This window comes from Myotis lucifugus, unplaced genomic scaffold, assembly GCF_000147115.1.
Source record: "Myotis lucifugus unplaced genomic scaffold, Myoluc2.0 scaffold_1, whole genome shotgun sequence".
Lineage (NCBI taxonomy): Eukaryota > Metazoa > Chordata > Mammalia > Chiroptera > Vespertilionidae > Myotis > Myotis lucifugus.
The window spans coordinates 35,152,306-35,224,394 of record NW_005871049.1 but is presented as its reverse complement, the minus strand read 5'-3'; the positions used below and the strand labels follow the sequence as shown (position 1 = coordinate 35,224,394).

At 38.0% G+C, this 72,089-nt stretch overlaps 1 protein-coding gene and 1 pseudogene across 5 annotated transcripts; both read left to right on the top strand.

The window, feature by feature from the left end:
• Window positions 1–28,723: 28,723 nt before the first annotated feature.
• On the top strand, window positions 28,724–60,816 carry HPGD (15-hydroxyprostaglandin dehydrogenase). 5 transcript variants are annotated; one of them, XM_006081902.3, is made up of 7 exons: window positions 28,743–29,233; window positions 29,562–29,685; window positions 33,051–33,157; window positions 40,961–41,057; window positions 53,775–53,851; window positions 56,714–56,877; window positions 57,901–60,816. In XM_006081902.3, the coding sequence occupies exons 1-7, from the start codon at window positions 29,141–29,143 to the stop codon at window positions 58,037–58,039; spliced, it is 801 nt and encodes a 266-aa protein (XP_006081964.1). In that variant the 5' UTR covers window positions 28,743–29,140; the 3' UTR covers window positions 58,040–60,816. The 5 variants fall into 5 exon arrangements, with proteins under 5 accessions (XP_023611523.1, XP_006081964.1, XP_023611513.1 ...); XM_023755745.1 differs by having other exon boundaries at window positions 29,125–29,233; window positions 29,518–29,685; XM_023755755.1 differs by lacking the exons at window positions 53,775–53,851; window positions 57,901–60,816 and having other exon boundaries at window positions 28,724–29,233; window positions 56,714–56,857.
• LOC102428318 lies at window positions 49,424–53,756 on the top strand (annotated as a pseudogene).
• Window positions 60,817–72,089: the final 11,273 nt, after the last annotated feature.

Sequence of the window (72,089 nt, the reverse complement as noted above, 5' to 3'; positions counted from 1 at the left end):
AACAAAGACACATATTTAAGCAATAAAGACAGATAACATTTCCCATTAAAAACTTTGAATCACCACAGAAGAAAACAAAACAAAACAGAAATAAACAAAAACACTTTTACACAGGCGCATGCCACATTTACAGCACAAAATACCAACAGATCAGTTTCAATTGTGCAGAGATACAGAACAAGTCCTTGAACAGAGGCAGTCAAAAAATAACAAAGGTATTGACTACATTTCAAGGTTTGGAATGAGGATTAACATATTATCTAGAGCCCTTGGGTAACCTGGGTTAAACTTAGGCATGTTATCTAAATTACAGTCCTGGGTCTCCAGAACACTGAGTTGATAAGTTAACTGTATCTCTCCCATCCTGGGACAGCTGTGCTGTCCCTCCCAGGCAAAGGAAAAATGTGCCCTCACAATTTCTACCTGAAATAATCATACTTAGTCCCTTTTAAAGACTTTGACATATTAAATAAATCCGAGAGGCAAGCACACTTCCTGCTCCATAAAACTTGGCCTTAAAGCTCCACCCCTGAAATTCCATCCTGCCTCAGTGAGACATTGCTAAATCAGAGGGAGGGGCCTTTGCTGTTTCAAGATGGAGGCCCCCAGAGGAGCGGCAAGTCATGTGGCTGACATGGCGGCTGCCAAGTCATGCAGCCCAAAATGGTGGCTGTCTACACTGTTTTTTTTAAAAATAGATGGCCAACATTATATTGCAGACAAACTGAAATCTCATTAGCTGTTTATACCTTTTATAATCATTTTAAAGAATATCAATTAAATTTAAACTGGTCCTTGCACCAAAAATCTTCAGTTGAGGTCACAAAATCAATCCTCCCTTCTCAATCAGACCAATAAGCAAAGGCATTTAGTTATTACAATTACATAATTTTTCCCAATTCAATCCGAACCTTAAACTTTAGTAAACTTTACTTTTTACTTTCAAGCGGCTCTGGAAAACCACATTTGAGCCTTGCAAAACAGGTTCTGGCCTACCTGGTCTTTAGAGATGTAAATTGACCACATTCTTCCTTGGGAAGCCAGCCTTAACACCCTTCGTTAGCATTTAAAAACTGTTCTTTATTATGGAAATGCCAATCTTTCTGCTAGAATCTAGCTAGCATCTTTTTTTCTTTGGGTAAATCATCAGTCTTGGGCTCCATCCTGCACATTTGCAAAGAGATTCCAGCTCAAAACTCTATCCAAAATCGGACTATGCTTGCATTAGTTTTAAGCCAGCTTTTCTCTTTACACGTGCACAGAAATCCCAGATGCATTTACTTGGGAGGGGGTGATCTGTTTTCACAGATCCTCACTCAGACGCCCGCCCGACTGAAGTTGTGGAGCCACACAAAGGAGGGGAGAGGGCAGGCCCCCTCCCTCCACACTCGCACACTTTCACCAGACATTCATTCAGAGTTTAAACAATAACAACTTCCCAACTCCTGAGGGAGCTCTACAGCCTCCCCCAATCTCCTTGAAATGATCAATCACAATACCCAAATGAGCAGTCTGAGTTCGTCCCATAACGTCCATCCAGTAAGTCCACAGAAAACAGAAAAAAAAAAACACAAACACAGACAAATACAGATTAGACGATGGCCATGTGTCAACTGGTGGGAGCAACCCGCCTTGTCTCAGATTGAGGGGTTTCTCAGACCTTCCAACTCCACAGAAGCAAAACTACGCCCCTCCAGATGGAGGATAGGGGCATCCCCCAACTCCTCCCGCCCGAGATCCCCCAGTGCGTCCACCTAGACCGTTTCAGGCACTACAGAATTTCAGAAGTGAGCTCACACAGGACAGATACAGAACAAGTCCCTGAACAGAGGCAGTAGAAAACTGCCTAGGAATGCTTCTCTTCTACCTTTTTTAAAAGATAGGCCAGATTCGAACCCTTAGCCAGTCCGAGTTTTGACTTCCCTCCGGAAGTCCCAGAGACGGTGAATACCATCTAGAAGCCATTCCTCCAGATACAGAACAAGTCCCTTAGAGATAACATATATCACACAGAACAGAATACACAACACACAGACACTTACTGCGGTCAGTCAGACTCTCCGGATAGGGGTCCCTCGAGGGTCTTGAGGATCCCAGACGAGCCCCCAAATGTTATGCCCAGATTTCAGGATCCCCAAGAAACCACACCAGGGAGCCAGCCGTGTCTGATGCAAAAGCATAAGAGTCTTTATTCAAGCCCGGGCCTGGCTCCCCTACCCTCCTTACTGACACAGCAGCAAGTGGCAGAGAGGGCTAGCCCTGTGGGAAGAGGGGTTTTATAGGGGGTTGGAGTAAGGGGAGGAGAAAAGACTGTGGGCCCTGCTGATTGCCCAGGCGCAAGTCGGTGTCTTGTTACACAGGATGTGGTCATATCTATGGTGCGCGCTTCCCTTGATTGTCATTGGTTAGTTTAAAGAAGTCCTGGCTGTGGCTAGCAGAGGCTTGGGCTTCCAGGAAGAAGCCTTGCCGAGCACATGGCTGCCCAAAAATGGAGGATCCAGGGTAAGATGGAGGGCGTAGCCCTTACCCTGAGGCAAGATGGAGGGCGTAGTCCTCACCCTTTCACAACAAGCATTTATTTGGTACCTATTTTTTAATATATTTTTATTAATTTCAGAGAGGAAGGTAGCAGGAAAGAGAGATAGAAACATCAATGATGAGAGGGAATCATTGATTGGCTGCCTTCTGCACACCCCCTCCTGGGGATCAAGCCCACAACCTGGGCATGTGCCCTGACCAGGAATCGAACTGTGACCTTCTGGTTCATAGCTTGATGCTCAACTACTGAGCCATGCCAGTGAGACCTATATTTTATTGATATATATATATATATATATATATATATATATATATATATATATATATATTGTCTAGACCAGGGGTGGGCAAACTTTTTGACTCGAGGGCCACAATGGGTTCTTAAACTGGACCGGAGGGCCGGAACAAAAGCATGGATGGAGTGTTTGTGTGAACTAATATAAATTCAAAGTAAACATCATTACATAAAAAGGTACGGTCTTTTTTTTTTTTAGTTTTATTCATTTCAAACAGGCCGGATCCGGCCCGCGGGCCGTAGTTTGCCCACGGCTGATCTAGACTCTACAAGGGAGCTATATAAATACAATACCCAATTCACCTACACCCTGACTTTAAAATCTGACCAGCATCTCATCTGAATGCATAGAAGTGACCTCACCATCGCTGTATTCTTCACAACACTATTGGCACTAATAAGGCTTACTGTATTCTGAAAACAGAATACAGTAAAATGTACCAGGAAGCCGGATTCTTCCATTCATCTCTAATTCACTGCTAGACACTTTATGCCTGTCTTAAGTATGACTGTTTTGAATGAATAGACACACACATCATAGATCTTTATTTTTTTAATATTATCATTGATTTCAGAAAGGAAGGGAGAGAGATAGAGAGATAGAAACATCAATCATGAGAGAGAATCATTGATTAGCTGCCTCCTGCATGACCCCTACTCGGGGGAATCTAGTCCGCAACTTGGGAATGTGCCCTTGGCCAGAATCGAACCTGGGACCCTTTAGTCCGAAGGCCGACGCTCTATCCACTGAGCCAAACCGACTAGGGCTAGATTTTTCTTTAGATTGCTTAGTAGTTTCCATTTTTTTAGTGTATGTATACTAATACTATTTGGCATTTTTGTACACAAAACCATGATCAGTGTACTTCAAGGACTATGTAAAATATTCTCAGTAATTTTCAGTGTGTGTGGCTTTTGTTCTACAGGCTAATTACGGAACATAACACCCACCTAAAATGTGAATCTTTTTATTTATTGACTGAGGATAACCAGTTTATAAGGAATTCCCACTGTTCCCTGTGGCTATAGATGACAGAGATAAACACCACTCAAAGATCCATTAAGAACAGGAAATCTAAACAAAATTTCTGAATCAGCATTGGAACAAAATAAGTTAGATCTGAAATTGGAGTTCTCTGAGAAGCCTCTGAATTTACCTATATAGCAACAATCATTAATTCATCATGTTGGTACTCTAATTGTGAATAGCAGTAAGTTGCAAATATTTTGTTAAGAGGAGGTTTACTGAGGTAATGAAAAATCCCATGATCTCAGATTTGCAAAAGAATAGACTCTTTGTATTCTGCTTATAGAGAAGCTCAGCAGTGTATAAGCCTTCTCTTTAAAAACACTCTTAGCTTGCCCGCTGGTGTTTCTCTGCGGTTGAACTTCAACCCAGGAACCAAGAGGTCACCATTTCAATTCCAGCCAGAGTACATTCAGTGTTACTATTTCTCTATCCCTCTCCCTTCCTCCCTTTAAAAAGAACAAACAGCCACAGAATGGTGTACCTCAACGTGGGGTTGGGGGGACAAAAAGAGATAAATCAAAGAACTTATATACTTACATGCATACCCCATGGACACGGGCAATAGGGTAGTGAAGACCTGGGGTGGTGGTGAGTAGGGGCTGGGAGGAGGAGGGTAAAGGGGGGTGGTGAATGGGAGATATCTATAATACTATCAACAACAAAAAATATATCTTAAAAAATAGCTTTAGCAGGTTTGCTCAGTGATTAGAGTGTCAGCCTATGCACTGAAGGGTCTCAGGGTTCAATTTTGGTCAAGGGCACGTCCCTTAGTTATAAGCTTGATCCCTGGCCCTGGTCAACCAATCGATGTGTCTCTCTCACATCAATGTTCCTCTTTCTCTGTCTCTCCACCTCCCTTCCAATCTCTCTAAAAATCATGGAAATATCCTCAAGTGAGGATTAACAAAACAAACAAACAAAAACCACCTCTAAATAAAAACAAAACACTCTTAGTTTTATTCTATACTGTTTCAATTCATCCATGCATCCTTTTTTTTTTTTGGTCATAATATCAAAGGCATCATAAAAGTTGTGAAGACAAGTCTTACTGAGATAATCCTAACTAGGAAATAAAGACAGTGAATTATATCAGTGATAACTAACTCTGGTTTATGAATGCCGTAGAGGACTCTGGAAAGCCCGAGAAAGAAATCTTCCTGAAAGTTTTGATACAGAAGAACTATGGTGATAGGCTCAAACATTTACAATTCTTCATCTGGAAAAGAAAAACAGAAGAACTAGGCATCTTGGTCAAAGATATATCTGGCACATAACAGTGGTGAACTAACGTAACCAACCCAAAACCAAGGACAAAAGAGAAAGCAGTAGCTTGTCTGAAGTTACAGTAAAAGGGAGAAACTGAAAAAGACTGACCGATGCCCTGACAGTACAGTTGAGCATAATAGGAACAATTGTTGAGGGAATGTGTAAAACCCTTAACTCTTTGTTCCTTCAAACAATAATACTTCTTTTCACTTGTTTGTTTCCCTCGTGGTTCTGCCTAAAGGAACCAAGAAGACTTTAAAGCTATGATTTTTTTATGACAGTTGTTACACAAGTCGATACATTTTAATAAGCTTTCAATGTATGCCTAAGGTGAACACAAAGAAAACTAGTCAAGTCTATCCAACATTTAGTCAGTGCTTGTTTGCTTTTTAACTTTGCTTTTATCCTAATATTTGACATAAAGAAACTTCCTTTACCTTTCTGAGTTCAAAGATTTTGAGGCACTTTAAACTCTGAATCTCCGGGAAATAATGTCTAAAATTCTAAATAAAAAAAAATAATAGCAGAATAATTAATGGACTTCACTACAAAACAAAACCAGTGCAACTCCAAACAAGAAAATCATGTCGTATGCACGACAAATCTAAAGGTCATGTATCAACTTCAAGAAGCTGTGGTAAAACACTTGATAACTTACTGTTTAAAGAATATGATGTGTCCCTTGCATAACATTGAATCCATGACAGTTTCTTTCTCTGCTGTTTCATTGTGATTTGAATACATTCCTTTTCCCCTTAAATAAGGTCATCTATATTTATAGATATCATGATTTAGATAGGAGTTTATATTCACGTTGCCTTCTTTGTTTGAAGTAATTATGTTGAGCTAGAATAGTCATTTTGATGGTTTTACTTCTCTGTTTATTTATTTATTTTTAAATTGATTTCAGAAAGAAAAGGGGAGGGAGAGAGAGATAGAAACATCAATGATGAGAAAGAATCCCTGCATGCCCCCTACTGGGAATTGAGCCCACAACCTGGGCATGGGCCCTGACTGGGAATCAAACCAAGACCTCCTGGTTCATGGATCGTCACTCAACCACTGATCCACACTGGCTTGGCTACTTCACTATTTTTATACAGAAATGTTTACCATACTATAAAAATATACTGAGAAAAAATTATCAATAACTGATGTATGAATGTTCACCCTATCATATGAACATATGTTCACCCTAGTCTAATTCAAGCATCAACATTGTAACGATGCCCCAACTGACACACGTCCAGGTTACTACCATAACATTTTAGCCTCAAAATTCTACAAAACTAGTGTCAAAGGATACATGTCTCTATTCTCTTAGGAATTCCAATGTTCATTGTAATTGTTCAATCTGAATAGAAAATTCAAGTACATTTATTTCCTCAATAATAAAAAAGTAGAAGTTAAAGTTTGAGCAGGTAATAAAAATATTGTCTAAGCGGTGTTTATACTATCAGTTGGGACTCTAGATTGTTAAGCATGTTATTAAGTAACAGCAACCAGATGTAATTTTGTGAGGACTGAATTGCTTCTCATGACTCAGTCTCCTTTTTGACTCTTTCTCCCCAATGGCGCCTCAAAGTTATTTGTATGCTAGTTTGTTATTATAGTTGCTTTTTTGTACAGTAAATGTAGTTTGGTAAATAACTCATGGGGATTTTGCATCATGGTTTAACATCTATCCTTTCATGCAAGTTTATTATTAAAGAATTTTGCCATCGGCGACTGTAGAGATTTTGCAATAAAGAAGAAAACATGGTATCTATTGATATCTATTAAACTAACAGTGATCTCATTTTATAACTTCTGCTGGCTTATTACTTTATTCTCTTTTGAATTTTTTCTTCTTGTAGATAGTAATAGTAATAGACAGGATAGTAAATAATTATAGCAAATGTGATTTACTCTTAGAGAAAGTTGTTTTTACTGTTATTATGTCATTTCTAATAAAATCAAATAACATTTTAATAGGGACCAAGGAAGTCCTGTGAAAACAGTCTTTCAGAACATCCTCTCATGTTTTTAATGTGAGTCTTTGTAATTATCTACACAGTCACTTACTTTAAAGGTTAGTTAGCCCCTGCAAATTACAAATCCCAGCCACTGTTAGTGCTGGTCATTCAGCAAAGTCTGTGCTCTGGAAATAGCAAAACCATTTCAACATTCTACTAGGCTAAATATAACTTTTAAGGGAAATCTAATACAAAAATCAAAGTCTTGTGACAAATTACAAAGTCGGTATTATTATACTTTTTTTATATAATGGGGTTAAAAACAAATGTGGAGGTTCTAGAAAGTAGGGCTCTACTCCACATGTGCCACTTACTATCTCTGTTGCTGTGAGCATATTACTCAATATCTTTCCTCCTGTTTCCTTATGCTAAAATGGACATAAAGTAGGACTTACCTCACTGAGAGGCACAAACATGAATGAGATAATATATAAAGCCTATAGCATGAAGCATGACATACTATTGGGCAATTAAAAATAAATAAATAAAAACAAAATACTACTATCATTTTATTATATTAAATATGTATGTACTATAAATACTATATATTACACAAAACAAACATATATGTTAAAATATGACATAATATAATTATAATATATGTATTATAAATATATATGTAATGTTATATGCACATAGATAATAGATAATGTGTAATATATCTATATATCACATTTATGTAATCATTTATGTTAATCATTGACATTTATTATAAAATGTTATTATTTTTAATACATTTTTATTGATTTCAGAGAGGAAGGGAGAGGTGTGCTACCACGTAGGTACATATTTGAGAACTAATTGGATTTACTATCATGTAAAAATATTTTAAGGTTTATTAATAATGTTATCTGAGTTCTAGGTTTATTTTAAAACTTAAATCACAAGATAATGTCAGGGGGTATAGAAAACAAATTATTTCTCATTGAAAATATTTTCTGCTACCTTTTAAAGAATTTTTTAACTTCAACTATAACTTGGTGAGTAAACTCCATCTGAGGAAGAATGTGAAATAAAGAGGGAAATAAAATTGTAAGATTGACATGTAAAACAATTAGTTATCAGTCTCTTCTTTCACAATTTTAATCCAAATTGAGCTATTATTACAGCACTATGTCTGCTGCTTTTATCGTTGGGTTTACAATGATCAATGGTTTTGAATACATTCAGATGTAGTAATCCTACATTTACAATATAGATGAAGAGAAATTCAGGAATTGTTATTCCATTTTCCTTTACTTATTCTCAATGTCTTTAATATATTTGGTATAATTATAACTGTCATCCTATAGTGATGAAAGGTACATTTAAAACTCTTCCTGAACAGGAAGACTAAAGTGGAATAAATGAGGAAATCCTCTTTTTAAAGAATATTTACGTAATTCCAAACAAATAGAGTGCACCTCTCTTCTATCTTTTTTATTAAATAAACAATCTGCCTGGGAAAGCCACATGCCTCAGAGATCACAGATAGAGCACCTTCCCTCTGTGGAGCTCTGAAGGCAACAGGAAATGAAAACAAATGAGAAATAAGCATTAACTTCTGGCAGGAAAGTCATGTATCCGGATTCAAAGCTGGATGAAGGACAGAGATCCAAAGAAGATAGTCAACAGAGAACCATTGAAGCTGAGAACAATGCATTGTTTTACATATTGACCAAGCTGCATAGAAAGGACTCCTTTCAAATAGCCCATTTTCCTTAAAAGAGATAAACTTCATTCTTTTTTCTTTTTATAATTATAACTTAGCGAGCAAACTCCATCTGAGGAAGCATGTGAAATAAAGAGGGATCTAAAACTATAAGATGGGCATATAAAACAATTTTATTATGGAAAGATTGAACATATAAAAACAGAGAGAGAAAAGCACCCCTGTATTCATTACCAAGCTTCACTCTGACCCTGCTCCAAGTCATTTTGAAATAGATCCCAGACATCATACCATTTTGTCCACAAATATTTCACTATGTATCTCTAAAGACAAAAACTTTTAAAAAACAGAACTATGATACTATTAACACATGGATAAGGTATTTTAATATAAAATCTGCTAATTTTGATGCAAATGGATCAATCATTTTTCATTTGACTCCTGGGTTTTGTGTCATGCTTAGAAATGCCTTCATTAAAAGACTGTAAATGAATTTACATATGTTTTCTTCTGGTAATACTTTAAATTCAAAGACCATTTAGTGAATTATAAATGGTTGTCCAGGACATGCAGGGTCCTTAAGTATTGGGAAGAGGGAGAGTGACAGAGTAATCAGAACCAAGAAAGATTAATTCCTTTGTCCCCTTCCTCACCTATAAAGCATTTACTTCCAAAAAGCACCCTTCCAGACCCAGATACACTGACCTCACTCTTTGGGTCAGAGCTTCGTGTAGATTCTGTGACTTCTGGGCAGTTTCTTCTTTCTCCTCCTCCTTTCTTCCTCTTCGTCTTTCTCTCCTCCTTCTTCTCCTTAAGAAGTACTTTAACTCTTAAATTATTTTCTTACTTAATTGTACTAATTAGGATTTCTGGAACATTATTAAAGTACTAGAGGCTTGATGCACAAAATTCGTGCAAGAGTAGGCCTCCCTTCCTCACCTGTTGCCGGCACCGGCTTCCCTCTGGCACCGGGACCCAGGCTTCCCTCACAGCTCCGGCTTCATCCAGAAGGTTGTCCGGTCTAATTAACATATTATGCTTTTATTATTATAGGTAATATCTTCTTGAGTGGAAATTAAAAGATGATATAATGAAAAAAAATCTAGCACCCCGCTGGTGTGGCTCAGCAGTTGAGCATCGACGCATGAACCCAGAGGTCACTGGTCCGATTCCCTGTCAGGGCACATGCCTGGATTGTGGGCTCAATCCCCAGAAAGGGGCATGCAAGAGGCAGCTGATTAATGTTTCTCATCGATATGTCGATGCTCAGTCACACCAGTTGGTAATATAATTTTTTATTTTTCAATTACAGTTGACATACAATATTATATTAGTTTCAGGTGTACAACCTAGGGATTAGACATTACATAACTTACTAAGTGATCTTCCTGATAAATCTCATACCCACCTGACACCATACATAAGCAATACAATATTATTGACTATATTCCCTATACTTTATATCCTGATGACTGTTCTGTAACTACTAATTTGTACTTAATCCTTTCACCTTTTTCACCCATTCCCCAACACCCCTCCATCTGACAACTCTCAAAATGTTCTCTGTATCTATGAATCTGTTTCTGTTCTGTTTGTTCATTTATTTTGTTTTTTTAGGTTCAATTGTTGATAGATATGTATTTATTGCCACTTAACTCATATTTTTAACCTTTTTCTTCTTCTTCTTAAATAAGATCCTTTAATATTTCATATAATACTGGTTTGGTGGTGTTGATTCTAAATTGTAGCTTTGCTCAATAGAGTAGTCTTGGTTGTAGGTCCTTGCTTTTCATCACTTTGTTTCCTGTAGAATCCTTTTTCACCTACAAGGTATCTGTTGAGAAATCAGCTGACAGTCTTACAGGAGCTCCCTTATAGTATTTAACTGCTTTTAAGATTCTCTAAAAAAGATAAACTTTAAAAAAAAATTACCAAATAGATTTTCTCCTAAAGGTTGAGTAATACTTGCCTTTTGTAACTATCACCATTCCAAAAATAGAGAAATTGACTAATTAAAATAATTTTTCAAGTTTTTCATTAAGGTGCATATTATAGACAAATTAGCTTGTATGAGTTTATTTTTGCTATCGTTTGAGAGGAGGGCATACATGGGTAGAATTCTAGTGTTTTATAAAAAATCTACCTCTCACTATGTTCAATCCCTTTGACATATATCTAAACGCAGGAGTGGGTGACTGGGATATCATGGGCATTAATAAATCAGAACAGGCACCAGCCACAAGCCTACAACATAACTTTACCTGTGCAAAATGGATGGAGTGTTTTTTCAGTACCATTTTCAAACACAAAGGAAAAACAAATTTCTATGAGTTGGTCAAGATAGATGTGTTTGGATGAAAAATCTGAAATCCAAAAGTATCCTTGGGTTGTCATATTATATCAACTGTTAGATTTCACAGAACTAAAAAATAAAATTCAAATATTGAATAAAATTAAGTACTAAAAAGAGTACAATACAGAGAAAGAGGTAAGATAACAATATATCTGAAAAATACTTGAAACAAATTTAAATATAAGCACCATAGAAATGCATAATTTGATGGGACTACTCATTCTTACATACAGTGCACAAATTAAAAATTTTTGTTAAAATCTAGGAAACTATTTGTATATTTATGTACTTATTTATTTATGTATTGAATTTATTGGGGTGACACTAGCTAACAACATTACATAGATTACAGGGGCACAATTATACAACATATCTATCTGTACACTATACTGTATGTTCATCACCCGAAGTCAAGTCTTCATCCATCACCATTTATGCCCTCTTCTACCTCACCCCTTTCCCTCTAGTAATCACCATATTGTTGCCCGGGCCCATGAATTCATTTTCTTTGTTTTTTCTTTTTAGCTCAATCCCTCCACTCTCCCCCACCCGATTCCTCTCCCCATACAGCTGTCGGCCTGCTCTCTGTCAATGAGATCTTGGAAACCATTCAATTTAAAATATGTCCAGAGAAAAATGGTGAGGATTGTAAAGAGACTTGAAACCTTGTGATGAACAAACTGTAAATTTCTATGATGAAAACATGAATGAATATTTAGGCAAAATATCATGGTTGCTTCCAAGTATTTGAAAGAATGACATGCAGAAGAGGGAGCAAAGTTTTTCTGTGTCATACCAGGGTATAGAATCAGAACAAAAATTCCTTTTCTACTTAGGAAATACTTTAATATTCAATAAAACAAACAACTTTATAACAGTTTGAGCTGTTCAACAAAAGAAGGAGTTACCTGGCTAGGTACATTACTAAAGGTGTTAAAGAAAGCCTGGGTAATGATACTGGGGGATGCTGCCCGAGAGATCAAGCATTAGATGAAGAATTTTACAAGATGATTGCATTAGGATAATGGAGGTTTCCTTACAGCATGAAGACTCTTTGACTAAATCCTGCCAGGTAGAGGAATGAGTTGGAAGCAGGTTTGGCACTATAGCTAGTTGATTGGCTTGGAGGTGCATGTCTCCTACCTAATGAGAAGGTCTCTTACAACATTCGGGGCCGCTTGTAAGAAACCAGCAGGGCCTGTTGTAGTTCTTTGCTCTGCATTCCTGTTTAGCCTGTCCCTACACCCATGAAACAATTTTCTTTTCAGCTTGCAAAACCTACTTAAGCTATTGCTAAACAAGAAACAAGGATACCAGAATAAAGTAGCAAACACAGGAAGTTCATTACAATTTGTCCTTATTCTGACAGGTTCTTATGTGGAAATGTATAAATTCCTCAGCACCACCTTGGTAGATTCTAAAAGAAAATATAGTGTATTATTTTACATTTTGATTTTGAGGTTTTGAGGCAGTTTAACTCATACAGTCTGCTTGGAATTCTCAAGGGTCAACTTTTGGTAGTAAGTCATGTAGGAAGTTTTTTAACCTTTATATTAATTTTCTTCCTCCTCATACTGGAAAGCACAGGTTGGTATGTTTCTGTGCTTATCTGCACATTTAAGAAGCCATTATTTTGTACCTGGTGACCTGGCCCCAGTGTACAGTAAAGAGGAAGCAGAGTTGAACTATACCATTGGAACAATAAGATTGATTGACTATATAGATATAATTCACACACAAGGAAGTTATTTGTCATTATCTATAATTTGTAAGAGGGTCAAAGAATTTTGAGACCAACAGTTAAGACAATACACTTTTTAATAGTACCATTCTATTTCACCGTGTGGCTGCATGACAGTTTTGAAACCAGTTTTCTATTATTGGTATTTATGTTGCTCCTATTGTTATTATGAAACAACACTGAAAATCATTTCTTTGTACAGACACCTTTGCACACATTTCAAAAAATTATTTAGACAAATGTATAGAAAGAGAATTGCTGAAGCAAAAAGTATATAATCAAGGTTCTTCTACAGAAAACAATCTCTATACAAGGACAGTGAGTTGTCAGTAATGGTGAACCACAAAGTGGTCTAGAAAGGATGCTGAGAAAAGTGCTAGGAAAATACCCAATCACTAGAGGCCCGGTGCACAAAATTTATGCTTTGGTGGGGGGGAGAGATTCCCTCACCCTGGCCTGCACCCTCTTGCAATCCAGGACCACTGGCTCCTAACCACTGGCTGCCTGCTGCCTGATCACCCCTAACTGCTCATTTGCCTGCCTGATTGCCCCTAACGCCTCTGCCTCAGCTCCCGCTGCCATGGCTTTTTCTGGAAGGATATCTGGAATGACGTCCAGTCTAATTAGCATAGTATGCTTTTATTATTATAGATTTGTCTATACTTACTTCTCTCTCTTCACCTTTCCTCAGTCTCTTTCATCTGTTTGCTTCTTTAATACTTCCTTTTTGTTTCCTTTGCCTACCTCTGACACTATGTAAAGGATTTGGGCAGTTGTTGTACTTGACCATCACTATCAATATTGTGCTAATCAACTCAAGATAGTACTTTCATGAGATTTGAAAAAAAAAGTTTAATGGGGTTTACATGCTCATTAATTTCTTATTACACATTTCTGAATTCAATGCTCTATGAATATTTATATTTTATTCACAATGCTTTTGTTTAAAGGTGGAAAATCTAAGAGCCTAACTTAGCATTTCTTGCTCAGGTTGAAGAGTGGATAATTTAGAGGGCTTTGAAGAATTTCCAGGCTCTCTACTCCAGAAAAATAAATGTTCTGAACTTTTACTACATTCTTAGGAGACAGAGGTACAAATATATAATTGATGAAAAGAGAATTACCATCAGCTTCCTTGGGGCTTAATCCAATTAGCTGTTATATTGGCAAATCCTAGGTGACTCCTTAAAAAGAGGAGTATAAAAATATTTTAGAGGGTTAGAATGAGCTAGCATGATCCCTGAACAAAATAAATTTAACTACAGGAGTCAAAAAATATATGTATCTTCCCTTAATGTATACATGTAAATATCCTATCTAATAAAAGACAAAAAGGGTAATTGACCATACCTTCACTACACTTCCCATTGGCTAATCAGGGTGATATGCAAATTAACTGCCAAGAAAGATGGCAGTTAACCACCAACAAAGATGGCGGTTAATTTGCATACGTAGGCGCCAAGAAACGGAGTGAAGCCGGCTGGCCCCAGGCAGGAGCAACGAGCAAAGGCCAGCATGGCGAACAAAGAGCAAAGAGGGAAGCCCACCGCGCCGGCCTCCGCCACGCCCCCGGGGCCCGCACGTGGCGAGCTAGGAGCTAAGCCCCTCGCCCACCACGCTGGCCCCTCCTGGCAAAGAAAAAAGGCCTGGGTTCCGGGCACCAGAGGTAAACTGATGCCAGTAGCCAGGGGAAGGGGCCCCCGAGGGGCCCCAGACTGTGAGAGGGCACAGGCCAGGCTGAGGGACCCACCCGAGTGCACAAATTTTTGTGCACTGGGCCTCTAGTCTTATAATAAAAAATGATGAAACTGTTGGCATAGCATTCCTAAGAGCTGAGCACATAAATGCATCAGTATATTCCCTCTTTCCATGCAAAGAAATAAAATTTGAACTGCTATCAGCAGCACATATTAAAATTAACTAAAAATGGATTAAATATTTGAATATAAGACCTGAAACTATAAAATATATAGAACAATGATAGGCATAAATTTGTGGGTCTTGATCTTAGAGGGGGTTTTTGTGAACTTGACTCCAAAAGAAAAAATGAATGGGACTACATCAAACTCAAAAGTTTCTGTTAACAAAACAAAAAGGCAACCAACTGACTAGAAGAAGGTATTTAAAAATGATACCTCTGATAAGGGGCTAATACCCAAAATATATAACTAACCCATACAACTCAACAACAACAACAAATAATCTGATCAAAAAATGGGCAGAGAACCTGAATAGACATTTTCCAGACAGGACATACAGGTGGACAACAGGTAAATAAAAAGACACTCAATATCACTAGTTATAAGGAAAAATGCAAATTGAAACCATGAGGAGATACCACCTCACACCTGTTAGGTTAGCTGTTATCAATAAGATAAGAAATAACAAATGTTGGAGAGGATGTGGTGAAAAGGGAACACTCGCTTACTGCTAGTGGGAATGTAAAATGGTGCAGCCACTATGGAAAAATTTAAGACTAAAGCTACCATATGACCCAGCAATCCCTTTTCTGGTTATACACCTTAAAAATCTGAAAACACTTTTCATAAAGATATATGTACCCCTATGTCCATTGCAGCATTATTCACAATAGTCAAGGCATGGAAACAATCTCTCTGTCAACAGATATTTGGATAAAGAAGATGTGGTACATATATACAATGCAATACTATTTAGCCATGAAAATGTTGAAATATTGCCATTTGCAACAACATGGGTTTGCAAAGAAATTTAATAGAACTGTAACTCTAGGCATGTCATTGGGAGTTAAGAGTGTAGAGAAAGAAAATCATTCTTTCCCCTATAATCATCTTAAGTTCATTGGCTGGGGGCCTGTAAATTAAACAAAAGACAAATCAACAAGAGAAAGGCAAGCAGGCTCATTAACATGCACACTGTACATGCACATGGGAGCACCCAGTAATGAATCACTGGGTTGATTAGAACTTGGGTTTACATAGCATCTGAACAAAAGAAGAATAATTTTGTAGAGAAGTGACAACACAAAAGAAAACGATTCTGAGCTCTTAGAGGCAGCGAATTGTGGAAAGGCAAATACATGGGGAAATGACAGACAAGGGCTAGTTTTAGCAAAGTTTGTGATATCGGGCTGCCTATGGACTCATAAGGGTCTGGAGTTTTCTTTGGTGATTAACCGCTGTTCTTCTTAGGAGAGGGGACACCTTTACAAATGTATGTCCTGCTTTTTGGCAAATAGAGTTTAGAGAGCTTTTTAAATATTTACTTAATTGCCTTCAGCCAAAAAAAAATCCTTATGCCAAAGTAGTATATTTGGGGTTGTCATATTCTACTACTCTTCAAGGTCATCACAAACCTCCTTCAATGATGCAACTCAGGAAATGTATTACTTCATTTTATTAAGGTCTTTACATGGAAAAATATATTTTATTCTGTGGGTGTTTAATTTATGGGAGTTGTTTTAGATTTAAATAAGGAGAGAAGCTGCATTTTTTCCCCACACTTTGCCAAAAAAATAATTTTCCAGTATCATTCACCCTGAAAGGCTTGTGTTTTATTTTTCACATATATTTAAGTATTGGAAAGAACACAATAAAACAAGGCCACTCATGATTATTATATACTCTATGGAATAGCAGATGTTACAAAGTATCCTGAGGGCAAAAGAAGCTGCCAAAATTGAACACATCAGTTTTAATAACTCTGGAACACATTTTTTGCCAAGTATTTTAAGTACAGGAAATGACTTGAGCCACTCTGAACTTCTTTTTATTTAAACAGCAACTAAAGGTTGAGTCTTTAAGAAGATCTGAGGTTAATATCCCACATTTATAAAAAAAAAAAAACTTACAAAACAACACCAAAAAACAATCCAATCAAATAATGGGCAAAGGACTTGAATCAACAATTATCCAAAGAGGACATATGGATGGCCAGTAGACATGCTCAATATCACAAATCATCAGAGAGATGTGAATTAAAACCACAATGAGATATCACCTGACACTTGGCAGAATGGTTATCACCAATAAATCAACAAAAAATGTTGGCCAGGATGTGGAGAAAAGGAAATCCTCATGCACTGGTGCTGTGACTGCAGATTGGTGCGGCCACTGTGGAAAACAGCATGGATTAATTTTATCAGAATAGAAATTTGCTTAAAGGAAAAATCAGAAATATTTTTGGACTTGTATTATGCATCTATGTGCACATATTTATGTTTGGACCACAGCAATTAAACCATTTTGACAGTTTATTCTGGCATACAAGTGATGGTCATATGGTTAGTCTCGGTGTATGACAGATGACTTTCTTTTACAGTCTCTGACAACACCCTTAATTCCTGCTACTAGTATATTGGTCACAAATTTATTATCAAGGACAGAAAAGCAAGTCAAAGTACAAGTAGATAAGGACAATAACATCATTGTTTGCATATTCATGGAAAGTCTTAAAATGTACTCATCTATTTGCATTTGTCACATGCTCAGGTTATATTGCCAATATAATCCTAGATTATACCAAGGATATAGGAAGGGAAGTGGCTTTCAAGTGTTTATATATATATGAAATGTATGTGGTGTAAATGACTCCTGGAATTGTCAAAATAAAGAAACTAGAGAATGATGACGCATTTGTTCTTGTAAAACCTTACCCATTTCTCAGAACCCAGCTTAGAAAGTATTTGCTTGGGGAGGCTTAACTAATCTATTCTCCATTTACTCCCATCTGTAGATAATTTGTTTTCTCTCATGCTATCTCTATGTATTTTTAATGGCTCCTGTATTTACTGCATCTATTGTAATTTATTTATTTGCATATCTGCTTGCCTTATTAGAACATGAGTTCATTATAGGTGTGAATTTTTATTACTCCAGCTTCTAGCTCCATGCTTTGTACATTGAAAGCATTCATTGAAAGTGTGTTGATGCATATATCTAAGTGAAAGAACCAAGTCTGAAAAGGCTACATACTGCATCATCCCAAATACGTGGCATTCTGGAAAAGGCCAAACTACAGAGACAATAAAAAGATCAGTTGCCAGGGGTCTGGGTGGAAGGAAAAATTTTAGGGCAGTGGAACTATTCTGTATGAGATAGTAACAATGGACATATGACATGTGTTTGTCAAAGCGACATAGCATTGTTTAGCACAAAGAATGAGCTCAGTGTAAACTCTGGCCTTTAGTTAATATTAATATACTGATATCTGGATCAGCAATTGTAAAAAAAAATATACCACACTAATACAAGATAATAAGGGAAATATGTGGGGTTGGGGCCCAGAACTGACAAATTGTGGGAGCTTAGAGGGTACATGAAGGCTCTGAACTTTCTGTTCAATTTTTCTATAAACCTAAAATTGTTCTAAAAATTCAAGTCGGTTCACCTAAGAAATGTACTGAAATATAAAATATTTGAGGGCATGATTTTGTTTCAAATTACTGAGCAAGGTTAATTTTTTTCTTGAACATTACAACCGCCATTTTAAACTGTATTTAAAAACTCTAATGTCAGCATAATAAGATAATTTGGCTTAGGAGGGTCAGGAGGTAGTGCCACAATTCAGAGAGCTATGGCTTTGGGAGGAAGGTCCCAGTCTGTGAGCAGTTGGAGGTGAGAAGCGGAGAGTGACAATAAAGTAAGTTAAGTATTTTTTTCATGCTTTGCTCTTTCAGTTGAAAACAGACAAAATATACCATCACCTGCTCTCCTCACTTCCACCAACTTATAAGTTGTTTAAAGTCAGAATTTATGTCTTTGTTTTTAAAAATCTTTGCCACCAGTCACTTTGACTGTAAGTGGGAGAAGTAACTGTAAGTTAAGCTGAATTGACCTATCCAAGCTGGATTTCAGTTTGTGCTGTACTCTATAAAATTAATAATTTCATTTTTTTATTAATATATTTTATTGATTTTTTACAGAGAGGAAGGGAGAGGGATAGATAGAAACATCAATGAGAAAGAAACATCCATCAGCTGCCTCCTGCACACTCCCCACTGTGGACGTGCCCTCAACCAAGGCACATGCCCTTGACCGGAATCGAACCTGGGACCCTTGAGTCCACAGGCTGACACTCTATTCACTAAGCCAAACCGGTCATTTCATATTTTTCTTTTTTTTTCTTTCTTGGCCCAAACAATTTCTCATTTAGATTCTCTTGAGTTTTCAACTGTGCATATGCTTTCTATTCCCCTGGGCCTGCTCTCAGGTCTGTTTCTTTAACACAAAGGATCCCCTGACCCTGCCATATTCCAGTCTGGCTGCCATCTACTAGTTCACAGCAACAATTGAGATCATGTTTACCTATTTACGCTGAAATTTAAATTTGATTTTATTCATTACTCACAATCATATTTTCTAGTTGATTTTTATTCTGTTGCTTTCCTTTAAGAATTACCAAGAAACCCCTCCAAAGTTTCTATTTTCCCCTTCCTCAAATCCTTTTGCTAAAATTCAGTCTTTGGAAATGTGTTTCGACTTTGCCAGGAGCTTCTGGGGATCAATGAACATTGAAAGATGTTCCAAGCACAGGGCTGGATACTTTCACATCCATCTGATCACTTACCCTTCCTTTGACATTGTTATAAAAACCATCATCCCCACCTCAAATTTTATACAACAGCTGAGAAGAAGTAAGTGACTTGCCTCTGGTTACACAGCTGGTCAGTGGTAAGCTGGGATCCGAAGGCTTGCCTTTCCCTTCTTCTTTCTAAAACTCAGTCCAGAAAAATCTGGGTACTCAGCACCACCTAACCATATAGTTACTCAATGCCCAGGATCTTATTCCTACCGTACAATTCTAAAAATTGCCTAAGTATATCCACAATGTCTTCTAGAAATGTTATTCAATTCCAACACAAATCATAAATGAAAATGGTAGTGGGTAATGCACATCATACAATTTGGCAGACTTTCAAATGTACAGCAGAGTAATATAGCGGTAATGCACAGGATGGCGTCATATTCGACAGTTCTGCCATTTACTAATGCTGTGAAGTTGGACAATTGACTAAATATCTCTAAGTCTCACTTTTCTGTAAATCAGAAGAATTCACAGGTGCAACTTCATAGCATCCTTTTAGGGAATAAGAGAGATAATGTGTGTAAACCTCTACAGTGCCTATTATAGAGCAAGCCCTTAATAAATAACCACCATCTTCATGATCATCACCATCATTACCACTATTTTGGAAACATGTTCCGGGAAACTAATGCACATCTATTTAACCATGTCAAGCCGCTGTAACCCTGAAAACCACAATACACTCCTCTTCCTAGTCTAATGTGAGGTTTCTGGGTAACTTTCTGTACTCATAAATCCCATTAATTTTCTTCAGGAAGATAGCATAAAATGTACTCCCTGGAACAGTGGACCTAACTGCTAGAAATCTTCCAGAACAAACAGTTCTTTCTTGTCCTGCTCTCATGCTTAGTTTCTTATTATTTCTTATTGCAAGGAATTCTAAGCCTGGATGAGAGAGAGTTCCATTGGTTGAAGGGAGAAGTAGGAGGAGGAGAAAGAGTTAGAAAGAGGAGGAGGAGAAGGAGGAGGAGGAGGAGGAGGAGGAGGAGGAGGAGGAGGAGGAGGAGGAGGAGGAGGAGGAGGAGGAGGGAGACAGGGGACTGGGGAAGGGAGGACAAGCAAGTTCCTTTGGGAGATACATGGGCTCTCTTATTAAGTCAAGCCCTAAAGTTACAGATGGGGGAACCTGAGGATTTGATTTGCAGATGTCCACGTAGCTTGATCACATCAGCCTATATTAGGGCAAATTCCCTTGACTTCCAAGTCACAGATTCTAGACTTTCTAAAGCTGGTTTTCGGTTATGTATTCTAATTCTCAGAACCAAAAATAGTTTCACTGATGAAAGTTTTTCTACCTTAATTTATAAGGGCTATTACATTTACTACCTTAAAAACTCTAAGGATTTATGAAACATAGAAAATCATGTATTTAAAAATGTCTTCAATGCCTCGGCAATGAGCTTCTGAAAGTTTGCAGTACCCTGTCCCCTCCTCTCTGGACTGCTCCTAAACTGCTCTTAGGATTCAGGAGGAATAGCACCTACTACAGGAGCCTCCTCTCTCCTCACCCACCTCACTCTGTATGTCTTTCTGACTCACACTCCCATACACCTGCCTATGTCCAAATTGTTGTCTGCCTCCCCTGCCAGCTTAGGTTACAAGTGCTATTGAGTGCAACCATTTGTTTTACTTGCTGCATGGCTTCATGTCCTAGTGCAGGACATACCTTTGGTGCCCAAGAAACATTTTTTGAATAAATGGTACAATTTATATGTGCTTAACATACGAAATGAAAATTACTTTGGAGCAGTTGCCACACGATGTGGGAACACAGGTGCAGCAATTACTCAGAGGTTCTTCTCTCTCAATCCTGGGGTCACCTGCAAGAGAGAAATTTCTTTCCCCCACCCTCACCCTCTGTCACACATCACTGCCACGTTTTTGGCAGCTGTAACTTTGGCCATTCAATTCTGTTCCCACTTCCTTTGCCTTCCACTTCTTACCACTCACAGGAATATGATGCCTTGTCAATGACACATCACAACTCTGGCTCAATTCTTAATACATTTATAAGGTTCCCCGATACAGTTTTGCCAATAAACACACTTCCATTTCCAAGTTGGAAAACCTATCTTTTATAAGAGGAATTGTGCCCCCACCCCCACATTCATCTGTTAGAGTCCTCACCCCCAGGACCTCAGAATATAACTGTATTTAGAGAGAGGCTTTTAAAGAAGCGATTAAGTTAAAAGGAGGCTGTTAGGATGGGCCCTACTCTAATCTGACTGGTGTCCTTATAAGAAGAGGAAATGTAAACAGGCAGGAAGACCCAGGGGCTCATGCACATGGGGAAATCATGTGAAGACACAGCCAGAAGGTGGCCATCCGCAAGCCAAGGAAAGAGGCCTCAGAGGAAACCAAAGCTGCCAACACCTTGATCTTGGATTTTCAGCCTCCAGAACTATGAAAATAAATTTCTGTTGTTTAAGCCACAGACTGTATTGTGTTGTTATGGCAGCCCTAGCCAACTAATACATCATGAAAAGTTAAAATATCTCACCTGCACATTGGAACTATAAATCTATCCTTATCATCATTGTTTTTCTATTGTTAACTAAGTGTTTATCTCTGAGTCTAGAAATAAAAATAAATATTCAGGAAGAACCTAATAATAATAATTTATTAATCACCAAATAGTGCCAGGCACTATACTGGGTGTTTCATGGAATGTCAATTTATTCCCCACTTAGCAGTCAGGAAACCTAGGAATTGGCCAAGAGGAAGAGACTGCACTTAACATCCATTTGTCTAAGACAGCTGAATGTAGTGGAAACAGCAAAGGCTTTGGAACTGCATGAGGTAGGTTCGAACCAGGTGTGTCGCTAAATTTCAAAGTGTGACTTTTGAGTAAGTCACTTGTCTTCCATGAGCCTCATCGTTAGCTGCAAAAACAAGAATCATAATATTTACCTGGCAGGGTTGGTAAAATGATGACATGAGATAAAAGGCAAAGAAACAAAAACATAGAAATAATCAAGAATCGTCAGCTCCTCTGTTGTAACTTGTGGAGGCAAAGCCAAGACAAGAACCCTAGACCCCAATATTAGAAGAAATTGCCTTATTTATGCAGGTCTTTTTTGGTTTCAATAAAGAAAAAAGACTACCCCAGCCGGTGTGGCTCAGTGGTTGAGCATTGACCTATGAAGCAGGAGGTCACAGTTAGATTCCCAGTCAGGGCACATGCCCGGGTTGCAGGCTCAATCCCCAGTGTGGGGTGTGTAGGAGGCAGCCGATCAATGATTCTCTCTCATCATTGATGTTTCTATCTCTCTCTCTCTCCCTCTCCCGTCCTCTCTGAAATCAATAAGAATATATTAAAAAGAGAAAAAAGCCTATTTCTGTATCGATTTATATGTGCTCACTTAAAGATTAAATAAGCTTATGCTTACTAGGTGACTACTGTATCTCTGTCTGAGCTGGGCCTGTGACTAGCTGACACTGGGATGTCTGTGCTCACTGCTGGGCACAGGGTGAAGGAAAAGCAAGCTCTGCTTTAGCAGGTCAGAACTGAGTCAGCGAAGACTAGCGTGCTTGTGAAAATATATATCTGATCCAGGAATTTAATTAAAAAAAGAAGTGCTACTCAGGAGTCAGTCAGACGTTGAATCAAAGCCACCTCCTTCAATATTCTAGATCAGTGACCTTGGCCCAACTCCCTCACCTCTTCAAACCTGTTTGCCTTATCTGTAAAACGACCTCAATAAGAACTGCCTCACAGTCGGGTTGTAAATACTAAACGCCATGATATATGCATAGTGCTTAGTGATAACTGCGTTTACATAACATGTGCTGTGTGCCAGAAACTGGTCTAAGCACTTGATTTGTATTTATTTAATTCAGTGTAGACTTCATCACACCATTATGAAGTAGGTCCAATGATCATCCTCATTTTCTGGTTGAGGAGGCTGAGATTCAGAGAAGTGAAGTACCTTGCTCAAGGTCACACAGTTTGGAGGTGGGGGAGCTGGATTCTAACCCTGGCAGTCTCTCTGTGCCAGGCTGTGCTTTGAGCCCAGGATATCCGCTCCTGAATATTCAACACCCAGTACCTGCAATGGCATGGCAGGAAAAACATCATCCCTTTTAATTTGTCTGTCACTTCATTTTGCATCATTTTATTTGTTTTTATTTTTAAAAACTTGAAACAAGTAAAATACAACCCGTAAATAGGAATGCTTTCACAAAATTATATGGGTGGTGGTTTATTTCAGATTTAACTTAGTTAAGAATCGTGTTTTTAATAATTCTAATCATGTTGAGGATAGAAATATATAACTAATGTCAATGAAACTGAGTAATGCTGTAAGAAATGTATATCAAACTCCACCTCCTCTCCCCACCCCGCATCTTCCCCGGTGTGCTCAGCTGGTATGGCTCAGTGGTTGAGAGATGACCCATGAACCAGGAAGTCACGGTTTGATTCCCAGTCAGGGCACATGCCCAGGGGATTGCTGGCTCAATCCCTAGTAGAGGTTGTGCAGGAGGCAGCGGATCAATGATTCTCTCTCATCATTGATGTTTCTATCTCTCTCTCCCTCTCCCTTCCTCTATCTAAAACAAAAACAACAAAAAACACACAAACCCCCCTGGTGTGTGTGTGTGTGCAGGGGTGGAGGTGGGGGGTAGAGATGTGTTTATTGGTATACTATACATAATGCCCTGTAGATATTTTTAAGTCAATATCAACATTTAATATAAAATATAATAAAATGTCAAAACATTCTTCTTCATACCAATGAATTTTTTCTTTTTTCTTTTTGGCATTATACTTATGATTGCAGTGTTATTATAAAGGACACACATAGGATGAGGTATGGGAGGGATGCAGGGCTTCTGTGCCCTCTTCATGAAGTCAGGGCATATCACTCTTCCAGCACATTGATGTGTTCACCAACCATGAAGCTCCACAGAGTTTTGGTGCCCAGGGTCCTTAGTGAGGTTTCATTATATAGGCATGATTGATTATATCATTGACCGTGTGATTGAACTCGATCTCCAAACCCACCACCACTCCCCAGAGGTAGGACTGGCCCAACGTTTCAACCCTCTAATCATGTAGTTGGACTTTCCGGTGATCAGACCCATCCTAGAGGTCCACCAAAAGTCACCTCATTAGCATGACAAAGACATCACTCAGGAAATTCCAAGGTCTTCCGGGAGGTCCAGGCCAGAAAGCCTGGACCAAGAGGAGACAAATTCTTTGTCATAGCACAGCTGGGAAGATTGACTAGAAGTTCAGTAGATAGACATTCCAAGTGAGTCACTGATTTCATTTTATTTTATTTTTGGGGGTGTGTGTGCGTGGAAGGTGGAGAGTGTGCGGCATGTGTTGTGTAGTTTGGAGTGAGTGTGGACTGAGGAATGCAGATGGGAGGGTGTGGGTGTGAAGTGAGCGCGTGGGTGTGAACCCGTGGGGAGCACACAGGGTGCGCACAGTTGGAGTGTGAGTGAGATCGAGTCACCGATTTTAATATGACTGAGGAGACACTGCCAACCCTGGCCCCAGGAATCATCTCTCCTCACTCTAGCCACCGACCTCCCTGTGAGCAAAGCATTGTCATGTGAACAAAACAAGCCCCTATTTCTCTGACGCCCTGTGAGCTGAATCTTCTGTTATGTGCATTTAACCCCATTCCTAATGGATATGAGGTTTCTAAAGGTCTAGAATTCTAAATACTTACTGAAGACTAATAATGTATAAAGCACTGTGTACGGTGCACAGATATTGTTAAATTTAGCCCTGCCTTCCAGGAATGCACAGCACTGGGAGAAGAGCTCAGGTTCCATGGGCATGTTGCATTCTTTGTGAAGTCAGAATGGTTTGAATCCAGGCTCTGTAACCTTGAGTGAGCTCCTAAGCTTGGTAATCGCATTCACAAAATGGGGGAAAGAATGCATTCCTTATTGTGAACTGATGTGTGGAGAGTGAGAGTTAATCTTTTTTAAATTTTATTTTTTAAATTAAATTTGTTGGGGTGACATTGGTTAGTAAGAACATATAGTTTTCAAGTGTACATTTCTATGATATATGATCTATATATTGCATTGTATGCCCACCAACCAAAGTCAAATCATCTTCTGTCACCATATATTTGGTCCCCTTTACCTTCCCTCTGATAACTACCATACTGTTGTCTGTGTCTATGAGTTTCAGTTTTATATCCCACATATGAATGAAATCATATAGTTCTTAGCTTTTTCTGACTGACTTATTTCACTTAGCATAATATTCACAAGGTCCATCCGTGTTGTTGCAAATGGCAATATTTAATTTTTTCTTATGTCTGAGTAGTATGCCATTTATCTTAGAGAAGATTTATGAATCTAACCCCAAAGGTAAGGAAAGTAAAGGGAAAAATAAATGAATGGGACTATATCAAACTAAAAAGTTTCTGCACAACCAAACAAGCCACTAACAAAACAAAAAAGGAACCAATCAATGAGAGATATTTGCAAACAACAGCTCCAACAAGGGGTTAATATCCAAAATACTATATAAAGAACTCATACAACTCAACACTAAACAAACAATGCAATGAAAAAAATGGGCAGAGGACCTGAACAGACACTTCTCCCAAGACATACAAATGGTCAACAGATAAATGAAAAGATGCTCAACTTCATTAGCTATTAGGGAAATGTAAATCAAAACTATGAGATGCCATCTCACACCTTTAGAATGGCTATAGTCAACAAGACAGATAATAGCAAGTGCTGGAGAAGTTGTGGAGAAAAAGGAACCCTCATTCGCTGCTGGTAGGAATGGAAATTGGTACAGCCACTATGGAAAACAGTAGGATGATTCCTCAAAAAAATTAAGAATAGGGTTATATATGACCCGGCAATCCCTCTTCTGGGCATTCACCTGAAAAATTTGAAAACACTTATTCGCAAAGATATATGCACCCCTATGTTCATTGCAGCATTATTCATGATGGCTACGACATGGAAACAAACGAAATGTCATTCAATAGATGATCGGATAAAAAAGATGTAGTACATATATCCAATGTGTTTTTTTCAATCTTACTTTTAAGTCACATTGAAGGGAACCACGGTATACAGGAAATCTCATCATCTGGTTCAGATTTCCCAACTTCTCTTGATTGAACATTCATCTCAGGTTTATCTGAACTTCATTCCTCAAGTACAAGCACATACTTTGAGCTGGATGCCGGAGACATCCAGAGATAAAGACAGCTCTCCTTGCAAACACTCAAGAGATAGTGAGATAATTACAATGTGATTGGTGTATCCACTGTAGTGTTTTTCCAGCTGAGTTGGAAGACAAGTGAAGAAAGTGGGAGGTAAAGGATAGTCAGGCGAGCAGATGCTGTAAGACATAGGCCTGGTGCTGAGAGAGTGGGGAAGGTTTTAACCCACATGGTTTCCCAGAGTGCAAACAGGGGCCCCGGCAAAGACATGGGGCATAGAATGCCTCCCAGTTTAAATATCTTAATGATTTAAAAATGAGGATGTCTACATGTGACCAGATCTATGTTTTAGAATATTTACTTGGAGGACTGTGGAAACTGAATTGGATTTAAAAATTTGGGGGCAAAAAGTAAGTCAGAAGGCTAACTGCTATTGCTATCATCACAGGAAAATGTCTAAGGGTATGAATAAAGACAATGGGAGTGGAAAACGAGAAGAAACTCTGCCTTAAATTCCAGTCTTTTCTATGCACTGAAAACAAACAAAATAAAACAAAAACAACAAACAAAACCTCTCACATTTTCCTCTATCTCATGTATTTTCTATGAATCCAGAAGTAATTAGTTAGCACTAATTAATAGGTACTGTGCCTTATAAATTTACTAACACTAATTATTGTCATGAAAATTTCAAAGCATTTCTTTTCCTAGCCTTCTTTTCCTTATGTTCATCAGAGCACTTTGCATCATTAACTGATCTTCTCAAAACTATTTTCCCCCAATATGTGCCGCAACCCTTTGCTCTCCCCACAAGGCCCTGTGTCACTCTAGCGGTTCCTCCTGTCTCTTTTGTTAGTTCTTTCCTGACAAAGAAACTGTTCCTTTTCTTGTTCTGTGTTGTGTGCATGTGCTAGAGGTGTTGAGCTTTGTTTGTTTCCTCTTATTTTTGTCCGCTGGTGTTCTCTTTCAATCTGATACCTCAACTTACTCTTCACATTACAATTTAATTATCATGATAGAATATAAATATCTCTCTCCTTGTCTTAATTTCTCAATATTTTTTCAAGACCCATTTTCTTCTTTTTTTAAAAAAGAAATATATTTTCATTGATTTCAAAAAGAAAGGAAAAGGAGGAGAGAGTTAGAAACATCAACAATGAGAGAGAATCATTGATCAGATGCCTCCCTCAACAGGGGCACATGCCCTGACTGGGAAATTGAACCCATGATCTCTTGGTTCCTAAGTTGAAGCTCAACCACTGAGCCACACGGGGCTGGGCAAGACCCGTTTTCAAAGTAACTTTGAGGACCTGCTTCAGTGGCTTGCTGACAGCATACATCTCTCTTACACAGCATCCCCAGGCAGGCTTCCCTACTGAGCCAGTTGCCTTCCTCCTGTGTCCTGTAAGCAGCAAAAAAAAGTACACAAAGGTCACCTCCCCAGCTCTTAGATTTCCTTGTTCAGGAAAATAAATGCCAATAAATGCCAACGGGTATTAAGCTTACAGAAAATAAAATTGAAGCCTGAGGGTGAAAACATGAAAAAAAGGGAGACAAAGAAAAAAAAGAAAAAAGTGACTGGATCATCAGTATAGCCCTGGCTGAGTGCATCTCAGCACACAGCTCCCACTCAAGTTCCTGGAGGACAGGGAACCTCCGTCCCGCACGGAACTCCGAGCTCTGAAGCAAGTATGATTCAACGGGTAAGTATTCCATTGAACCCACAATTCACCAGGCTGACAGCGACCTGGAAGTCCCGTGCAAGTGAACGATGCACATTCTTGCGGGGCGCTCTCAAGATGACAGGCAGCCTATCCTGATCTGTAACAAAAGTGCCAACAGGGTTCTTAAAGAACCAGCCGTGAAAATGACAGATTCAAGTTTGCCAAAAACACAACGAAAGTGAAAAACAGTGGTGTTACTTAACTCGGCTCCCCCCATTCCCACTCCGAAGGCTGTGAGCTCAAAATTCAGACAAAAAAGTAGACTGGGACAAAAGAGCAACATCCTTAAACTTTTGCTTTGTTTGCCTTTTTCTTTCTTTTTTCGGGGAGGGGAGTGGAAGGGGAGGATTTTTTTAATTTATTTTTTCAATGACAGTTGACATCCAATATTATGTTGTATTCATTTCAGGCGTACAGCATAGTGGTTGACAATCATCTGCTTTACAAAGTGTCTCCCCCTCTCCCCGCTATCTCCAGTCCCCACCTGGCACCATACATCCTTTTCACAATAGGAGCGATTGGAGGGCAATCCTTTTCAGAAATAACCTTTCTGCTTTCCCTGTCCGCTCGCGGCCAGCAGCGCAACCAGAGGTGGAGGGAAGGCTGTGACCTGGGTTCAGCGGAGAGTCAGGAAGGCAAAGATCGCGCACAGCGCTCCAGGGCAAGGTGACACAGCCCTGGGTGCCCTGGCGCTGGCTTGACAGTTTCCTCCCCGCCCACTCGCAGGAGGGCGCCGGGCCTGGGTGCAGGCGCGCGCCCGGGAACATAAAAGCTGCGGAGGCGCGGAGACGCCGAGCAGCGGCCGCACCATGCACGTGAACGGCAAAGTGGCGCTGGTGACCGGCGCGGCGCAGGGCATCGGCAGGGCTGTGGCCGAGGCGCTGCTGCACAAGGGCGCCAAGGTAAGAGCGGCGCCTGGCCGCGGAAACCTTCTCTGCGAGCCCGGAGACTCCCCTCCCACCCCTCCACCATCCCGCCTGCCCAGCCCAGGGGGTCCCAGGGGTGGGGGATCGGGACGTTGCGCCCCCACGTGCCCACCGCGCCACTTCCCAAAGCTGCCGAGGCTGACGCCCTGGAGTAGACCCCCAAAGCGGCTGGGAGAAAACCCGACCTTGGATCGCTGAGGGTCAGGTCCCCCCGGGGAGCGTCCTGTTGTTTATTTACTGTTCGTCTGCTGCGCGTCTAGTTCTCGAGCTGCGCGGGACCTGGGCTCCTCTTCTTTCCCCGCAGGTAGCCCTGGTGGATTGGAGCTATGAAGCAGGTATCGAGTGTAAAGCTGCTCTGGATGAGCAGTTTGAACCCCAGAAAACTCTATTCATCCATTGCGATGTGTCCGACCAGGAAAAACTGAGAGGTAAGCGAGGAGATCTGCTCAGCGACGAGGGACGCTCCTTGAACAAGCAATAACCTGAAGGCAGCCCGTGCCAGAGAGTCAGCTTGGGGCAGGCAGCTGGAGAGCAGCTACCGCTAAGCCCGAGGAGGGAGCTTGGAGTGTTGTGCTTCCTACTGACATCCCAATAGCCGCAAAAAACGAAGAGGGAGGGAGGGAGCCCAGCCCTGAGAAATCCTTTTATTTTAGTCGGTTTGGCAGCGCATAATGCAATCAAAATTCCTCGGTGTCTTCAAAGACAGTGCTGCTAACAGTAATTATGAAATGATTGAAACTGCAGATGGAACCTGGAAAGTTAAACAGAAGCTAAGGGACTGGGGCAAGCAACAACTTCTCCCAGAAAGCTGGAAGACACAGAGCCCAATGACAATGAAATTGGCAGTGTTTCTCTTTTAAAAAAGTACTAGAGTGCAAGGTCGAGGGTCATCAGCACAGACATGCTAGATGCTGTTAACCACGTGTTCTCTTTGGTTTTTCCCCTCTGAGATAGTAGTTTAAAAATAATAATAGCTGCGCTACAGTGTGAGGATGGCAGAAGAAAAGTTTCTATCAGACTTTCCTCAAAGTTTTCCTGTTTCCGTCTAGTCACTTGAAATAGAACAATCCACTTGTGAAATATCAGGGGCAATATTGGTATATAAACGGATTTGGTCATATAGAGGTCCAACAGATATGCATGAAAAAAATTTTTTTCAGGAGAAAAAAATAGAAAAATAAATATTTGTATCTCACAAAGTTTTATTGAAAGACTGGGTAAATTGTTGGGCACATCTTTTATCAAGGGAGAAAAAAAACTTTCATAAAAGTCACTCAGGCCCTAGCGGGTTTGGCTCAGTGGATAGAGTGTCGGCCTGTGGACTGAAGGGTCTCGGGTTCGATTCTGGATTCAACTCTGGTCAAGGGCACATGCCTGGTTGACTCGATTCCCAGTGGGGGGCGTGCAGGATTCTCTCACATCATTGATGTTTCTATCTCTCTCTCCTTCTCCCTTCCTCTCTGAAGTCAATAAAAATATATTTTTTAAAAGTCACTGCTACTCCTGCTCTTAAAGAAACACTGAAGTATGACTTTCTTTGAAAATGTTGGGATATTCTGTAAGAAATTAGAAATAGAATAGCATGTTAGAAAGGAGTGTTCCCCTACAGTTAAGGGAAGTTGTTTTAAAGGAAGATATGTAATTAAAATCTGAAAATGCTCATAAAGATCTATAATATGGATGACAAGCATGAGCAGAAGAGAGCTATAAACACGGTGCTGATGGAACATATTTTGCCAGAGGATAAAGGTTTGTTGATTGCACATGACATTTTGGATCAAGAATAGAGGCATGTCAAATCTCAAAATCCATGCAGGATGGAATAATCCATGGTATAGATCATCTGGAAGCTATTTCTGTCTGAATTTGTGTAGTTTCACATGTGACATTTAACCTTCATTGTTTTTGCTTTTCTGTATTTGAAATTAGTACCTTGGCTGTAAACACATTCCTTAAGGATAAGTGATTGTGGAGGAGGAAACTCAGACACATAATGAGTGACCAGGAGGAGGCATGTGGTCATGAGAAAGCCACGTGTTGTCTGGACATCAGCACGTATTTGCACTTCAGGAAAACACGGCATTGACTCTTCCAGTTTCAGGATGTAGTGCTGCCTATAACTTTTCAAATGGTTTAGACATGTGGCCAAGGGAGACTTCATTGAAACCATAAAATACAGAGGTGAAAATGTTCTTGGAGAAGAACAAGACAGAACTCATTTTATAAATGAAGAAATGCAACCCGGTGGTGGTGGTGATGGGGGGAGTAGGTAAATTATAAAGAGAACCACAGCCTATAAACATCACCAAGAGCTAGATTGTAAATTGCTTGGGCCCAACATTTAGGGGCATGTCAGAAAGAAGATGGTATATTATACATTGGTAAGGGCAGAATATAAGAAATGCAGTGGAGACCAAAATGAGAAAAAATTAAAGAACTAATTAGATGTATATATTTTTTGTTTGTTTTATGATAACTCTATAGACAGTTGATTTATTTTGAAAAAATTCAGTACATTATTAAAGAGTATCAATACATCTTAGGATTTTAATTTATTAATTCTCTTCATATAAAACATTGGACACTTTATACATTAGCTCAAACGATGGCTAATAGACATACATATTTAACAACCTAATTTCCTATAAGGTGGATGTGGAGTTCTGAAGAGAACATTCTTAGGATGGAATGCAAAAATAAATGAATAAAAAGAAAGGTTCTTAATTTTTTTCTACTAGAGGATCTTTCCTAGAATCAATTTGAGATCTTGAGAATTATTGTAAAAATTCCATGAAAAAGGAAACCGGTTTTTCTTGTTGTTTTCCATTCCAGTATGGTAAAGGGTACTGGAAAGGGCACATATTAAAAAATGTTGCCACTATTTTTGACAATTAAGTTGCATAAGGAATTATCTTTTGGGGAACTCAATATGCCTGGTGGTTGTTAACAATTCTATGATTTTACTTGGATGTACTTTTTTTCAAGAAATTCATAAGTTGGCCCCAAGACCTGAGAACATATATTGTCATTTGGAAGAGCAAACACAATTGTTATTTATAGTCTCAAGTAATAGAACTAGAACCAATGCTACAAGGCCTCAGGAAACAGTTTAAATCATTAGCACTATGTAAAAGTCAACTCTGAGAAATGTGTTTCTCACACACAAGTAGAAAAACCTAGTATGAACTGGCTAAGGAGGGTTTGTAAAAACTGGATATGTAGTTGGACTATGGAATGAGTGACCTTCAGGCTTCAGAATCTATGCAAACTATACCTTGTTTAAACACAGTGGAGGTTGTGTGTGTGTGTGTGTGTGTGTGTGTGTGTGTTTTAAAAAATATATATTTTATTGATTTCAGAAAGGAAGGGAGAGAGAGAGATAGAAACATCTATGATAAGAGAGAATAATTAATTGGCTGCCTCCTGCACGTCCTACACGGAGTATCGAGTCCACAACCCGGGCATGTGCACTGACTGGGAATTGAACCTGAGACCTCCTGGTTCATAGATTGATGCTCAATCACTGAACTACACTAGCTGGGAAAAAATAAGGTTCTTGATTCAGTAGGTCTGTGGTGGTCATAGATTCTGCCTTTCTAATAAGTTCTCAGGTGATGCTGACTGATGCAGCTGATTCGCAAGCCACATTGAGGAGCAAGGCATTGAGTCACTAAGAGTGTAATGTTCGCTATCAGGGTGGATACATAAAAATGCATGCCATGGTGTAGGATATGACTTACATGTATATATGGAAAAAAAGAACATATCTGTAATGTCTCTTTTTTGATATTAGATACTTTCAGGAAAGTTGTAGACTACTTTGGAAAACTGGACATTCTGGTCAATAATGCTGGAGTGAATAATGAGAAAAACTGGGAAAAAATGCTGCAAATTAACTTGGTAAGCCATCTTAGCCATGCTAATTGCCTAAAAGTGTTTAATAATGTGATTTTTCAAGAAAAATTGTTCTTATATTCACAGAAACAATACAATGACTACAGAAAGTTAGAAAAAGCATTTCCTTTTATAAGTAGGAAGATATTTGAGATTTTTAATTATTAAAATATGTCTTAAAATAATAAAAGAAAATATGAAAAGGAACATAATTTATTGCATAACTTAGGAGTTGGCAGACTATGGCCCACAGACTACACTAGCCTGCCACCTGTTTTTGTATGACCTGCAAGCTAAAAATAGCTTTTACATTTTTAAGTGGTTGAAAAAAGTGAACAGAAATGTAAAAAAAAAAGACAGCTATAGTCATTCATTTACAAACTAGAGGCCCGAGATTCGTGCAGTGGGGGGGGGGTGTAGGGGGGTTTCTCAGCCCAGCCTGCACCCTCTCGCAGTCCGGGACCCCTCGAGGGATGTCTGACAACCGGCTTAGGGGGATCAGGCCTAAGCCGGCAGTCAGACATCCCTTTTGCAATCCAGGGCTCTTGCAGTCCAGGACCCCTCACTCCTTACTGCCTGCCTGCAGCGGAGGCAGGAGAGGCTCCCGCCACTGCCGCTGTGCTCACCAGCCTTGACCCCAGCTTCTGGCTGAGCGGTGCTCCCCTGTGGGAGCATACTGACCACCAGGACGCAGCTCCTGCATTGAGCATCTGTCCCCTGGTGGTCAGTGTGCATCATAGCAACAGGTTGTTCCTCCATTTGGTCGATTTGCATATTATTATATGGGAGGATTATCTCTGGCTATTTTCATGCTACAGTAGCAGAATTGAGTAGTTGTGACAAAGGCCTATGATATGTGATGTCTAAAAAATTTACTATCCTGCCCTTTACAGAAAAAAATTGCCAGCCATGACTTAACTTATTTATTTAAAAATAAATCTTAATTTAATTCCAGGAATATTACAGAAAACAAGGCCAGTGATTTTTGGACTTTGTAGTTACTAAGAATTTTATCCTGAAAGCTAGTGTGTGTATGTATACATGTGTTTGTTTGTGCACGTAGTATAGTGTGTAAGTTTTACAAAGTTTGGTGATTCTTTCGCTTTTACTTAAATTATAAGAATGTAAAATTAGGAAGTAAAATTTCCGTTGCATCCATTGTATCACACATTTGGTGGTTATTCCATTTATATACACACCTGACATAAGATATTGGGGTTTAGTAAAACCCAAACCTTAGCTAAGGAAAATATCCCAGCCGAGCTGTGCATGAGGCCACCCTGGCCTTGCTAAGGTCACTCTCACTTGCCAAGTGGGTATGGGTAAAGTACAGGGAGTGGCCCCTACTTCATGATATCCAACTAGGAGATTATAAACTCCTCCAAAAAAGGAACTGTGTTATGTTCTTTATATTCCTCTCTCAGTCATCAGCCCAATATCTTGAAAATAGTGCTTGGACAATAAATGTTTGACTTGAATCAAACATTCCCAGAAGTAATTACTTAATTGTATTAATAATTTGATGGGTGTAATGAGAATTATACTAATTCACAAAAGAGCTGAATCTATAAGCATCGCTTTGATAAGGGTACAAAGTTGCTCCCCAAATTTAATAGATGCCTAAACTCCTTTAAATGAAAACAAAAGCTTCCATTTAAAAGTACAAACACCCTCCTTGAAGTCCTTTTTAAAATTTGTCTCGTGTTCTTGGATATCATTATATTCAAAATAATTTTAAGACATATGTGTCAAATTTCCTCCAAAGTCTTTCTGGTGTGTGTGTGTGTGTGTGTGTGTGTGTGTGTGTGTGTGTTTAAAGAAACCTAACAACTGCTTTTCCTGAATTAAGACAATTCTATGATTTTTCTTCTACTTTAAACTAGTAATGTAAGTAAAATAAAATGAAATATTTTCTAATTGTGAAACATGCTTATATCTCTCAGCTAAATAATACTTTGTCATGGCTTATCAATGTTTAATACACCATTGAGTTTGCTTAGTTATACCAAATTTGATTTTGTATTTATGTCTCTACTTATACATGATTGTAGCTTATAATTTTATTTTCTTACAATATTTCTATTTTGTTTGAGTGGCAATTATTCCTTTGCTGACTTTTATCTCCTCAATCTGTCAGTTTTTGAACAGAATGAAATCATATCTCAAAGGACAGATGTTAATCTGCCTGCCTTTTTCAGTAATTCTGTTAGTTTGGACTTCATATTATAAACCTATAATATTTGGAGCATAAATTGCTAGTGGTTATAAATTATTGATCTTTTATTTTATTTTCAAGTTGTATATCCCTTTGCAACCTATGATGTTTTGATCCATTCCATATTTCCATATATGAAATCAGTCATTTACCTAGATATACCATTTTCTATTAAATTACTTTAAAAATATAAGTAACATTTTATGTTAAATTTGTCTCTTGCTGACAGTATAATATGAGATCTTACTTTTTAAATCCCATCTGAGAACATCTGCTTTTTTATATTTGTGAATTTAAGCCACTTATATTTATTTTTACTTTTTGTAAAATGTATTTTTATTGATTTCAGAGAAGAAGGGAGAGGGAGAGAGAGATAGAAACATCAATGCTGAGAGAGAATCATTGATTGGCTGCCTCATGCACACCCCACAATGGGGATCCAGCTTGCAACCCAGGCATGTGCCCTTGGCCAGAATTGAACCCGGGACCTTTCAGACCACAGGCCGACACTCTGCCCACTGAGCCAAACCAGCTAGGGCTATTTTTACTTTTTTATTAAGATTTATTCTTCCATTTTACTTCATATTTTATATTTACTCACTTTCCTTTTTGTTTTTGTTCTTTTTCTACTTCCCTCTTAAATTCCATTGGATAGCTCTATTTCTCCTGCTGGTAAGAAAACTGTATGTCTTATATTTAATCTTTAGTGGTTACCCTGACTTATTATGAATTATATTTCATTATATTTTTGGTTGAAAGATAAAACAAAAAAAGATAATACAACCAATTGAGAGCTTCATGAATTTTTAAGAATATATTCTTATGAACTTATGCTACTCTCCAGAACCACATAGTGACAAGAATTTTTTGTGTTTTGTTTTTTTTTGCTTCGAGCTAACCTAGTGAAAAGCACAAATCATGCTGCAGCAGCTTTCTCCCTTTAGCAAAACTGTTTGATATTTCTAACAGTTTCATCAGTAATACATAGCTACAGATGTATAGATAAAGGTCACTAGGGTATAAAGTTTCTATAGTCAATGTATTCATAATGGACACCTACTGTGTCTTACCTCTGAGAAAACAAATGTCAGAAACGTGTGCAAGGATATAAGAAACATGGAAATAGTAAAGAGATTGTCACAAAGGATTCGAATTATCTGTTTTCATCTAGCTGAGAGAGCATGTTTGCTTGAACATAGCCTAGGTGAATAAACATCTTCTCCAAGCTTGGAAGTTTCCTAAACTATCTGATAATAGGAAATTCTGGAAGACCAAGGGCATGTTATTTGACTCCTTTAGTTACAATTCACTCTCCTGGATTCTTCTGCATTGAAATTTAGCTGGCCTTTGTTTTTCTTTGGACTCTTCTGACATAAGCCACTCCTTAGTTTAACACCAGGGGCTGAAGACATTTGTTTAATCTTACATAGAACAAGATATAACCTTTGTTACCCATATGTAACTACAAACATGTTACTGCCCCCACCTACTTAAGACACCCATTGCAAGAGTAGTTTAGAATTTGACCAATCATGGTCCTTCCAACTTGATTATCTCTGTTAGTATAATGCAAATATTTGCGTGTGGTTAATATAATAATATTTTAGATATTGTTCTGAATGTAATTTGCCTCACACAATTCTGTGTGTTCTTCTTTCTGTACATTTTTCTATATTCTGTCCTTATAAGAAAGTAACCACTTAAAGAACCTTACTACATCTCTCCCTCTTCTGAAATCTCACACAACATATTTATATGATGTACCAATTTTAATTTTTTTATTATTTTATTTTATTTAAAAAATCTTTATTGTTGAAAGTATTACATATGTCCCCTTTTTCCCCTCATCAACCCCCTCCAGACCCCCCCCAGTCCCTCACCGCCCCATTGTCTGTGTCTATGGGTTATGCATATATTCATACAAGGTCTTTGGTTGATTGCCTCCTACCCACCCACCCTCCCCCACCTTCCCTCTGAGATTCCACACTCTGTCCCATGCTTCCATGTCTTGGATCCATTTTATTCATCAGTTTATCTTGTTGATTAGATTCCACATAAAAGTGAGATCATGTGATATTTGTCTTTCTCTGACTGACTTATTTCACTTAGCATGATACTCTCCAGGTCCCTCCATGTTGTCTCAAAGGGTAAAAGATTCTTCTTTTTTACTGCTGCATAGTATTCCATGGTATAGATGTACCACAACTTTTTTATCCACTCTTCTACTGATGAGCATTTGGTCTGTTTCCAGATCTTAGCTATTGTAAATTGTGTTGCTATGAACAGAGGGGTGCATACATTCTTTCTGATTGGTGTTTTGGATTTCTTTGATGTACCAATTTTTAAATTTTATTAAAATTATTATTTTTAGAATGATTTTGATACATGTGTAATTTATGCTAGTATGCTATAACATCTTCAAGGTAGAAAATTATTGTTTTGTGTTGGAGTAGATATTCAATTAATATTTATTGGATAAGCAAACTGTCATCCTATGATACTTTACATCCATGGATATTTAATTTGAATTTTAATGCAATGTTTGGATGATTTCCTTATATCTCAGTAATCCCAAACAGTATTATCTGTCCTTTCACCTTGACTCCTTACCAAACTTAATCCTTCCTTATCCTTTGATCTCACCACTCTTCCCACACAAGAGGAACAGTAAACCTCTTCCCAGTCTTTTGTTTCCATTCGGTTATTCTGTACTTCCTCCTTAGTCTGAAGCCAACCGCAGCAGCCTTCTGTATAGTTGCTCCAAGCTTACTGGGAATGTTCAAAAAGAACTATTTGCATAATTATCAAAGGTTAGCTTGGCAATTCGGCAGAGATAGATTTAACTTGCAATATTGATAAGGATGTTCTGTAATGTACTTATTGTACATTCTGAAGCTTTGATAAACCTAAAAAATTAATCCCCACACAAGTGGGATTTGTAATCTAATTTGGACATGTAACTAGCATATATTGAATCCCTTGGTATGTTTAAATAAAAATGAAACAAAATAGATGGCTACAGCTGGTGATTTTCTTTTCAGAAATACAAGACTTGAACTTGGAAAGGGTATACATTTAGAATTAGTTAAAACTACATTTCAGTCCTGAATTTGGAATTTGTGAACTTTTATTTCACTGATCTTGAATTTCCCGGTTTGTGAAAGAATAAAGATAGCCTCTAGCTTAAATGAGCCATGATTTGTATGACACATCCAGCACAGTGCTACTACAAAGTATTCACTCAATAAATTGCCTTTCTTCTCCAAAGTATAAAAATCTACATTTTTTTCCTTTCTCACTGTCTCATTTCTATGTGAGTTGGGTTCCTCTCTCCTACTCTACCTCAAAATGAAGAGTTGAAGAAATGGATAGAAATATTGTTGTCAAATGTACTCCCTTTTCTTGCTTACCAAGATGTTGATTACCAATTAAATTAGTAACTACTTTCTATTATTACTACTCTGTAATATCTAAAGATCCAGTTGAACTATTATCATAGTTAGGCAGAACTGGCTAAATTGTAAGTAATTTCTGCAAGGGGGAAGACAATATTTACCACCTAAACAAGCAAAACTGGAAAAATATTGACTATGAAAAAGGATTTCGGGGGGAAAAAAAGAAAGATCATATATATTACTATATTTCTTGAGAACTGGACTGGAGAAAAGACAAGAACCTGAAAGGCAAAGCATTAGACCTTGTCATATAGATTTAGTCCAAGAGTGTTTCCATTTGAAAAGCTACTCAGTTCATATCCTGACAATGGATGGGAAAATTACCCTTTGTGCTCCTCCTCCACCAAGGACGTGGGAATCAATCTTGCTTAAAAAAAAATACAATAAAGCTTACACATTCCAAACTTTTCTAGCTGGTTGCATCTCGTAGATGTTGAAAACACAAACGTAGGGTGTCAGCAGAGTGTAAATACCTGAGAAAAAGCATAGTGCCAATATGCATAAACGGAAATTCTGTTCGGACATGCTGGAGACTTGGGCAAAAGCGAGCAGCATCTAACTAACTGCAGTCATTTCAGCCATCCACAGGTTTTCCTTCTTATATAAACCATTCATGTTCTGTGTTTCCATTTTAAAGGGAATCGTGTGGAGATTTTACTCATTATCCCTAAGCCTACTTAATATCAAACTGACACATGGCTTAAGTGAATAAAATCTTCAATTTACTTTTTTGTTCTAAACTCCTGTTAGGTAGAGAGAGGCAACTCTGAACACTTTTCAAAAAACTCCCAAAGGACTTTTTTAAATTAAAAGAAGGTAAACAGTACTGTGTGCCCTCAGTTCCAGACTCATTATTGCATCATTTTCTTTGCAGTATTATAAGGAATGAAAAAGGTAGGCATTAAGATGCCAAAAGAAAATTTCCACCTTTTAGAAATCTGAGTTGGAAGGCAGAGAAGTTCTTAAAAGGGAAAATAGGATTTCAAATATAAGTTTCACATCACAAATTGCTTTGAGTAGTGGTGAACTCTTCAATATTAGAATAAAACAGAAAGGGTATCTACCGATGGCAATGAGCAGTGAAGCAGAGTAAACCAGCAAAAGCACACTTGTACGCTGCGATGAACACAATTAAGTGACAGACATTACTGAAGACTGTGTGTCCCAAGTAACAAAATCTCCCATTCAAACTGGGTAAAGGTTATGTGACCTCACACAACAGGGTTGTAGCGTCAGGACTGTTGGATGTTGCATTTCAGGATCCAGTTTCTTATCTACTCTTCCACCTGCCATCCTTTATTCTAGTTTCATTATGAGGATGCTCGCCATCGCATCTATAGAAAGCAATGGAAAGGGAGTAATATAATCATTTCTTTCTGGTTTTCTTAAAAGTATCAAAAATTTTTCTATGAGCATCTTCTACCACCCTTCCCCAACCCAGCTCCTTCACTCCCCTCCAGCCGGCTGCCCCTCAGGTCTTACTGGCCAGAAATGGGTCACATGCCATCTCCTAAACCAGTCTCTGGCAAGGAGAATGAGATTTCCATGCCTGAATTAGATTAATCAGTGTCTGCACTAAAGCTGGGAGATCACCTTCCTCTGTATTACCTGGGGGAAAAGTAGATACAATGCAAATTAGAGTTTTTGTTTTCGTAGATCTTGTGATATATAATAGTGGAAATTAAGGGAATCTACTATCATATACTGCAAGATCCAAGGGAATTAAACAGAGCAGATGAATGCAGACTCCCCGAGCATGAGGACCATATGCTTCTAATAAGGGTAAATGAATTTTGTATCCAATCTTTAGAAAAGAAAAAGAATATATAGAATTCTTGATGATGCTGAACATTGAGGTAATGTTGACAAAACACCATAGGGTTACAATCTTTATCATAAACTCTCAGATTGGGCAACTAAGTGAAGTTTTGCAGAGATGTGATAAGCTCCACAACTTTACACAAACCAAAGAGAATCCAAGTCAATGACTAGCTTTTTTTTTTTTTAAAGCCATTTCAAAACCCTTCATCGATAACAGTTGTTGAACTCTGCCTGGAATAGTAATAAATATATTGGTGTATGATTATATGACAGAGTGTAATGTCTGCGTTGCTTTTCCCATTCATGCCCTTGGGTTAGGTTTCTGTCATCAGTGGAACCTATCTTGGTTTGGATTACATGAGTAAGCAAAATGGAGGTGAAGGCGGCATCATTATCAATATGTCATCTTTGGCAGGTAAGGACACTTGTTTTGATAATAATAATTTCTTATTGGTGATTTGGACCACAGAAGTAAATCTTCAAAGTATATTTATTATCATCTCGGGTTTGAAATTGAAACTTTGTTTAATTTTTGTTTGTTTTATTAATGGCTCTATGGAATTTTCTATTGCATATCAAACATTTGAACTGTATGTTTACTTCTATTATTTTAAATTGTGACTTCTTAAGTTATCTTACTGAAGTACTCTTTAAACACACACACACACACACACGTATATTTTCCCAGGGTTACTGTATTTCAATGGCTATTGTGAGATTCCTGATCAATAATACATGTGAAAGCACCTTTGGCAAAGTGAAAAGTACAAAGAGAAGTTAAGGTACCTCTATGTGATTTTAATAAGAACATGGAGTTTTAAAATATGGCAGAAGTAGTGGTTGGGATATGCTGTCGGGAGGCCAAACTTTACCTCTCCTTTCTTAGGGTCTCTAGCTAGGCATGAGAATTAAGCTGACATGAAATAGATTCACTGGAGAAAAACATACAGATTTTTACAGGTACATGGGAACGTCCAATGGAAAATGAAGACCCAAAGAAGTGGCTAGTCCTAAGTGTTTATAAACGAGGTTGAACAAAGGGAATCAATTGTGGAAATGTAACTAAAGTATACAGGAAGGCTACAGGAAGATAAGAGTTATTTTCTTTTAACAAGGTCTGCTTGTACAGATTTCTCTTGGCCTTGATTCCTGGTATCTGGTGATAAAAATGTTTCTTTCTTCCTTGTTTAGACAGGACATTTTTACATTGGATTTTTAACTCCTGCCTTCTGGAAGAAAGAGGAGGTCCAAGTGCCTTTCTTGCACCTGTTGTTTTTCAAGTCTTTTAACCTCAACATAATCCTTATGCCAAAGTGGCATACTTGGGGGTGGCCTAGTCTGCCACCCTTCAATGCTAATCTGCTATAATAAATGGACTTAATAAATTACTATCCACATAGTGGCCTAAATATAGAATACTCAGCCCAGGGTGAGGTTCTTGTTGCAGGGAACCTCTGCAGTATGCAGTCATTTGGAAAACAAGGCTGGCAGAAGCTCTGTCTTCACTATGGAGCCTTCAAGGTTACTGTGGCATTGGTGGACTCCTCTCCAATAGAATGAGAACACTGAGGAGGTGTAGCTGCTCTTTTGGACCCCCCCTCCCCCCTTCTCCTTCCCCCCTCCCCACCCAGTGATGGCAAACTTCACTTTTGCTCACATTCCGGTCTGGATTTGCTCTCACGGCTCATCTGACTACAAGAGAGTCTGGGAAATGCAGTCTAGCTGTGTGCCTGAGGAAGAGGAGATTCCAGTAGACAGTTAATAGTCTCTATCACCACGTGCAATCCAAACTGCTTTACTCAGGGCAGTAGGATTTACTATCAGCTGGTATCATGTTACTCAAACGTAGCTATCAACCATCAGCAGGAACTTTTGGAGCTACTTAGCCAGATCCCTTACTTTGAAAGTTCTAGAAAAGAAATGAATGGTTATTAACTAGTTCAAGGGATATTATGAATTTTTAGAAGTATGACCAATAGTGACAGCAAGTCTAAACTATTCATGTCCGCAAATAGTGAGACTTTCTTAAATTATCTGGTTGGTTTCCGTTCGTGTGGTCATTTCACAGTAGGTGCCCTCCGACCTTGTCCCCACCTCCCAGCTCCAATAATATCTGGGTAGCCAGGTTCGGAGGTACCGATGACCACACCTGTGTCTGATTGTCAGCATTTTCCTCATTCCTCTGGGAATAGATGGTCCTTAAACCACCAAAACCTGCCACCAGTGGAGACTTAGGGATCTCCTTTAGAAGGTCTCGTAAGGACAAAATGGCATCCTTAAAGTTATTATAGACCTAATTCTATAATTAGTTCAGGATAATCTGGCTGTTATTCCTAATATGACATCTACGAATTTCAATTCTAAGGCTAGATTAAGAGGTAAGAGCACGGGCAATATGTAAAATATTTGGCCTCAAAAATGACCAAATTTCAGTTTTTTGGGAGCCTGAAACCTTAAAGGTAAATTGTCAAGACTAAATCTACATGATTTAAAAATAAAGCCATAAGAAAGAAATACATGAATGATAGGAAAATTAACAAGAACTATTTAATTTTTATTTAAAATATAAATGTGAATAAACTTGGGTGGTGGTCAAGAGACAATTGCATGGACTCTCTCTCTGCAGCTGGGAGGGCTAGCAAAGCTTGAACCTGGAGGACTATCCAGGAAGCCCCTTGCCCTGTGTCACTGGAGGCACTGATGTCTTCTTAGGAAGGCTGGAAGGCCTCGGGTTGGATCAATTTAGGACTCTCTGGACCACATTCTGTACCATAGAGGAGGTTTCCTTCCCTAAAGACCATAGATAGAGAAATGCAATGTAATACTGCCTTTTATCCAATAAGAACATTCATTGAGTACTCCCTGTTTCCATGATAGTAGCTCAAATATTGTGTATGCAATGATCTCATTTAATATTCACAAAAATCCCGTGAAGTAGATTTCATAATCTCCATTTTGTGGATGAGGGAACCTTGGCAGGAGACTTTAAGTTTCTTGCAATAGTGTTTAACATCTAGGAAGCAGCAGAGCTGGAATTCATGTGTAAGCAGCCTGATAAAAGACCTCATGTCTTATCTGAATTATCTAACTCTTCTATCTATGGTGTGTCTGTTAATCTCTCTTACCATGTCCATCTGAGCCCATGAAATAAATAAAAAATTAAAAAAATAATTCTTACAAAGTGATTAAGCCAGTGTAATTTGCTAGTATCTTCAGGTCTCTTGGGCACTACTTTAATATATTTTTAATGCATTATTGCTATATCGGTGAGATATATTTATTAACAATAAAAATTCCTTAGCTTTCTTGAGGTCTATGGATCTTTCTTGTGGAGCAAATATTTCAGATTAAAAATAAAAGTGAAAAATTATTAATATATAATGAGCTAATATAACTGACAATAAACCTCTATATTTTAAATTAAAGGGCAAAAACATAAACCTACAATTCACAGAACAGATAGGACAAAACAGCTAATAAACAGGAATAAATGGTCAGTCTCATGAGTAATCATGATGATGCAAATGAAAATAAAATTTAATGTGTTAGCTATCGGATCAAATACTCCTGACTGGCCAGAATGTGTGAATGGGGATTGTCAAATACTGCTAGTGTTGTGAGCCACTGCTTTCCTCTTACAATTATGTTACTAAACCTTCAGTGGAATCTTAAATTTTTGCCCCATTTAACACACAGAGTAAAGCCCTGAAAACATTTGAGGAGCTTATCAAATTCTCAAGACAAAACATGCCATTGAGAAGAGCAATTTGGGGATTACAATTAGAGGTCCCCTTGGCTTTCTCGGCTAAGAGCTTGGTTTATCATACTACCCACCCCTGGGTGTTAATTCTCTTCTTACCTATCTGAGAGCCAATATCTGAAATCATTATAAACAGTGTATCTTTGTCTCTTCTACTTGATTCAGTACCTTCATCAGTATGAAGGGAGGCACCCTCCCTTCTTGATGCTTGGCTTCCATACCCGGTGCATTTACACTGTTTCCTGTTGCCGGAGGCCAACCTGGACAGCCTCTGCTACCTCTCTGCCCACCCAGGGCTTTGTCACTAAGGTGCCCTCATCTCAGAGAGAATATTAAAACGTATTATCTTGTGTTCTGTCCACTCACCAAGAGCTTCTATTCTTTCCATAATGAGATTAGTTTGACAAAAATGCAGAATGTTATAATAGTAGAAGATGAATGTGGACCTCTCTGGCTGCACACTTTGCTCAGAAATGTCATCAACAATTTTATACCCTTGCAGTCATAGCATGTTGGTAGAGGTCAGCCAACCAAAAAACTCTTTGAGAAGTTCTAGAGTCAAATTGTTTTTCACCCAGCTTTATTGAGGTATAATTGACAAAATTGTAGAAAAAATATTTCCCGTGGTTGCTTCCTTTTGTTTTCCAAACTTTCCTTCCTCATAGACTTGTCCTGTCCTCATCCTTATGCCCTTCCTCCCCACCCCCACCCCCACCCCTCCACCCCTCACTCACTCTATTAAAGGCATAGCTGTGGGTTACATTCAACTCAACCAGTCTATCATTATGATCTCTTGCATAGATTCAGTGGAGTCCTTCACTGTCATAGTAAAAACCTTGACACACTGGTTTGGGCAGAGAAGTTAATGAGTAATGACCACTGACGCAGAGCGAACCTATCAAATGCAATTAATAAGTTTAACAAACATAGGAGTCGTTAAAGTGGAGAGTGATTCCTCAGCATGTTGAGGGGAGGGTGTGCTCCTGTCTGGAGGCCCAGAAGTTGTTCTGATCATTGTTAACCACATAGACATTTCGATACGAGTTTTTATTTGTAAACATAATATATAAACCTGCACTCATTTTGCCACGTTCATCCTTAGCTATCAAAAGAGAAAAAGTTGGAAGGAACAACAGGAAAGAGTGAAGCTAGTTTAATGCAGATAATTAAATGTCTGTGTTCCCATAAAACATTCCATAAGAGTCAAATATGCTTCTTAAATACTTAGTTGCTAAAATCGGTATGAAGGACAAAGTAGTTGTTGCAGGAAAAGGAATCTGTTTATAATCCTGCTTCCATCTGCCTACATACTCAGCTACTGAGGTCTTGTTATTTGGGGGGGCATCCTCTGTGCCTTTAAGTCACTTAGTGGCATTTTGTGGGAGATCCCATGAAATCCTATTTACTCTGAGCTGAAAACATTAGAATCTCAAGAAAACACTTGAAAATCATATTTTTTTTAGCATGTCTTAAATACCAATGCAGGGACATACTCACTTGCACTATAAGTTTTATCTAAAACTAGAGGCTCGATGCACGAAATTTGTGCAAGAGTAGGCCTTCCTTCCTTCGGCTGTGGGCACTGTCTTCCCTCTGGCATCCAGGACGAGGCTTCCCTCGAAGCCCTGGCTTCGTCCAGAAGGTCAACCGAAAGGACATCCAGAAGGACATCCAGTCTAATTAGCATGTTATGCTTTCATTATTATAGATAATACCATTAGCTTGCAGCTTGTGTTAAGGTGGAAGTGCTAAAATTGCTACTTTAAGTAACAAATTCAGGTTAATCAAACATATGTTGAGCATTTACAGAAAAAAAAGGAGGAGGGGGCATAAAAGTAAGTCCCCTCCTTACTTACTTTTTTCACACCAAAAGCTATATAATCAGTATCTTGTATCAATATGGCAGAATGAAATAGCATAGCACGGGCCATTTGAAGAGAAACAGGACATTGAGTTGCAAGGTGCTGGGACTCCCATGGCCTGAAATGTCACAACAGACCAGAATTTTCAGGCAAAAAAACACTGATCACCTCCTTCAACTCTAGGCTAAAATTTAAAAAATCATGTGGTTCCACCTCTGCAAATATGCTTGATACAGGCATGAGGCCTAACAGAGTTAGCAACTGCCAAGTTCCAGGCTTTATGATAAACTATTGGCTCTGTGATATCCCATTTAACTTTTCAAGTCCCTTTAATAGAGGTCAATTTAAAAATCTTCAGTACCTATATAGTTGAACAACTACTATCAAACAAGCTTCATAACTTGAAAAATGTGGTAAGAATTAGCAGTAGTAATAAAAGTAACTTTATTTGCTATATTTTAGGGTATATCATGGATGAATAAGCCTATATTTCTGGATCTTAATTGGTCAGATGCCAACTGTTATAAATATGTGAGCTACCTTTCTTGCTTAGTCCTGGCACAGTTCTCCATGGTGTTCACTTTGTAGTCCTATGGCACAAAATTATTAAGAAGACAGACCAGAAGGAATAAATAAGAAAGGTTAAATAGTTATAAATTGACCTTTTGAGGAATGGATAAATGATGTAGTTTCCTAGCCTGGGGAATGAAAAGACTACTAGGTAATATCTTCTAGGATTTAACCTGCATAGATATTACCTAAGGACTTTGTTTGTATGCGGATTCTGACTCGGTAGGTCTGGGAGTGGGTCCTAAAATTCTACTCCTGAAATTCTGATTCTGGTCCCTGGACCACACTTTGCAGAGCCAGCCTCCAGTTTGCAGAGGGATCTTCTTTGAGTAGCTAGGAAGCTCATCTCAGCATAGGCAATGACTGAATTTTTAGGAAGGTGGATTTTGGTGGAACATTAGGAGCAATTTTCTGAGAATTAACAATGAAAATTCTTAAAGTTACTTTTCTGGAAAGATTTTAATTATAGAAGATGTAGTTTCATGAAAGTTGATGTCACTTTTTATGTCAAGTCACACTTCAGACCTCATTTGTTATGGTAAACATGAGGTTGAGGGTGAAGGCAGCATCAGATAGCATGTCCTGTCATGTGGGAAAATCACATAATGGGGAAGTCCACCGGTTACTTTGGTCAGCTTTCTGCACGAACATTGATGAATAGATTTTCAGTAGTTCTCCTTTTTTCCCTCATATTAGAGAAGTGATAGTTAAAAACAGAAAGATGGGTAGACAGTTTTGTGTTTGTGGGAGGGTTTTTTGGATGGTAAAGAAATGTGAGGAATTCAGATTTCTGCTTTCTGGCACTGCTGCTGAGTTTGAGTTGTCAGGGAAAGATCGGTATCCTTAGATTCTCAACTTATTTTCTAAGTTGAATTTCTTTAGCACTTCTATATAGTCCATTTTACAGCCCTTCTATTTATTTAAAAGAAAATGATGATATAGTACACTTGCCTTATCTGAGCAGAGTTCAGTTTTTAAGATAATTTTTTGAGCTTTTATCTTGTATGAGATGTAGGGATTAAAGTTATCTCTTTTAAGTATGGGTAGAAAGAATATTAAAGATGGAAAAACAAATATGGAAATGTAAATTATGTTTTATTTTTCTAAATGACTTCCTTATTTCTTCTATAATTTCATATGTAATTTCCAGGCATTTAATTTTTTTTATAATTATCTCATCAGTCTGTGGCTATTTGGTGTTATTAACCTGGGTGGTTATTGAAAATATGTCTCTGTTTTATGGGTTGAATCTCTCCCTCTATTGATATTTTTTTTTCTAAATCTATAGTTATGATAGACAAACACCTGTTACTAATTAGACATGTTATAGTTTGAAAGCCTTTATACAAGTCTATAAGTAAACTTGCACAATGGTGGGCCTAGAATAAGTATTGAAAAATGTGTGCTTTTTAAATGTAAGTTATTCATTTTTAAGCACAAATAAAAGATTTCTCATAACATTAAACAAAATGACATTTCTTTAGAGATTACTTTCTCATTGTCATAGTCCTTTGCTTTGTTGTTACTTTAAGTCCTTTAATAGTAAGACAAATAAGTTCCCTGTGCATATGGGAATTAATTTGCAAGATTTTAAAAACCTAAATTAATTCCAGTAACTAATTGGTCCTGTGTCATTCTACTGGCAAACTTTCCCTAAAGTTGGATAGGGTTGATCTGGCTGTTCAACCAATGAAGTGCTACCCTACCCCTGCACCTAGGGTCCTCCCATTGGTTTTACACGTTTCAATAGAGTATATTTAAATACTACTTCATTATATTTTGTACTTGAGAGGTACTATGCATAGATCTTAGATAAATTCACTTCTATAAATCCTCTTGAACTAGGGTAAGCAACAGTCCACCGCTTGTCAAGATCCAGAAATTATTCCAAGATAGAATTCTCTACCAGATTTTAGTGCAAAAGATACATTTTCATAAGAAGGTACAAGGTGGATAAATAGGTAAATAAGTCATTAAAACAGGACTTTAAGATGTTTCATTTTAAGGGAAAATGTTGAACTTTAATTTATATTTTTATAAAAAAGAATAGCAAATAGTAATGCTTATTATTTGCCAGGCCCTCATTTCAGTATTTTATGTAAATTATCTCAAGCAAGACTCAACAGTAATTACTATTCCTACTCTAGTTCACAGAAGAAAAACACAGTGGTACACAGCAGTTACCCCTCCAAAGCTAACATAGCTCATTATGGTGGATTCAGGATTTGAACTCAGCCAGTCTGACACCCAAAGTCCAAAACCACTGTGCTATAATCCTCTTGATAAACTCGATTAAGAGGACATTTTTAAATTACTAAATATTATAAGAAGTAACACTCTGGTAAAATTTATTGGGGTGACATTGGTTAATAAAATTATATAAGTTTCAAAATGTACAATTCTAAATACATCATATTTATATTGAATTGTGTGTTCACCACCCAAAGTCAAGTCTCCTTCTGTTACTGTTTATCCTCCTTTATTCTCTTCTACCTCCCCCCATCCCTCTTTTCCCTCTGATAATCACCATACTATTGTCTGGGTCTGTGAGGTGGTTTTTTTTTTCTTAATCCCTTCACATTTTCTCAGTCTCTTTTGCTTAGTCACTTTCCTCTACCATAGAGGACTGCTGTGTATAGTTGTATAGATTGTAAACCACACACATTAGGGGGTGCTATTTATGCAAACTACCACATGAATAGTGTCCTCAGAATCCATACCATGCACACTTGGCACACTTAGCACAATTCTCCATGTTGACCCTTATTACTAGCATCAGAACACATTTTGTTTGAAGCACATAGAAACGTTATATTTTGGTGTATGGGTTTAAGGTAAGTAATAGAAGTATGGTTAACCAATACTGAAACTAAACCACAATAACAATAATGCTATGCTTATAAAGAAAAAAAAATTTCTTAAGAACCAATAGAAAAATGTTTTATTTCTGAAAATTTTTCACCTAACTAAAATTTTTGATACGGTTGATCTGGCTTGAATAAAGGCTTGAAAAAGAGTTTTTCTTACTCCGTTTAATATACCCTTTTAAAGCAGCAGACTGAGGTAGATAGTAAATCTCTCAATTGAAAGTCAGTTGAGCTGCTTGAACCTCTCACCTTCCTCCCTGAACAACATGAGCTTCAGCACCTGCTCCAGCTTCTCCACAAACTACTGGACCCTGAGCTCTGTGCAGTTAGAGCCAAGCCATCAGGCCCAGCCGGCCAGCAGCCTGTCCAGTGTCTATGCAGGTGCTGGGGGCTCAGGCTCCCAAATTTCTGTGTCCCACTCTACCAGTATGTGGGGCGGGTGGGGGCCTTGGAGCTTGGCTTCAGGGATGTCAGGGATCTGGAATGTATAGGGGTCATCCAGAGTGAGAAGGAGTCTATGCAAAATGCCTGAATGATTGCCCGGTCTCCCAGCTGGAGAGGTGGAGGAGTCTGAAGGCTGAATATCAGAGACTAGAGAGCAAAATCTGGGAACACCTGGAAAAGAAGGGACCTCAAGTCAGAGCCTGGGGGCATTATTTCAAGACCATCGAGGACCCAAAGGCTCAGATCTTTGCAAGTTCAGTGGACAAGGCCCACATCACTCTACATATTGACAATGCCCATCTTGCTGCTGATGACTTCAGACTCAAGTATGAGATGGAGTTGGCCATGAACTGGTCTATGGAGAGTGACATCAATGGGCTTCAAAGGCAATGTGATTGATGACGTCAATATCAGCTGGAGACAGAGATCGAGGCTCTCAAGGAGCAGCTACTCTTCATGAAGAAGAACCACGAGGAGGAAGTAAATGGTCTACAAAACCAGATTGACAACCTGGGTTGACCATGGAGTTGGATGCCCCCAAATCTCAGGACCTCAGCAAGATCATGGCAGATACCTGGGCCCAGTATGAAGAGCTGGCTCAGAAGAACCAAGAGGATCCAGACAAGTGCTGGTCCCAGCTGATTGAGGCAAGCACCACAGTGGTCACCTCACAGGCCACTGACATAGGAGCTGCTGAGATGATAGTCAAGGAGCTGAGACATATGGTCCAGTCCTTGGAGGTCGACTTGGACTCGATAAGAAATCTGAAAACCAGCTTGGAGAACAGCCTGAGGGAGGTGGAGACGGGCTATGCCATGCAGATGGACAGCTCACTGGGATCCTGCTGCAGCTGGAGTCAGACCTGGCCCAGCCAGGGGCAGAGGGGCAGCACCAGGCCCAGGAGTATGAGGCCCTGCTAAACAAGGTCAAGCTGGAAGCCGAGAGCACCACCGACCAGCGCCTGCTGAAAGAAGAGGAGGACTTTGGTCTTGGTGATGCCCTGGACAACAGCAACTCTATACAGGGCCATCCAAAAGACCAGCACCCACAGAATTGTGGGTGGCAAAGTGGTGTCTGAGGTCAAGAACACCAAAGTCCTGAGGTGTTAAGGCAGCAGATGTGGGGCATCCCTTGGGGGAGCAGGAGGCCAAAAAAAGTTTATGTTATTGGGGGGTGGGAAAGAAAGTCATTTGGAAGGTAGGGGAAAAACGTTGTAGATCACTAACCCATCCTACGTATTGGACATATAAGAAGCAACAGTTAACATCTACTTGTATTGTGGAGATAAAGAAAGCTCTCTGTTTAACTAAATTAATTGCAACTTGCCTAAGTAAAATAATTGAAAAATAGAATTATTTTTATTATTTATAATATCCCCAAACTGGAAAGATCCCACATATCCATCAGCAGGTGAATGTATATACAATTGATAAGTTTAACTTTACAGTGAAAGACTATTCAGAAAAGAAAAATGAGCTATTGATACACACTGCCACATGGATGAATCTCAAAATTATTATCCTGAGCGAAAGAAGTCAGACAAAAAAAGAGTTTCACTATATGATTACATTTATGTAAACTTCCAGAAAAAGCAAACAAATCTATTGTGGCACAAAGCAGCAGATCGGTGGTGGCCTAGGGAGAGGGGAAAGGCGGGAGGAAGAGATGACAAAGGGACATCAGGAAACTTAGAAAATGGATATGTATGTCTATTATCTTGATTGTGGTTGTGGTTTCATGGGTGTCCACATACGTCAAAACCTATATTGTATGTCAATTATACCTTAATAAAGCTGCAAAAAAATATAAAGAGAAAAGGATGCACAATTTCTGCACATCTGAAATTAATTTATGCAGCTTTTGATCTGTCTAATATCAAAAAGGGAAACAATGCAAGAGTAAATGTTTTTGCAGGACAGCAGTGAAAATGTCATCGAAATGTTACAACAAGATTCATAAAACCAGGTGGCATTTTAAACATGCAAATTCCTTCTCTTTCTGGTTGCACGCTCCGTTCTACCTTTAAAGGAAAGAATATGCCTTGTGCTGGCTTGCTTCTTAAACAGAAACAACATAACAGCATTTGATATATTGTACGTGTGTGACTCTTTGAACTAGCTTGGGTTCAGAAGTTCAGTAGCTCCACTTACGTAACAGAAATTCATTCCAAATTCAACTTTGACAACATTTATGAACAGCATCCCTGTGCTGTTTGTGGCCGTGTCGACCAGCTTATCGCTGATGCAGGTTCACTCTGCATTTCCTGCAGTCCGTGAACACCATCCCACAACCACACTGCCTCTGTCCGAGAAACACTTAAGGAGAGGGTAAAACAGCAGCCCACTTCAAAGAACACGGAGCGGCAATGCCTGGTGCAACTATTTATTGCCTCCATCTCAACTCCTAATATACCTGTGTACACTGTGCAGGCATCGTGACTTCTTGTCGACTGATATTGCCGAACGTAAAGTAACTTACACATTTACGTAACCTACAAGCAAAACAAACCAAAAAGGGAACTACCTGTTCCAGTACTTTGAGATCACTGGGCGGACGCACAGTGTGTGAATTACCATTCTCGGGATTTAAATTGCTCTTGGCAGGCACCCAGGGAGTGGTTAAGGTCTGCATTTGTTGCTGAACTTTGGCACAACATGCTCAAGTGATTGGTGGTGCTCCGGGACTAGTTAGCTGGGTGGAGGTGAGCACGCCTCAGCAGAATAATTGAGCGTTATTAGCATGACTTTTGGTAGTAATATCATTAGAGTAATCAGGGATCACTGTTTCTTGACTCAGAAATCATGAATTTGAAAAATGTGAAAATGAGTTACTTCAAGAAATTAGATAAAAATTGAAATATACAGACAGCTGTAGTTAAAAGCCTTACTGTTGATTAGATGGAGAATTGACAATTATGAGAGATAGGCTTGATAGTAATAGTTACTATAGTAAAATGAGTTTTTCTTGCTGTTTTATTGGAGGGGAGGGGAGAATTGGACTAGGAGGTAGGGGAGAAAAGATGCTATACATGCTACAGTACTGCTTTTTCTCCTGACCATGAATTTAATTATGTTTTTGATTAGTTCCTATTGCCTACATGTGGAAAGTGAAACAAATTCTAATATTGTTTGAATTCTGTACATGATTATGAAAGGAAATGAATTAAAACCATAGATTCTCCAAATTCCATCTAAGCAATTTAAGCCTCTTCAGCCATTTGGAAACCTTTAAAAATGTAGACTATGTACTTTTAAAAATCCAGACTTAAAGACTGAAAATGAGATGGTAATTTACTGGATTTAAAGACGATTCTCTATAAGTTTTAGATAACATTGACTTCTCTTGACAGAAAGTCAGGGAAACAGGAAAAGTTATATATCGCTTTTGATTGCATCCTTCAGCTATAACTTACCTACAGTGCATTCTGGGCAGTGCAGTAGATAGAGATCATGGAAGGAGTGACCATGATAAGACTAGTGAGTTCTACAAAGCTGTCTGGTGATTATTTCAGTGTATTTTCTAGATTAATTTTAAAATGAACAGGCACAAATTATTCCTTTGCATAGCTATGATTGGGTTTCATCTGCTTATTGTTTAATAAAATTGTTTAAATTTGTTGTTCGTTTTAGGACTCATGCCAGTTGCACAACAGCCTGTTTATTGCGCTTCAAAGCATGGCATAGTTGGATTCACGCGCTCAGCAGCGGTGAGGATGTAACAACCACAATATCTCTCTTTCTCTCTGTACATATGTTCTATACAGTCGAGGGGAATAAGTTAGAATTCAGTGCATCTGAGTAAAGTAAGAATATTATAGTTCAGTCTTTATTATAAAAAAAATAGTTTTAGATCACATAAAGGACCAAATGAAGAATAGATCATTTTTTAAAAATATTTTTATTGATTTCAGAGAGGAAGGGAGAGGGAGAGAGAGATAGAAACATCAATGATGAGAGAGAATCATTGATTGGCCGCCTCCTGCACACCCCCTACTGGGGATCCAGCCACAACCTGGGCATGTGCCCCTGGCAGGAATCGAACCTGGAACCTTTCAGTCTGCAGGGCGGCGCTCCATCCACTGAGCCAAACCATTTGCAGTGGTTCTCAACCTGTGGGTCGTGACCCCTTTGGTGGTCAAACTACCCTTTCACAGGGGTCGCCTAAGACCATCCTGCATATCAGATATTTACATTACGATTCATAACAGTAGCAACATTACAGTTATGAAGTAGCAATGAAAATAATTTTATGATTGGGTCACAACATGAGGAACTGTATTTAAAGGGCCAGAAGGTTGAGAACCACTGAGTTAGGGTAAGAATGATCATTTTAAAATGAAGTAGATTCTGAACGTAGATGTGTTATTGAAAAATATTCTAAGACTACATGATGGGAAGATAGTTTTTAATTTAAAGTTGACTCCAAATCTAAAAAGTATTAACTTCAACTTTCCTTAAAGAGAATTTGCAATATGCTTCAGTCATTACCTGTCACTGAGTGAGAGCATAGGGGTGGGCAGAAGGGGTGGGGCAGGAATTCACTGGGTAGAGTAGTGAAGGATGATGTCTCCATGGAGCCCTAGCGTGTAAAGTGTACACAGCTTTAAAAATTTTTTTTAGACCTAATTGACCACATGCATTGATAATGTAAAAAGGGCCCAGCTGGCATGGCTCAGTGGTTGAGCATTGACCTATGAACCAGGAGGTCACGGTTTGATTCCCAGTCAGGGCATATGCCTGGGTTGCAGGCTCAATCTCCAGTTTGGGGCATGCAGGAGGTAGCCAATCAATGATTCTCTCTCATCATTGATGTTTCTATCTCTTTTTCCCTCTCCCTTCCTCTCTGAAATAAATTTAAAAAAAAAGACAATGTGAAATGGGAATGCTTTCCTTTCATAATAACTGGAAAAAAAGGTAGCTCGGATGAAGCTAGATGAGCAAGGGAAAGTAGGATGAGAAATTACTAAAGATGTAAGCAAGAGCCAGACCAAGAGGGTCTTATGGGTTGTAGTAATGAGCTTAGATTTTATTGAAAGTGAAGCCATCAATGTATTTTTTACACACAGGAGTGACAAGATCAGATTTCCATTTCAACAAGATCGTTCTGGCTGCTAGTTAGAAAATATGTTGAGAGGACACATGAGGAAATTGGGAGGTCTCTGCAGTGGTTAGTCTAGATGAGAAATAGAGTCCAGACAGATGAAGAGAAAAATATTAACAACAGAAAAAATACTAGGATAATGAAAACAGATGTGTGACCAGTAAATGTTCAATCATAAAAGATAACCAACTCTCACAATCTTAATTTAAATTCACTGGAAATTTAATTTCCAAAGGCTTAATCTTTAACTCAACTTTTGAATGAACACATAAAGGTATTAAAAATCAAAATAAACCTCAAAGACCAGAAATCTCATATTTACAATTGCAAGACTGGGAACTTATACAGTCAGCTCTTATTTCTGATAGTTATGGTCTATAAAATCACTTATAATCACTGAATTAGCATTTCCTTGGAGCCTCTGGTCACAACATTTTGGTCAATTAATACATATGTTAATTTCTGTGCAAAGTTTTATGTGAATTTCTGTTTAAAGATACCTTATTTCATATGTATTGTATTGATGTTAAACTCATGGCCAACAGCACTTATACCTCACGCTTGAGTGAAGCTTATTTAACACACGTATTTTCTCGGTGAGGCCTGCTTGGGAACACTAGACATTGATTCAGCACTATGCTTGGGCGAAGGGGCATGTTAAATAGCAAAATCACAAACAAAAAGCACAGCAATAAGAAAAACATGGACTAAATGCACTGTGAAAAGGAGACCTGTTTATAGTTAGAAGAACTAAAACAAGAAAACAGAGTATTATTCTGTTGAACCTCAGTTGGAACATTGGCATTGGGCAAGTCAAGTTTCTCCCTGCTCTGTGGCTTGTCCACAAATGACCCTGAAAGCCCCAGGGAATTGGGGGGGTTACAGATTAATTTTGCCAAGTAAGCAAATGGAATCCCCAAATATCAACTACATTTTGTTTTACAGCTAGTTCCAATACATCAGTCGGGTGAAAATTAAGCCAAAGATAGTCTGAAAATACTTAAATTTGTCTTCTAGATAATGAAGAGTATCTTTAGAATCAATCAAAGTCTTAACACTTTCCACTAACAGTATTATTTAAGCAACTCTTTTGTTATTCAGCCCTAATCTTTGAAAGAAAACTTGGGATATTAAGTTTAAGCCTCAGCTTCTTACCTTCAGATTCTGGCAGTGTTCACTAGATAAGAGCAGTTTAGATAATTAAGTATTTTCAAGAGTTTTCCAGTAATATTCATTTAAAAAATTTAATTAGGTGAGGCTTTCCGGAATTAATTCAACACTTTAGATACATATTCTTTTACTTTCTGCTATGAACCAACTTTAATATTGTCGTTGTTATAAAGCCATAAGGATACCTGACTAGTATTTTTCACATCAGAGCCTTTGAATAGCTTTAATTATCAGTCTGTCCTATGCTGTGCATTTGCAAGACTACTGAAACCTGAAACTTTCCTCTTCCAATTGGCAGATGGCTGCTAATCTTATGAACAGTGGTGTGAGAATCAACGCCATTTGCCCAGGCTTTGTCAATACGCCCATCCTTGAAACCATTGAAAAAGAAGAAAACATGGGACAATTTATGGAATATGCATACCACATCAAAGATATGATGAAATACTATGGGATTTTGGAGTGAGTAAAGCTATACGTATCTTTTTTATTTGATGGAGCAAAGCACTATCTACATATAAGCAATACAAAGGGGGAGGGGGAATAAAGTTTTAAAGTTGAGAAACGAATGCAAACTTCAAAGTTTGGCTTTGGCATACTCTGTGAAAGAAAATATCTTTTCTGGGTTTCTGAATAGACTGTGTTTCTACATTATGAATTTTGCGTTAAGATATAGACAATGCATTATTAATACCTTCAGCCACAATCAGATATAGTGTAAAAAGGTGATGTGTAGTTATCTTTGGAAGCAGTGATTCCTTATTGGCCTAAATTCCAAGCCATATTTACTTATACCCTTTGTGAAATTTCATATGGCCCCCTAACTGCAATCATTTTTATACTAAACAATGGATCAACACGTGTTTGGTGAACGATGTCTGAATTAGAGCAGTCAGATTTCACAGTACAAAGTCATTGCTATCATGCTGATGGAATCAGACCATCTGGGATCAGATCCCGACTCCACTTCTGACCATGAACTTCTCCATCAAACTCAGTTTTCTCACATGTAAAATGGGGATAATATTAAAACAAACTTAGGGGACTTTTGAAAGTCCACAAATAAGTTGATCCATGTAAAGTACTTAAAACAGCAACAGATTCAATAACAGACATGCAATTAATGTCAGCTATAATTCTTTCTATTTTTACTCTAATAACATTTCTGTCTGATAAGTCTAACATGTACTGGTAGAATAAAGATGAGAAAATAATAATTTTGTCAATGTAAATAATAAATATAAATTCATAAATCCTTCCTGTCAAAATGATAGCAGATTAGGATTGGAAATCTACTAGTTAATTTATCATATAACTTAGTTAATATCTAATTGAATAAAAAATAAAAAATGTGTATCAGCTTCCTGATAAACATTTTCCTTTTACATGTTAAAAGTAGTAAATTCTTCAAAAGTAACTAAAACCTGAAGTGAAAATTATGCCTTCATCTTTAGTTTAAAACACCAGTGTTTCCTTTCCTTTTAGCCCATCAACGATCGCCGATGGATTAATAACACTCATTGAAGATGATGCTTTAAATGGTGCAATTATGAAGATCACATATTCTAAGGGAGTTCATTTTCAAGACTATGATGCAACTCCACTTCCTGTAAAAACTCAGTGAACATCTTCTATATCAGCCATAACTGAAAATAAGCACAAGTGACTTATATTCAGACCATATCTTCATTTGAATATAACTTTCAAAGTGAAATGTTATTGTATGACACTTCCCTTCATGCATTTCATGTTAATTTTTTTCTAAATGATTAGTTAAATATAGAGAAAAAAAGTTGGGGACTGTCAAAAATATGATGTGAACCAAAGCTAGATTTTGATCCTTATGGTCTAGGTAATGATTAAAACAAAGGATATTCAAGGAATATTCTGCTTTCCAAAAAATGTATTTAAATTTGTGGTCCATAAATATTGTTTTTCAGAACATCATTTTAAAGGGGATACTTGAATTGTTATTTAAATCAAACCATATGTAAAAAACTTGCCTCATTTTGTTTCAATATTAGCATTTTAAAAGAGGGAAGCTACTGACAATGGCAAATATTTAGTAACAATAACTTTTATTTATATACCAGCTTTCAGCTGAACATGTCAGCTTTTAAAGTTGTGGCATATTTGGCGGCAGTTAAGGAATAAGTTACAGTGTGCATACAATCCTAAATGAAAAGCTGATGCATGAAAAATGACAGAATGTAACTGGCTGAGTTGTTGATTCACAGTTCAGCTTCCCATCTGGGAAAAGCGGTTTTTCCCTCTTTGCTTACTTTAAAAACTTTAATTGAGTCCAAAAATCTCAGGAATGAAATTTGTAATAGCTACAGCAGAAAAGATAGTGCTCCTAAAATGTTATATTTAAGATACACTTATTCAAAAAACAAATACAGATGTAATTTTTTTTTAGATTACTTCTCATTTATTTTTACTAATTTCAAAAGTGCCTTCCTTTTAATGAAACTTTCCCCCCCCCCTCTCATTTCCAGAAGTTACTTAGTGTTCTATGTATAGCGATGCAGAAGAAGCCAATTTGTTGCAGCTTCCACTGTAAATGTTTTTGTATGCTCAGAGCCATAATCACAAGAGGTAAAAATAGCTGTGGTGTATTTCTGTTTTCCCTGTCAGGTCTTTTAAGATGGGATCATTAAGTGCACCTGCTTTGGGTAACCCTATTCACAAGCAATAATTAAAGCTAATAATAGTGAAAGCACAAGATTTCTAACTCAATCCTTTCCTCTTATAACTTATACAAAATACAAAATGTAAATGTATGAGTGATTCACTGTGTCTGCTAACTCCAGAGCTCCCAGCTTGGAACAAATTTTATCCACCTGAGATTAATAAATATTTCCTGGAGATCCTGGAGTGTTGCCATATCTTGCTCTGTTTTAATTCTGCCATAGAGAACAAGTTGCCTTCACTTTTAAAAGAGAATTTGAATATGAGTAACTGTTGTCTAGATCTTCACATAATGTATTTCAAAAACCACCAAGAAATGAACATCAGTGACTGTCTAATAGAGATAAATTGTATAATTAGCACAACCTTATTTGTACATTATGGCAGTGACCAATCAGTGAATAACGTGGGTACTATATGTGGTGTGTCACTTTTGTATGTATTTTTCCACTGTAATGTTTAAAGCTGTAGCTTAAGCTTTTCATTCATGGATAATTCTTTGTATTGGCAGCCTTCAGTATACTTTGTACTTTGATTTTTAATTTTTTTCAAATGAATAAACTATGCAGACATTTACAACTGAGTAGAACTAAAAAATGTGATTTATATTTTAAAAAGTTATTTTACATTAAAATTTATCTTCTATAAATAGCTTTAAATAAATCGATAATGTTATATGATATCTCTACATGCTGGTCGAGAAAAAAATAAATATTAAATTGGGGGGAGGTTTAGTTCCTTTAATTGTATTTTTCAGTGAAAATCCTAATGTGAATAATATGTATTTTTCAAATGTCTTTTCCCTATACATGAAGTAGGGCTTGCAGAGCAGCAAAACAAAAAATGTGTGGGCACTGAAAAAAGATTGAGATTCGCTATTGACATTGAAATGTCCAACAAGCCTATTTTTTCAATATAACAATAGTCTTAGATACTTATAATACCATTTAAGATACAAGTGATGATGTCAATGATTTCCATCTATGCTTTATTTATTCATAAATTTAGGACACAGAACAGGTCTGAAAATGTACATTTTTAATAAAATCTAAAGTCATTCCCATACTAAATATCATTTGATGGGTAGCTTTTTTCTTACATTAGAATTTCAAGAGGCACATTTACTGGTGCCCTGGAAAAGGTGATTGGATCTAAGGTCACAAGTGATGTCATCGGTCCTCCATCTCTGTCCTCTTGTTGGCTTCCCTCCTAGGCAGCTTTCTTCATATGATGCTTCCAGGAGCTACAGCCGGATTCTCTCCAACCTCCAAACTGGCAAAACAAGAGCCTGTTTTTGGCAACAGAGCTCATTGGCCTTTCTTAGCTTATGTGCAGATTACTGAGACATTCCTGTAGTCAGAGAGATACCAAATGACAAGCCTTCCCCAGAGCTGGTAGGACTGGAGGGTGCTGGGGAACACGGAACATGGGCAGGAAATTGACTTGCATCCTATGGACTAAGAAAAGGAGAGGGATAATTTTCAAGAGGAAAATTAGGCTGCCGTTACCAGAACAAAAACCAGAGATAGCCCCTGTAGAGGAAGACAGAGTGAACAAAGGATTAGTTATGCCTTAATCCTTTAGATAAATTTTCACAGACTACCGTGGTTCCTATAATATGCCTAGATCCATGTTTTTTAAGTTGTACGTATCACGTTGGATGGGATATGACAGAAGAAAATGAATAAAAAATGCAGCAGGCATCTCATGTATATATGTTTGTGCTCATTCTCAATGTAAAATATATTTCTTATTGTGGGCGCAAGTGAAAAGGATTCAAAAGCTACTCGTTTTAACAATGACTGCAATCACTGCCTCTAGACAGCCTTCATTTCTGAATTTCTGACTGTTACCATTTTAATCCTATAGTTCCATTCAAACTTATTAGCACCACTTCTAATTCTCCTTACTAAACTTACATCATCAGCATATAGTTACACTAAATTTTAATAGGGTTTTGTAAGTTTACCTTTGAGCCATTAAACTATTCCCCATCCCCAGTTTTCAAATAACACTGACACACATATATTCACTCATTCAACAATAATTACTGAGCAATTTTTGGGCAAAATTTATATATACACAAGTTTTAGTATAGGGTGTCTTATGTAAATATTAGTGCAGAGACATATTGATTAAGGACTGATCTGAAAAATGGCACTGAAGTCTGAAAGAATGTATTGGTTACAAAAGTACTAGAGTCTGTCCAGTGTGGCTCAGTGATTGAGCACTGACCCATGAAACAAGGGGTTCCTGGTTTGATTCCCCCTCAGGGCACATGCCAGGTTGCAGGCTCAATCCCCAGTAGGGGATGTGCAGGAGGCAGCCAATCTCTGTTTCTCTCTCATTGATGTTTCTATCTCTCCAGCCCTCTCCCTTCCTCTCTCTCTAAAATCAATTTTAAAACATTTTTTTAAAAAATATTAGAAGAGAACTAAAGAGCCAAATATGGAATGATGATACAACCCAGTGTCAACTGGAAACAGAAATAATTAGGTATTCCATCACTGAAAATTATTTATTGGGAAACACAAAGGATTGCAATCCAGAACATGCAGACATGGTGAGCTACTTGCACACACTGCCCCCAGACAAAGCTGCAGAAGGAAACTATAGAAAGGAAAAGAAAATCAAGAGGAGGGGTGGTTACAGCCACAGAGCTCTGTTGTAGACATTGAGTTCTTCCTATACGGTTCTCATGATGACATAGACTGCTTTCACTTGAAATTGTACAGGATGGTCTATTAAGTGCAATCAGGCAATGAAAGGAAATGGCAATGTAAAAATTGGAAAGGAAAAAAACTATCATTATTCTCAGTGGATGAGACTATTAATATATAGATTGTCCAAAAAAAGTATACACATTTTGAATGATTATAAAGTCAGTGTTTATTAACATATAGTTCATTTTCAAAATTTAAAATAATCTACAGAAATGAATCTTTTTTTTTTTTTGTCAATGCCTGTTTTCAAATCAAAGACTGTTCTGGTCCAGGCCCTGCTGGTAATGTGAAGCAATGGAATTGCAAACATCAACAATCATTTTGTGTGGTATTTGTTGGCCCTCAATTCGTCAACTATAGCTGGTTTTGTACCATAAGCTTTATCGTTTATGTATCCCCATAAAATAGTCTAGTGGATAAATTTTCTTTGTTCAAAGCTTAGTCTGGTTTCACCCATTATTTAAATCAGTTAAACCTGAAACAGTGAAAATTGAGTTGTCAGCTTTTAAACTGTGTATACATGTTGGGGGTGCTCCCCCCAACATGTATACATACTTTGAATAATTATAAAGGCAGTGTTTGTACTTCAACTGCATTTTCAAACTTCCATAGCATTTTAGGATGAATCTCCTTTGTTCAAAGGTTAGTCTGGCTGAAAATAAAGAAACATCAATTGAGCCTTCAGCTGTTAAAGTGTGTATATATGTTTTGGGGACACCCTGTACAAAAGTACAAGAGATTTAATATTAGAATTCATGACGACTTTAGCAAGTGTTATAGATTAAAAATATGACAACCGTTCTTTTTAGCTTTTCCAAACAAGAGGTGGAGTTTATTTCTCCCTATCTTGAATATGGGCTGGCCTTGTGACCTCTTTTGTCAAAACAATGCAGGAGAATCAATAGTGGGTGGTTTCTGAAGAAGCTTTTGTATGCATGTGTCTGCTTTTGTGCTTGAAATCCTGCCACCTCATGAACATGCATGAGGAGAGCCTGCTGATGGGTGAGAGACCACATAGAGAAGAACCAAAACACTTTTTATTTGCCAGTTCCTAGCCAACCCAGCAGCCAGCAGCAGGGACTGAGTGAGCCCCATAGGAGATTAGCCAAGGCTGACTCACAACAACAGAACTAATGGCTCAGCTGAGCCCAGCCCAAATTGCCAGCCCACAGAGTTGTGAGATAAATAGTTGTCTTAACCCACTATTGTATGGGTTCTTTATAATGCAGCAATTGCTAACTGATGCAGGAAGGCTCTGAAAACAAAGATATTACAGGAAAAAAGGTGAAAAGCCTAAAACAGAAAAAAAGACATTTAAAATAGAGCATGTTTAATAACATAAAAATTATTAAGTAGCTTCTGGCTTTCTTGGGAGGGAAGGAAGGAAAGAAGGAAGGAAGGAAGGGAGGGAGGGAGGAAGGGAGGGAGGGAGGGAGGGAGGGAGGAAGGAAGGAAAGAAGGGAGGGAGGAAAGGAAGGAAGAGATAAAAACAAACCTAAAAAAGCTTGGTCAATGCAAAAAATCTCATTGATGGCATAGGAAAGCCATCCAGGCAATCAGAATTTGAGAGACATTGGTGAAAAGAGAAGCTCACCAAAATGATTGTAGTGTTTTTGGTACTTTTCCACTGAGGCCAATTTTTAAATTCATGGAGATGATGAGAAACTAGCATAGCATGACTACTAAATTGCAGAGCAGTAGAATAAAACAGTATTAAAGTGTTATATGGCTGGGGTTGGGGATTGGAGTTTAGGACTACTAAAACATCAGAATTTGAGAGGAAAAGATTATCTAGAGAAAAGAACTACAAGAAAGAAAGATCTGGACCAGGTTCACTACAGGCCATTCAACACTCCATAAGCAGCTAGGTTTGAGAGGCAGACAAGCTAAGTATAAGGTGGCTGCTAAGAGACTGGAAAAACTAAGCATAGCTCTCATCAGATTACATGTGAGGGAGAAAAAATAATGACGTGTCCTTTATGATTGTGAGGCAATAGAAAATCTCCCAGGCTTTCATTTGTGGCCCCCAAAAAGCTGTACTTTACAAGTAAGGGCAAACCAGAAATAGAGACCAGGCTTTACAGAGACTGAAACCCAGGCTCAAATGAACTTAATTCCTTATTAGATTTAACTGATGTACCACTATTTTACTTGTCTGCCATAGCCAATGAAACCTTCTCTGGAGAAAAATTATCATCCAAAGCTTCTCTAACTTTTATACACAATTCCTAGGATTAAATTAAAAATATCTAGACTGAAACAAAAAGAAAAGGGAGATGGACAATACAGAAAAACAGCATGAGAGAAATATGAACCTCAAAACAGTCTAGCATAGGTACAAGTAGAGTTTTAGAAAAGAAGAAAAGAAAAATCAAGGCAGAAGCAAAATTTGAAAGTAATGTTCAAGAATTTTCCAAATGTAATTCAAGCTACTGATTTAAGAAACAATGCAGATGACAAGAAGAAAAGCACAGCTTGCCAAATGATAGTAAAAACTGCGGGAAGCCAATGACCGGACCAAAACAAACAACAAAGGGGGAAAAAGCCAGAGGGGGAAAAAAAAGACAAATTATCTTTAAAGTAACAAAAGTAAAATTGGCAAGTGTCCTCATAACAGAAACTACATAAGTCAGAAGACAATGAAATAATATTTCAAAGTTCCAAAACAAACAAACAATAAACCCAGAGTTCTATACATGCAGAAGAAACACTTTCAAAATTAAAGGTACAATAAAGAAGATGGTGTTTTAAAAGAAAAAAAAAGCAGAGAATTTGTTACAACAGATCTACATTCAAAGAAATGCAAGCAAGGAGTTTTTCGGGCACCAAAAAGGATCCCAGGATGGAGGAAGAGAAAGGCAGGAAGGTATAAGGGGTAATGAAAAAGGAAAAGGTGTGAGGAAATAAAAAGATTTCTTGTATTAAGCAATGAAAATCATCACTTCTAGAAATATATGAAAACACAAAAGTCAAGGGGAAGCAAATAGGAAAGTGTTCTAAATTATTTATATTTTCTGGGACATGGTAAGAACCACTAAGTACTATTAGATATTAAGAAATCAATAGAGTTTAATGTAATATATAAAATAAATAATGTATAAACCAGTCAGAGAAAGACAAATACCATATGACCTCACTTATATGTGAATCTAATGAACAAAATAAACTGATGAACAAAACAGAACCAGAGGATGGATACACGGAATAGACTAAAAGATGTCAGAGGAGAGGTGGGTGAGGCGGACTGGATGAAAGAAGGTGAAGGGATTAGCCAAAGAACGTATATGCATCGCCCAGGGACACACAGTCTGTGTGGTGAGGGCCAGAGTAGGGGGAGACTGGGGCTGGGTGGAGGGGGGCAAAGAAGGAGGGAATGGGAGACATCTGTAATAGTGTCAACAATAAAATAAATTAAAGAAAGAAATTCAAATAATAATAGTTGATAAATCTAAAGAATAGAAAGAAGAAAAATCAGTATATATAATGAGAGACCCAATAGAAAACAAATGGGTGCATGAGTAATGAAATTGTAAATGCAATCATCTTTACCTCTCTCTACAACCCCCATGGTTTCCCATTGCAGTTAGAATAAAATCCCACCTGTTTTCACTCCCCTTCTGTCTGACTTGTCTCTGGGCTCAGGAGCTTTGCTGACCCTGGAATGTGTCAAACTCTCTCTCCCCTCCAGGCCCTTGTGCTCAGTCTTCTAACTAGAAGGCTGTTTTCCCACATGTTATTGGCTCTAATATAACCTTCTCAGTACGACCTCCTATTACCACTACTCTAAATTAACCTATTTATCAATTCTACCCTAGACTATCACATTGCCCTTGTTTTTATTTTTATCTTTATAAGACTGATTCTCTGTGAATTTATCTCTGCTATTTTTTTTAACTTCATATCGTTTTTCTACTCTACCACAATATAAGCTCTATAGAAACAAAGACTTTATCTGTTTCAATTCATAGAACATGGTGTGCATGAAGTAAAATGAATGAGTGAATGAATGAATGAATGAATGAATGAAATGTCTATTAAAAGGCTAAAGCATCTTAAGCTGCCTTAAAATATATAAGTTCCCTGTCTGACTGGTGTGGCTTAGAGGTTGAGTGTTGACCTATGAACCAAAAGGTCACAATTCGATTCCCAGTCAGGGCACATGCCAGGGTTGAAGGCTTGATCCCCAGTCTGGGACATGCAGAAGGCAGCCGATTAATGATTCTCCCTCATCATTGATGTTTATATTTATCTCTCCCTTCCTCTTTGAAATCAATAATTATATATATATATATATATATATATATATATATATATATATATATCATATATATTCCCCCAAACTAGATGTTAATGTTTCCACTCTTCTTTGTATTGATCAGATGACTTCTGTGATATTATGTTTGAGTTTAAGTATCACATTTTAAGAGGGCTTAAAAATCTGGAGTTTACGTTTTATCTTAAGTGCAATGAGAGAAGTATACAAAACTTCAAATTTTGGAGTTGTTATAAAGAAGACAGAACAGACATAGTTTTCTCCAGGGAATAGAATTATTAGTAATTGGAGATACAAGGAATGTGGTATGAGGTACCATCAGAATTAGGATACTCTAAATGAGATTACAGTTGCCCTGGAAGCAGAAAATTTATTGATCATTGAAATGGTTGAGGCTGGCAGCCACCTACTAGGGATATTGTACACAGCATATCTGTGTAAGTGGAAAGTTGGACCAAAAGGGCTTTAAATTACTTTTAGCCCTAACTGGTTTGGCTCAGTGGATAGAGCGTTGGCCTGTGGACTGAAGGGTCCCAGGTTCAATTCTGGTCAAGCGCATGTACCTTGGTTGCAGGCACATCCCCAGTAGCGGGTGTGCAGAAGGCAGCTGATCAATGTTTCTAACTTTCTATCCCTCTCCCTTCCTCTCTGTAAAAAAATCAATGAAATCTATTTTTTAAAAAATTACTTTTAATTTTGTTCCTATTCTATAGTACTATATAATGGTCCTTGCAGTTAAGTTTATATCAAGTTAATAGCATTCATAGTAATACTGTGCTTCCCATAATCAGAAAAGGTCAGTATGGTTTTCATTCACTATTTTGCTTTTTTCTAACCTTTGATAATGTCCAGTTTCTCCTACTTATTTAATATGAGGGATAATTTGGTAGAAGGCTTTTCAGAACTGTGTGGATCTACTTTGCTGCTTCTGCACTTGCTACCCCATCTTGTACACCCACCTAGGTGTGAACTTCCAGCCTCTGGCAAGGATCTCTTTAAATGAGTCACAGAGGCCACCCAATTTTGGATCAGTCAGTGCTTATTTTATTTAGATTTTGTGTCTAAGAGCTTACAAAATGTTAGTTGATGAATGGCTGGGCCATTCTTCCTGTCCATGGGAATGGGTGTGGGGAGATTTCCTTGGTAAGGAGGATGTTTGGGGTATCAGTTTTCTTAAGTAAATTTTATCATCCTTATCTGATGGCCCTTAAAGTATTATCATAAAATTCATCTATTTTTTTGTCTTCTCTTCCTATATCTTATTTACAAAGGATTTTGTAAATGTACAGGAGTGATACAAACAGACACCTATGGTTTTATGGAGGCAAACATGCTGCTATTTATGAAATTGGGTTAGAAAATTACATCTTTCTTGCCTAAAATCTTTTATTCCTCCTTGCCCTTTTTCTTTGATCCATCCCAAAGTCAAGTTCTCACAACATCTTACATGTGCTAATGTATTTTGATTTTTATCATAACTGCTCTCCAGCTCCCAGGGTCTGTCCTAGTCAATTAACCCTAAATACTATGTTGGTGGGATCTAACACATGCCTCTCAGTGGGTCAGTCCCCAACTCCAAACCTTCTGCCTCCTATTTCCAAAGGCACAAAGTCCAGCCCTCCAGACAATCGTTCCAGGCCTTACACAATTAAACCACAATTCACCAGTCCCGCCTTATCTGGGCTAATCTTTATCAAATTACAGGGTCCCCAAATTCCAGCTCTGGATTTTTCTTACTTTTTTCCTCTTTCATCTTTATCTGTAAATCTTCTTGGGAGAGAGTAGGAAAAAGTGCAAGGGGGATGGGTAGGATAGAAATCCTGCACATGGAAGAAAATTAATGTTAGGGATGGGGCAGGGGGGTGATGGGAGTTTTAGGGTAATGATAGTAGGAAGAGATTTGGATGAATTTCAGGGAAATATGTTTTTCATATTTAGCCTAGTATAAAAGCATAAGGAATAGATTTTTTAAATTTAATTGTATGCATACAGATGTTTGCAATCATTGTTGATTTAGACTCAATGGAACAATGAATACATTTTCCATATGCTAATCAAAGTGCCTAAGACAGAACAGCAGGCCTTTCCAGGTTGCCAATAGCTCATTGGTGCATAGTAAGTGCTTACTTATTGCTTGCTGGTTGATTTGAACTGTTTTGGTGTGTGTGTGTGTGTGTGTGTGTGTGTGTGTGTGTGTGTGTGTGTGTGGCAGGGGAGGGTATCAGCCATAATCCCAGACAGTTCTTTTCACTTGTGCTCTAAAACATCACACATCAGGCCCCAAGGTTGCTGGGTTTCTGGGTTGCTCTGTGTCTCTCAATATCATTTTATGCCCAGTACAACAGAGCAGTGATTAATCTCTGCTTTCCATTATCTTTTTTCATCTTATTACAAGTTGTGGTGAGTGACTAATGAGGAATGCTGAACTCCAAACAGTTCTGTTTCTTGTCATTGCTGTAAAATATTCAAAACTTTAAAAACTAAGCAGAATAACTCTATTTGGAGAGCTCTTCGCACACATAGACACACACAAAAACACAACTTGATGAGTAGGAAGCCAGGCAATCTCCAATAAAACTTTCTTTTTTAAAAGGCTACTCATTTTTTGAGGTTTCTAAGGCAAATGTTAATGTCTCTTTTCATTACCTCCTCTTGGCTACTTGAGCATTTTATAGTAGAGAGAAAAGGCTGAATCATCTCCATAGTCATTTTCAATCATGAGCTTCACTGAATCCATCCCTATTGGGGTTCTTCCCCTTTAACATGGAAACAGACAGTAAGAAATGGGGAAACTAGCCCCTCTTTAAACTCTCCCTTACTTAAAGATAGTCAATCAACTCTGTTGTATTTCAGCTTATGTGTGACAAATCCAATTTTAATGATGTATTAACCTGCATGTTAAAAACGAAAGTAATGAAAAACGTTTTTATTCTTCCCTGCCCCACTTTCTAAGGAGACAAACTTGTTTTACTTTAATTTAGTGCGCTTATAATCTAAAACAGCCATTTCCCCCAATAGAAGGAAATTTTGTGAGAAAACTTAATTTTCTTGAAGCTCTTACGCAGGATATTTACTGAGTGAAGTTTTAAATTTAATTTAAATTTAAATTGCATTGAATATTCTAAGTTCTAAGCATACCAATAGTTCTGCCTTCAATTTCCCATACATTTACTGAATAGCCATCTTGTGCCAACCACAGTACTAGACACCAAGGAATTAATGATGAAATAGTCACAGGCCTGCCTTCAAGAAGCTCATAATCATGTTTGGAAACAGATATGTACAGGGAAAAAACGTCATCATTCCATGTTATAAAGATTGTAAAATATTTATGGATTGTAAAATATTTATAATAGAAACTCTGCTTGAGGGGGTTAAGGAAGGAAAAGCCTTCATAAAAAAGGAGACACTTGAGCCCAGTCTTGAAAGATGTTTAGGAATTTTGGGGGGAAGGTGTTCCAGGGAGAGGAAAAATGTATAATTAGCTCAATAAATGATAATTATCAGTTCCCTAGGAGTTCACTGTAGAAGTTGTCTGAAGCTTTATAAGAGGTTTGCACTTTTTGTTGGCAATAGGGAAACTTCCATGGATGTTGATAAGAAGTAATATGAACAGGTTGGTGTTTGAGAATATAATCTTGGGGTGGGTTCCGAATGGAGTAGGTAAGGGCTGGCCTGAAAGTCTGGATAACTCAGTGGAGAAATATTCCAAAATTCCATAGGAGAGATGGTAGAGGCCTCAATAAATGCAGTAATAATGGAGATGAAGAGGTAAACATGGACAGGACACAATTAGGAATCAGAATCAGCAGTGTCACGTGGACAATGAGCAGTGAAAGGGAGGGACCATTCACAGGTTTTCTAGATGCCATGTACAAAGTTTTATAGCAGCATCAATAACATTTATTGAGGACTTACCCTGTTCTAGACAGCAAGCCTAGCACTTCCTTTCAAATCTTGTAACAATCTTATAAGACAGACACCATTATTACCCCAATACTACAAAATAAATGAAGTGTAAATTACTTTGAGGAGATTCTTGAAATGTAACTGCAATTCCAGCAACCTTGAACTAGAATTATTATTTTCAAAAATTTTCAAAGTTCATTATTTACTTTCTCCATATCCACATGAGGCAGGGGTCAAATATAAAATCCACTTTGTTTTAATAAATGGGGAAGTTGACCTCCCTGGGGGAAAAAATGATGGCAGCTCAGGAATGAAACTCAGTCTCCTCAGACCCATGCTGGAGAGCTTCTTTGGCTCTTCTAGAAGGACTGTGACTAGAGAAGGTATTGTGTCCAGTTTGCATTTCACAAATTACATTTCTGCAGAAGAGATTCTAGGAAAAACATAGATGAGTTCAGGCTCTTGGTTTCAAGTGCAAGAAATTATGACACCAAGGTGACTTACAGAACTCAAGGGACAGAAATCCAGCTAATGGCAGAAACAAGTGGACCCAGGATCTCCAAAAGTGTCCGCACTGCAGTTTCTTCTCCTCTATTTGACTATTTTCTCCAGAGACTCCAGTTTCCTCCCACATCCCAACGACATGCATGTGAGGGGAATTGGTGTATCTATATCACCCTAGTCTGAGTGAGTACGGTGGGTCTGAGTGGCCCTTAGATCAAAGGGTGTGCTGTCCAGGGAGAGTGCTTGTCTTGTCCCCTGAGCTGCTGGGAGAGGCTCTGGTCACCTGTGAACATGAAAAGAGGGGATTGGAAAATAATAATCTTACTTGTTTTGGTTGATCTTTCTTTAAATGTATGTATAACTCACAATACTGTTTTAATGTTGAAATGTAGGTCTTTATTTCAAAGACTGGTGATGATTTTGTGAGCAGAAATATGCCGTAGGAACTTCTTTGTTTCATATAATTAGTCTGGTAAAATCGGTTTCATTTTACACCATTTTGCTTAACGTAGCCATTTCCAAGAATCTATCTACAATGTTAAGTGAAGATTTGTAATACTAGAGTATTGATTTGATGCTGTATTTCATTTTAAATCTTTTCAGGAAGGCAATTTTGTTATTCAAAGAAAAATTGGTCTTGACATCTCAGTGTGTTAAAATTACTATTGATCTATGATTTGGGGCCAGGATGAAAGACCTGGGACTGTAGACATACAGATTGGTACCGCTCCTGCCTCTGACAACAGGATTCAAGACAATTCCTTTTTCTAATATTTTCATCTGATTTGAATAAATGAAATTCTGCCACCAGAGATTTTACCTGACATTTTTCACCACTTAATTGGATTTTGTATTTTTTAATGTTTTCTTTTAGATTTAGGTGACATCTATTGGAACTTGCATCCCTTTCATGTCTTTGTTTGATTTAAATAACACACTAGTTTCTGCATTCTGGCTTGTCCTGTCCACAGAGTAAAATACACAGCCTCTAATGGCCTCCACACTTTTACCTTTGTACCCATATTCCTGGCATACTGAAAGTTTTCATTCTAAAACTCTTACAAGGATTCCAGTTGATCCAGTTCGGTTATGGTGTCCTTCTGTGAATAGGACAGTGACAGGAGAGAGGAATTATAGAGAAGGCTCGATAGTACCCATGAGAATGAGGGGTGCTGAGCAGACAATTCCGAAAAATTTCTAAAACATAGTGATTAAAACTCATGGGATTCAATATTTACATTGCTGTGAGTTGATGAACAGAAAAGATTTAAATTATCAGCCCAAACAATGGAATATTTCATAGCAGGAGTCTTCCCAACTCCTTACCCAGCTGGTCCTTCTCCCTCATGGCCCCTCTTATACACTCATACCCCTGTCTTCTCCACGGCAATGTCTCACCATGCCTGCTCTTTCAGGGCAGCAAACAGAGCTCCACGTCTTTCTCCTTTCACCACATGTAGGTGAAAAAGACATGCAGCCAAGGCCGGAAGGGCAAGAGCCAAGCATTTCACATTCCAAGCTTGACACAGTGATTGAACCTGCATATTAGTAGCATGTTTTTATATGCACGCTGT

Excerpts from the sequence above, each read along its gene's own strand:
- HPGD (XM_006081902.3), top strand. The coding sequence starts at position 29,141 with ATGCACGTGAACGGCAAAGTGGCGCTGGTGACCGGCGCGGCGCAGGGC. Across the intron at positions 29,234-29,561 it reads TGCTGCACAAGGGCGCCAAG|GTAGCCCTGGTGGATTGGAG; the intron begins GTAAGAGCGGCG and ends CTTTCCCCGCAG. Across the intron at positions 33,158-40,960 it reads AAATGCTGCAAATTAACTTG|GTTTCTGTCATCAGTGGAAC; the intron begins GTAAGCCATCTT and ends CCCTTGGGTTAG.